Source organism: Vigna unguiculata, chromosome 2 (assembly GCF_037176805.1).
Source record: "Vigna unguiculata cultivar grain cowpea cultivar isolate G323 ecotype 2 chromosome 2, ASM3717680v1, whole genome shotgun sequence".
Lineage (NCBI taxonomy): Eukaryota > Viridiplantae > Streptophyta > Magnoliopsida > Fabales > Fabaceae > Vigna > Vigna unguiculata.
Window position 1 is genome coordinate 18,612,382 of NC_140793.1, and position 72,089 is coordinate 18,684,470.

The 72,089-nt window shown below is 32.6% G+C and overlaps 3 protein-coding genes across 5 annotated transcripts; all 3 read left to right on the top strand.

Annotated features, from left to right (window-relative positions):
- Positions 1 to 6,929: 6,929 nt before the first annotated feature.
- Positions 6,930 to 8,896, top strand: LOC146888389 (uncharacterized). The gene is made up of 7 exons (XM_085670084.1): positions 6,930 to 6,969; positions 7,051 to 7,295; positions 7,409 to 7,591; positions 7,685 to 7,777; positions 7,879 to 7,986; positions 8,355 to 8,786; positions 8,882 to 8,896. Exons 2-7 carry the CDS (start codon positions 7,122 to 7,124, stop codon positions 8,894 to 8,896), a joined length of 1,005 nt encoding a protein of 334 aa, XP_085526210.1. The 5' UTR covers positions 6,930 to 6,969; positions 7,051 to 7,121.
- Positions 8,897 to 15,120: 6,224 nt separating this feature from the next.
- Positions 15,121 to 19,075, top strand: LOC114168579 (Endosomal targeting BRO1-like domain-containing protein). Of its 2 annotated transcripts, XM_028053466.2 has the most exons (7): positions 15,121 to 15,301; positions 15,527 to 15,588; positions 16,085 to 16,252; positions 16,671 to 16,938; positions 17,028 to 17,194; positions 17,470 to 17,619; positions 18,520 to 19,075. In XM_028053466.2, the coding sequence occupies exons 2-7, from the start codon at positions 15,544 to 15,546 to the stop codon at positions 18,877 to 18,879; spliced, it is 1,158 nt and encodes a 385-aa protein (XP_027909267.2). In that variant the 5' UTR covers positions 15,121 to 15,301; positions 15,527 to 15,543; the 3' UTR covers positions 18,880 to 19,075. The 2 variants fall into 2 exon arrangements, with proteins under 2 accessions (XP_027909267.2, XP_085525725.1); XM_085669599.1 differs by lacking the exons at positions 15,121 to 15,301; positions 15,527 to 15,588 and adding an exon at positions 15,642 to 15,893.
- Positions 19,076 to 43,557: 24,482 nt separating this feature from the next.
- On the top strand, positions 43,558 to 54,935 carry LOC114174035 (Metallo-hydrolase/oxidoreductase superfamily protein). 2 transcript variants are annotated; one of them, XM_028058773.2, is made up of 8 exons: positions 43,558 to 43,759; positions 43,849 to 43,942; positions 44,626 to 44,751; positions 44,846 to 45,004; positions 47,962 to 48,080; positions 48,232 to 48,423; positions 51,057 to 51,147; positions 54,647 to 54,935. In XM_028058773.2, the coding sequence occupies exons 1-8, from the start codon at positions 43,605 to 43,607 to the stop codon at positions 54,725 to 54,727; spliced, it is 1,017 nt and encodes a 338-aa protein (XP_027914574.1). In that variant the 5' UTR covers positions 43,558 to 43,604; the 3' UTR covers positions 54,728 to 54,935. The 2 variants fall into 2 exon arrangements, with proteins under 2 accessions (XP_027914574.1, XP_027914575.1); XM_028058774.2 differs by lacking the exon at positions 51,057 to 51,147.
- Positions 54,936 to 72,089: the final 17,154 nt, after the last annotated feature.

The following is a 72,089-nucleotide window of genomic DNA, read 5'->3' on the forward strand; positions in this document are numbered from 1 at the left end:
TTATAGTCTTATCTCTTGTAAGACTATACTGATATACTTTATACGCTAGATTACTTGTTTTGAATATTATGATGAAGGGTCCTATTTTATTAGTTTTAAGCTGGTAGAATGGGATGTTACATTTATGGTATTAGAGTAGTTCATTCTTAAGATGGTTAGAGGGTTGTGGGTTTGTCATGTCTTGCTGGTATTAGATTTCAAGTTTAGTAGGGTCTTTTTTTTATGAAACTGGAAGTATTAAGAACAAAAATTTTCTTGATAAAGCACTAAGGATGCACACTTATGACTATATTAGAGACAATTTTATTTTCTTAATTCTAATGGTTTGGGGAGTGAAGAATGGCAGACAACAGGTAGTTGAGATAGTACGTAAGAAAGAGTTAGGTTTGTTAGAGGGAGAGTTAGAGTTGTAGATTGAGTTTCTTTTTCTATCTATACCTTTTATCGTCCTATTTGTGCCTCTGTGGTTTGTGTTCAATGTCTACAGTGATAGAGGAATGCAGATTCAAGGTCAACTTGACGTGCTCACCTTTACAAGGGTTGGGTAAAGCCTTTGAGATATTCTCTTGCCTTGAAGATATGAAGTTATAATAGGTTGTATATCGGTGGGCGAGGAAATTTAAGTTTTGGTTTAAAGGGCCGAGAAACGATATTGGAGTTCAGATGCAACGCTTTGGACTGAGGAAACTCAAGAACAGGTTTTGAAATCGTATACCACAAGTTTTATGAGAAGAGTTGACTTTAGAGGTTAGAATAAAAGGAGATATTGGAGCGTGCTTGTGTAGCAAGGTTTGAGAAATCAATTTGGTTCTACATACCGATAATGTCTGATGTGGAAAGTTGTGGAAGGTTTTAGGTTAAGGCTAAAATGGGTAGAGACAATGAAGTGTAAGGTAAATCTCTAGTGGGAGGCTAAGATGTGACAAAGCTTGAAGAACAATTAGGAAGGATGTGTTAGATTATTGATAAGTGTCTAAAATACGTAAAATTTTCATATAAACTTGATACTTATCATGCTTTAATTGATCATATTTTTTAAGTAAACAACTCATTTTATCTTATAATTATAGAATGGGGTACTAAAAAGAAGAAAAATAAGAAATTGAGAAATTTTTTATGATTTTGCAGCAATTTCTTAGGAATTAAAAATGATGCAGCTGAATCCTAAAATTCACGGCTCAGCTCCAATAAGGCAGTTAAGGAAGGATCCAAAATTTGACTTTCGGAGCTGAGCCACAACAAAATGGTGCTCAACACTAAAGGCGGTGCATGGTTGAGCCACGAGAGATATGCTTAACACTTAAGGCAGTGCATGGCTGAGCCACAAGAGAATGTGCTCAACACTTAAAGCGGTGCATGGCTAAGCCACAAGAGAATGTGCTCAACACTTAAAGCGGTGCATGACTAAGCCACAAGAAAATGTGCTTAGCACTTAAGGTGGTGCATGACTGAGCACCAAAAGTTGGGTTGAGCACCGCCCAAAAATTTCTATAAATCAATTCATAACCCCTACTCCACTCAATCTATCTAATTACTACTATTTATTTTTACCCGCACTCTTTATGACAAACCAGAAAAACCCAAAAATCAAACTACCAATATACTTGTTAAGTCCTTGTAGATACGAAACTTGTTGATATAACTACATACTAGTACACTTGCTGGGAAATTGTTGTTGAGAAAAATCATCAATTATGCATAAAAAATATCAATCATAAAAGATCAACAAACCCTAAATTAATTGAGTAGTTCCCAACACCAAATAAAAAAAACAGAACGTAGAAGCGTACTTGATCATTGGAAGAGTAGCTGAAAGATTGGTACTTGTAGACCACCCAAAATCAATGAAGGATCCATCTTTTCTATATGTGTGTATGAGACGATGCTGCTCTCTTTCTGGTAGGTTATTCTATAACGTATCTCACAATTATATTTTTACATTGCTCTAATTAAGATTGACTAATGGGGTATTAGTTTTATATCCTTAGCAGCAAAGATCGGGAACATCTCAACAAGTTCCTGAATACTTAAGTCCATCACAGACTATTCATTAAACAAACAAACCCATCACGAAATGTTCATCAGAAACCCAATATCTATTATCCATAATTTAATAACAATTGTGCAATATCATTGATACTAACAAATAATTTAATTTATTGATTAATGTTAATCCATAACAATAACAAAATCCAGAATAATAATTTTATATAATGAAGTTATATAAAATACAACAATATCCCACTTGGATAACATTAATAAATTAATTAATTATATCAATTACTACACAAGCACAACTACCAATTAAAAAATATAAATATGAATCACAAAGATAATATCTGACAAGGATACATATCATATGCTTAGATTTCATAAATAATTGATAATAAATAAAATAAAAACAAACATAAAATATATGTGATCCCAAAATGATTCATACATTTTATATGCGAAAATAGATGTAATGAAAATGACGTCCTTGATACATTTAATCTCATGAAAACCAAAATGATATAAAGTATAAATTTCATACTCCCACTAACCCAATACATCAAAAGACTTAAGCACACCCATATGAGTTACACTATTTTGAAAAAACTCCAATAGCTAAGTTTTTAGCCAATGGATGTACTAACATATTTTTGTAGTAGTATGCTCAATCTAAGTGTGAAAATCCAAAACTTTCTCTCTAACAAACAAAATTTTATATAATATTGCTTTGAGTGAGTAGAATTTATGTTGTTTTGAGAGAAATGCACAACAACAATACTATCACAATATATTACAAGTGACCTATAAATACTTTCAATAATTTGAAAGTCAGAAATCAAAATTTTTCAGTCACTCAGTTTGACAAGTGCTTCCTAACAAGCAACATATTGCCTCGATGGTAGGAGTAGTTGTAAGAGTTTGCTTAACACTCTTCCTAGGAATAACTTCTCCTGCCATCATAAAACCAAAATTGGAAGTAGATTTTCGGTCGTCAGGGCAACTAGTAAAAGCATAATCAGACTAACCAATGACCTGAAGTTGATCATACTTCTTATATGTCAACATGTCAACATATGATCCTTGGTTCCTTACAAATATCTAAGACCATTTTAACGGCTTTCCAATGACCTAAAATTGGGTCGCTCAAGTATCTCCCTAAAGCATTAATAGCATTGCAAAAGCAATATTGGGACGAGTACAAACTTGAGCATACATTAAACTACCAACATTGGAAGCAATTATACTACTAATAGTGGAAGCATATGGAACTTTTTTCATTTCAACTATATCATTGTATGTCATTTTGAGGACATCGAAATTTAGAACGTTTGTCACCTTTTGAACAGGTGCAAGCAAGAATGCATGTTAAACATTTTGAGGTATGAGACAATCCAAGAATGTCACGTGACCTGTCACGAAAAAATTGAATGCCTAGAATAACATAGGCATCACCAAGGTTCATCATATCAAAGTGACTAATTTTATATTTGTCACAAATAATATTAACAATAGTAACAAAATTAAAAAGTTGTCACAATAAATATAAAATTAATAGTGATAAATATTAAATTTGTCACTAATTATATATAGTATATGTAATCATTTGCAGTTTATCATAATTTTTTTAAATGATAAAATGTACATGTCACAAATAACTATTTAATAATTAAAAATGTCATGCGATAGAATTATTTTTATTTTGAAAAATATAATTAATAAAAAAGTATGAATGTTTAATAATTAATAATAATATAATATTAATTTTTATTATAATGATAATATTCCAACTGTTAAAAAAAATAAATTATTTTTATTTTATATTATAACAACATAATTAATAGTCGTGAATATAAAATTTGTAACTATTTATATATAAATTGTCATTATTTTTTAATTTATTAAAAGTGACAAAATATACTTGTCACAAATGATTACTTATTAATATAAATATGATAAAAGTATTTTTTTATAAAAATATAATTAATAATAAATTTATTTACTTTTTGTAAATTAAGAATGATCATATAATATTAATTTTTATTGTTATTTCTATATTATTAATTTTTGTTAAAAAAGAAAAAAGAAAAACATGTTTCACAATATGAGTTGAACCCAGGTTTTTTCACTAGATAATTTATTTCCACTATGCCACTTTATAATCACCAATTTTGTTATCGTAATGTATTAAAGTATCTACTAATTCATATTTTTATACTTTTTATTATTATTTAATAAATTACATATCCACTTCAAATTAAATTTAACATTTAAATAGTTAAATAGGTAAATGGATAAAAATAAATAAATACATAACATTTATTAATCTAGATAATCAAAATAATAAACATAACTAATAAGAAAGTTTGTTTTACAAAAGGTATAAAATAATAATCAATTATCATCACTATCATCTTTCTCAATAATATTATTTTCTTCATCCTCTGATAAATCAATACTTTCATCATCACTTTCTTCGTCGTCGTCAGAAATAACCTTCACAGATATCATTGGATTTTCATTAGTTGTGGATTGAACTAAGTCATTTCTGTGCAATGGAAAATCATGCTCGTGTGACACATTAGATATCAATGAGATTGAGCCAATGTCTTCATTTTCTTGACACACCTCATTTGTAGATTCCATTGGCATATCATACCAATCTTGTGGTTTTGTTTTTACTACTACTAGCCAATTAGGATATTTGGTGTCTTTAACATAATACACTTGTTGAGCTTGACTAGCTAAGACATATGGCTCATTGGTCCTCAATTTACGCTTACTATTAATGAGAATAAATCCATATTTGTCTTCCTTGTATCCTCTCCCCTTAGAATGCACATCCCACCAATCACATTTAAATAAAATGACATTATTTCCATTTAAGTAACTTAATTCAATAATATCTATCAAGACACCAAAGTAGTCTAAATTACCAGTATTCTCGTCACCTCTAACTAAAACTCCACTATTTTGTGATTTCAATGACATGTCTCGATCTTTGACATTGAATCTCCAGTCATTTATCAAATAACTTGTGTATCAAAAACACGTGAATCTGGTCCATAAGCCAAGTGGAATAACGACTCATTCATTCTTGTGTCACATTCTCTTCTCAAAAGTGCAACCTGTGAAACAAAAAATAGTTAAATGTGCTCAATCTATGTAATAATAGTAAACATTTATTTAATTAATTCTTACATATTTTTTGAACCATTCGAAAAATTCTCTTTGATGCCTTTGTTCCACATTTTGTGAATTTGCTTTCTCCAATTCTTGTTTGTGTAATCTGATAATAAATACATTGTTATAAATATATTTTATACGGTTATGTTGTTTAAATATTTAATGATTTTTTCACTAATATAATTATATTTATTACGTTTTTATTAATGAAAATTATATAAAATTGATTGTCATTTACAAAATATATATTATATGGTTAAGTTGTTTAAATAATTAATAATTTTTTTATTAACAGTATAATTATACTTATTAAGTTTTTATTAATGAAAATTATATGGATATAAAACTAATTTGGTTAAATATTAAATTTTTATATATGAAATTAATTTTTAGTAATTCAATAAGGCGCTTGTATTTGCCGCTTTTGAGAGCAGTTACTTTCATAAAATTTTTACGATAGTTCTGCAGATTGTTTATCGCTTTCACAGGACTCCACTTTCTGGTTTCACCTCCTTCCACGTCTCACCTTCATCGCCATTTTATTTTCATCTGCGTGTTCTGCTCACGGTGCTTCAACTCCAACGAATTTCATCTCCAACGAAAGTCCATCTCATGCTGCATTTGATTCTAATATAGGTTTGTCTGATATATATATATATATATATATATATATATATATATATATATATATATATATTCCAGATTTTGATAAAATTGTTTATATATGGTTTCTACTGTGCTGTTTTCAAATTTGTTATCTATCACGCTCCAACCATATATCTTATTTTCAAATTTGTTCTATCACCTCCTACTTGCTTATGTTGCCGTTTGTTTTACTTCACTGTTATTGTCGTTCAATGTCTAATTTTTTATTGCTCCTATAATTTGTGTAATATGAGTCAATTGCAATGTAAATGCCAATTAGCATAAGAAGTTCCGAAGAGGGTGCTTGCAATTGGGTTTATTAGGTAAACGTTTTCCTTTTTTTTTTCCTTTACTGATTGTTGCCGTTCAATGCCTAATTTTTTATTGCTCCTATAATTTGTGTAATATGAATCAATTGTAATGTGAATGCCTTAGCATAAGAAGTTCCGAAGAGGGTGCTTGCAATTGAGTTTATTAGACAAACGTTTTTCTTTTTTCCAGAATGTCGTATGGCTTAAACTGGCAGACCGAATCATGATGTTTTCTCTACATTAATATATGAAATAAAGACATTTTAAATGCACATAAAAGACTAACCATTTTTCTATTGTGATTTATTTTAAATATGTTTTAGTTTTATTCAAGTGATAGGAAAGTATGTCTAAGTATGAAGAAGAAAGACTAAAAAGAATTGCAGAGAATAAAGCAAGATTAGAGGCTTTGGGATTACCATGTTTAGCTTATCCTTTCAAATCTTTAACCCAAAATATCAAAAAGAAGAAGGAAAAAGAAAGAGGTGAAGAGGATGATGAAGAGTATAGACCTGAAGAGTTCAAAGAGTATTAATCTTCAAGTGAACAAGATGAAAGTTACAATAAAAAGAAGGTATTTAATGATATTCTTAGAGTAATGTAAATGCTTTGTTTAATTTGAACACAAATGTAGCATTTATGTTAAATTCATATTAAAAGTGTAAAAACATAATATTTTGTTGATCGTTTCGTTTTGAAGAACTAATTTATATTTTTCTTTAATTATTGTTTAATTTTTATTCTTACATGTGATAGATTACGAGACCATTCAAATTAAATTCTAAAAGGGTTAATGCCTCCAAGTCCATTAATGTTGGACAACTTGAAGCAAGTACAGGTATATATGTAACATGCTTTTTTAAAATTAAATGATCATTATGAACATTGTTATTGATTGACTTTTACTCTTTTTTTGTAGTTGAACATGTTGTTAAGAAAAGACGTGGACATACTATTAATTCCAAATTTCCAAAGAAAAGGGAAAAGTTAATGGTATTGGGGAAATGTTTTGACATCCAATTCCCTCCCCCATACTTTAAGCTTTGCGGAAAACATGCAAAGTATTTTAAAGCGGTATGTTTACGTCAAAAAGCTCCATTACAAGTTATGACTTGGAAAGATATATGTGATGATGATTTAATTGCAATGTGGAAGCATATGAAGGTTAGTATAGTTTCATTAATTTAAGTGTAAATTTGAATTTATATATTTACATATTTGTAATGTGTTATAAAACTTATTTAGCAATTACTATTTCATAAATTTATGACTTTTAGGATGCATTTGGTTTGGTGGAAGAAAATAAAGAGTATGCAATGAAACAATTGCAAAAGCAATTTAGAAATAAGCACCATCATCTTTATCAAGCATACCTTCAAAAGAAAGGTAGACCACATGATGTACCTCCTGAAGATTGGAATTGGTTAATACATAACAAATGGAATGATTCTAAATTTAAGGTAAAGTTATTTTTTATTATATATCTTAAATTTGAGATTTATTTTTTATTTACTTTTATAGTATAACATTAAATTATTTTTTTATCTATACAGGAAAGGAGTTTGAAAAACAAAGCTAGTCGGAGTAAGCAAGAAATTAAGTCAGTTATTGGAACAAAATCAATTATTCAAAAAGCATATGAAATGGTAATTATACTAATTTATATGTTTTTATTTTATTTAATCAACTTAGTTTCTTCATTATTTAATCTAAGTTTGTGTCATTTTATTTTATTTATTTTTAATAGAAAGAAGAATTAGGAAGTGATGAATGGCCAAGTGCAATAGACGTGTGGAAGGCTACCCGTATGAGAGTTGATGGAACTTGGTGCATTCCAAATGGAGAAGAAATCATGGTAAGTAAAAAAATACTTTTAATTTTTATGTCAATTTTCTTCTATTAGGGGTTATAATTGTTGTAATATTGTTATTAGGGGTTAAAAAAGTTTTTTTTTTTATGGTAGGAAGAGTACATATATTATGAGAACTAGTATCTCGAGTGATTGGTTATTTGTGTTGTAATATTGTTACTAATTGGAAACTAAGTAAATGTATTAAAGTGTTATGCATAACTATTTTATGATGTGACTTTTAGAGTGTCATTGTATCATTTAAATTGCTTTATTATTTGAATCTCTATTTATTTTGTTTACTAATATTCATAACAATTTTATGTTGACGTTATGACATTTATAGTGTTAATTATTTTGAAAACATTTTGTAGGATAATTTGAAGAATGTGGGTGAAGTGTATGGTGAAGAAATTGAAAAGGCGCATATCCCAATGGTAAAGCATTTTCAATTTGTGCTAGGAACAAAACCAAGTCATTCCCAAGGTCAGGGTAATATATCATTGGCAAAAAGGCATGTGGACAAACAATTATTTCAAAGTCAAATTCATAATGCACAAGATTTAGAATTAGAAGTGCTCAAGTTGAGTAACATCATACAAAAGCAAGAAGAAACTAATATGCAATTGCAAGGAGAATTACAATCTCAACGTGAGTTACTTCAAGTTCAAGAGCTTACTATGAAAAGTCAACAAGATAAAATGAAACAAGAAATTGAAGTGGAGATGAAGCAACAAATGAATACTTTGTTGGGAGGCTTATCATTTAGTGGAGTGTCTAACCCTTTAAGTATTTCATTCAATAAAGTAAGTTGTTTTAATTTAAAATTTATCATTAATAAGTATATAATTTACATCTTTACATTTCTAGATATTAATTATTTCTTCTTTTTTTTTTTCAGGATCAAAATCTTTGAAGATATCACTATTTATTGTTATTTGTTAAATTCTTATTTCATTTAAATGTTTTGAAGTAGATGTAGCTACAATGGATATCATGTTTGGAGTCATCTAATAGTTATTTTTTTTTGCCATTTACAATGTAATGGATATTTTATATTTCTTTATTCTAATTGATATTTATTTCAACGTCTTAAAATAATTTGTTTATTTATTATGGCATGGAAGGGATGTGTAATTACACAAACATGATTCATAATGATAATAATAAAATATTTTTTATAAAAATAATTAATAATTATCGTAGAATATTTGAAATTGTAATGAGATTTTAAAATATTGTACAAATATAATAGTGAATAAAATACAATAGTGACAATTAAATATTACTACTATTAAATAATGATGATTATTAATTTTTCATTATTACCTTGTGTGTGTGATGGATTCTTGTCACTATCAATAGAATTACTAGTGACAATTATTATTGTTACAATAAAGCTTAATTTTAGTGATATTATATTTTTGTCACAATTACACAAAATTATTAGTGACAATTATTTTTGTCACAACATAGTTTAATATTAGTGACACTCAAAAACATTGTCACAAGTGCAACAGTGTCAAAACTTATAGTGACAAATTAATTATTGTCACAGGATATTATTAGTGATAAATTTATAAATTTTGGTGACAAATATTTATATCACTAGAACTGATTTTTCTTGTAGTGCTTGCAAGAAGAATATCATCAACATATAAGACAATAATGATGAATTGACTTTCCCTAGTCTTCAAGTAAATGCACTAATTTGAGGAATTTTCCTTGAAGCCAAAAGAAGTGACCATCCGATCAAATTTCAAATTCCATTGTCTAGAAGCTTGTCTCAACCGATAAATAGACTTTTTCAACCTGCAAACCAAAAGCTCTTTGCCTTATTTAGCAAAAGTCATTAGGTTGAACCATATAGACTTCCTCATGGTGTATTTCAACACTATCAAACACACTTTGTTTGAGTGTTCATTCCAATTTCTTACAAAAAGATCTTTGGACAGTAATGGTCTTAGGAGTAAGAGCTGGAGGCTCTTCTTCCCTCAAAGAAGAGTCCATATTGGTAATTGTCATATACAAGTCCAACGATTCTTTCCAGTCCTCAAAATTTGTCTCATTCAAAGTTTTGACCGAAGTCAATTGCATAGGCAAAAAATTGATATCAAAATGACAAAGAAAATCTAATATGCACAATTATTGTGCAATAAAATTTTAATGTTTCTAAATACACAGTCAAACATGCATGCCTACAATACCAAATTTCTCATCCATTAGATCCCACCTAAGGGTCTCAAATCATAATAAATAAGAAATATAAGTAAGAAATAAAATACAATGTTCAACTCATGACATAAAAATATCTAATATCTATAGGGTACAAGACAAATAATTGACATTAGATAAAATTCAAAGTACATTATATCAAGAAATAAAATAAAATACAAGCGTGATTGACATTAATGTAACATAAAATTAATTAATGAGATAATTAAATTATCTCATTCACACAAAGTTTCATATAAATGGGCTAACGATAAGTGAGTTCATAATCATATAAAATTATATTAATCATGATTAACAAAATATAATAAAAGCATATTATGCTTGAGAACCATTTAAATATAACTTTTACAAATAAGGGTCAAAAAATTTAATTCAAGTATAAACATGCTACCAAAGAGAGCATAACACAAAATTAAATTTTATTTATGAAATAATTAGAATAAATTATTTCATTCACACAAAATTTCGTACGACTGTATCCATGATAGGCGAGTTCACAATCGTATGAAATTATATTATTCATACTTAAACAAAACATAATAAAATTATATCGTGCATGAATAACACATTAAATAACCACAAAACATGTAAATATTGATAATAAAAGGTTATTATTTATTTCGTTTATTTCTTTATTTAATCACCAGCAACCTAACACATGAGGTCCAAACTAGAAATGGGCTCAATGCCCACACAACAATAGTTTTGGGATTCCACTTTTAATGCCCTGCCCGAAACAGCCTATTCAAAAGTAGGTATTACTTGGTCATTCAAAGTGTGTAAGAGGATTGTCTACAAAACTAGAGATGTAGAGCCTAAAAATAGGCCATAATTGAGAGCACTTAATATTCTTGAATCTTAGCATTTGGTAGTAATGTCCATTGGCAATATCAAAATGAAGCAGTACAACAAGAAGTGTGACATAAAGGATATAACTAAGAACTATTTTAAGGCAGACAAGGAATTAGTTTTTCAACCAATTGTTTTAGTAAGGAGTGGTTAATTATAGTGAATTAATAATTATAGTGAATTCAGTTGAAAACAAGTATACATAAACAAGTTGCATGGGAACACATTGTGGTATGGTGAAAAAGCATATTGTATCACTCTTAATTTTATTATGAGAGTGGAACTAAACAATGGCCTTACAGGATGGTGTACAGTTGAAAACAAGTATACATAAACAAGTTGCATGGGAACACATTGTGGTATGGTGAAAAAGCATATTGTATCACTCTTAATTTTATTATAAGAGTGGAACTAAACAATGGCCTTACAAGATGGTGTACAAGCGTAGTAAATGCATAAAAGAGTACCAAAAAACCAAAACCACAAGGAGTTGATACTTACATGCAAAAAGGGTTTTCAAGAAATATATTTCTTTTACCTTATAGCAGTTTAATTCATATACCCCTTGTTGTTGCTAGTATGGTATATAAATCATGGTTGTCTACATAAGGGAGTTGAATTTGAGTTGATGGTTTTACTATAGTTGTGACCAAGTGAAGATTTTTTTGGTGAGTGGTATGTCTTATGGTGATCAAATGATTTAAATTCAAAATCAATTTAAATTGTTTCCTTTGCAAGGTTGGGACATAATCTCAAGGGTGAATTGATTGTTTACCAATCTCATCCCTATGGGATGTGATACCTAATAGAGCGGTGTTCTTTGATTCAAAAAGATAAGTCAGTGGTTGTGTATCAAGTGTGGATCAAGCTAGAAGGCGGGGCAGAGTGTCATATGAATCAAAGTTGTACGACAAAAGCAAGTGAAAAATAGACGCAAAGGATCTCAATTATGGAAAAGTTTTCTAGAGTGTTCTGAAGCAAGTACTAGAATTTTCACCAAGGAGTGGTGGGGTTCACTATTGCATTGTTGTTTGAAGCAGAACTAGTGGGAATAATTCCTAATTAGATGGTTACTATTGAGAATGTGAAGTAAAAGAAGTAAGTGGAGAAGCAATTAGAGATATAGTAGTTTAGACTCAGTGTAATCATAGGAATAACTACAAGTTTAGTAGATCTTGAAGAAGTAGTGGTATGTTAAATTATTCAATAGTAGGTCTTGGCTAAGGAATGAGTGGTTATTAGGACATATGGTTCTAAAGAGTGGAGACAATGTTGAGGGAATGAAATGTTAAGGCTATCAATGAAAAAAGGGAGTTCCAAGGGTCTTGTTGGTTTTATAGAAGTTTAGAGGGAGGTTTCTCAAGGGTGGTCGTCTTCTTGTCACAATAAACATGAAAGAATCATCCTTTTGAGTAAACAAAGAAATCGGTTTGTGTATGGATCAGAGTAGCACAATAGAATGGTGGTAGGTCATGTTTCTCAATAATAGGAGGTGCATGAGAAGAACTATCTTATCATGACCTGGTGGTTGATGCAGTAAGGAGTTCTCTACAACAGTAGAGGTGTCATTATTATAAGGATTTGGTAAAGGTGTTCAGTGATCTTTCAAAGCTAGAAGTGTGGAGTTGCACAAAGGAAGTTGGAAAGGAGAAGTAGGAGATGAACAAAGCTATGGTTTCAAGTTGGGGTGTCAACCTAGAATGAGAAAGTGAGAGGAGGTGCTTAACCAGAAAAGGGAATTCGAGTCCTTGGTTTGACGAGGTAAGAGTAAGAGTTGATAGAGAAGTATGAGTATCTTGTTGGGAAGTGAAGTTGTGAGAAGATTTCATTAGTATAGTCACCTAACTAGAACTAGTGAGTTTCTAAAAAAGGTTGGAAAAAAGGCAAATTGGACAATCTTAGTTTGAGATGTATCATAAAGTTGTGACGTACTAATCAAACTAGTGATTTCAAATTGAGAAAATATGTGGTTTTAAGGTTATGGTGAGGAGATGTTTATAGGTTAGTAGTCTAAGAGATGCTAAGGGAGTGTCAAAATTGGGTTTTGTCGTTGTAGTAGTTAAAGGTTTTAGTTTGGAAGTAAGATAGCATTTTTATGAGCTTTGTTAACCATTTGCCCAATTCAGTAAAGAGAGTATGATGTAATGAAGATGGTAGTGGATAGAGTGACCAAAAATGTTCATTTCTTATTGGTATGCTAGGAGACATGTGCGATCAAGTCAGTTGAGGGATACTTCAATGTGGGAATAAGGTGGTGTGAAGTGATAACTAACATGTTTTAGATTGAGGCATGAAGTTATCTTTAGAGTTTGGTAAAAAAAACTACAAAAGGTAGTTGAAAGCATATGGAAGGTGAGTTCACTATATCAAATACCAATTGGTTGGTCAGGCGTAAAGGATCATTCAAGCTTTAGGTTTGAGGTTGAGAAGTTGCTTTGGGATAGTGGCTAAACCAATCTACTCTATTGAACATTGTATCACTTAGCGTAGAGGCAAAGTTTTCAGTTAGTTAAGGTGTTGGGGATGATAAGTTGGTCAAGTCTAGGTTGTTGCTGTAAGAGAAAATGAAGATAACATAGGTTTCTTTCTACTTGATGAGTGAATTTTCGAGGACAAAAATTTTCTTGTTGGGGAGAATGTAAAACCCTAGAAAATGACATTTTAGAAATGATAATGGTTTAAAAATAGTGAGACCCAATTATTTTAATATTATAAGATTTTAGTGTAAATAGAATTGTTATAAACAAATTGTATTATTTTAAAACACACCATTTCTCTAGAGTTCTCTGACTTCTATCTAAGGGTTCTTGTCCTCTGTTCGCCTGATTGAAGATCTAAGACAATAAGAGCGATCATCGTGGCGAGCTCTTCAATTTGGACCGATCAGTTTCCATGTTAGTGTAAGTTAAGTTTCAACCCCTTTTTCTTGGTTTTCTTCTATTTTTGTTGCATGTGAGGCTTTTTTCACTTGCATGTGTCTTTTTAGTCTTCTATATGAGTATTTATTGATCAATGATCATAACGGTATGTCCTGATTGTTCTTGACATGTTTCTATGTGTAGATAGAGCATATTGTGGAGTTTGAAGTGTTTTGGTGTTTTAAGCTGGATAACAAGTAAGGGAAACTAGTTTTTGTCTCTATGTGTGAGTTTGATAAAAATTGATCTTTGCACATTTGTGGTTTATTGAACTTGGTAATGATTAGTGTTAGTATGGATGATTTTGGTATGTGAATTGTTTGAATTATGTATGATTGATGGATTGATTTTTTTTTTTTTTGTAATTGGAGAATGTAGGATTTGAGTTATTGATCAAATTGGTACTAACTCTAATGATTTAAAGACTATTTTAGACCAATACCTAAAGAAAGAGTACCAATTTGAGCTATGAAATATGTCCAAATTGCCCAAAAACCTCAAATTGCATTTGTTGATATCCGATGTAGCATTGAGTCCCATAATAGTGTCGCTGAGCGGTAGCTCTTACGAGTAGTTTGACATTGAGTGTTGGCCAAGTGATGTTGAGAGGTTTGAAAGTGTTTTAGCTCCATGGCACCAAACGCCGACATGTCAGAGTATTTTCTCGGGTTAATATAAATTTTCGTTGTAGACATATTTTTTACAATTTTATTCTTAATTGCAATATTCTAATAATTAAAATTTTCAGTAAAAATTAATTATTCAATTGTTATTTTTATTTTGATAATAACCATAAAAAACAAGCTTAAGACGCAAACGCGTATTGTTAAGAACGGGTCTAAGTCATCCCGTCCCTTTCTTCATCCTTAGAGCCTAAGGAAACCAGATCTGAAAGTGCAAGAAATTATACCAGAAAACGACCTTCAAATAAAAATGCTTAAATAATTCAACTGTTATAGTGACATGTGTATACATAAAATAAATATTTATTTTATACCATAAAAATAAGCAAATATTTTTAAATACAACTTTTTTCGATAATTATCAATTAAGATGAAAACTAATCTTACTTATAATATATATATATATATATATATGTAAAATAAACTTTTAATCTAAAGTTTCTTGATCAGTTATGTATGTGTTAAGAAATAATATACTTAGTCCTCTAATCTTGGAATAACATAAATAGAATACATGATGAACTTCACTTCCACCTCCTCAATTTTGTATTCTATATTTGTCTGATGAATTTTTGGCTTCTGGGTTTTCACTGATTTGTTCTGAAAAGTTTCAGACTCTGTTAGAATGCTAATGCAGTGGGGACTCTAACCATGCTCTAGCATTGTTTTCGCTGCAGTATTTTTTTCTTTTTTTTAATTACTTAAAATTTTCGCCTTTTTTATTTATTTCTTTGTTTTGACTCATAAATGCGGTTAGAGAATTTAGGAAAGCCAAGTGCTGGCGGAAATTCAACAATTTTTCGAGTTTTCTTTATTGATTGTGCTTTGTTGTGCCGATTGGATCACTGTGGTGGTGTACAGGGTTTAAGGGGTTGAAAATGATGCTGCATTTTGCACAACCATCAAAGCTGAAAACTAAGAAGGTATTTTATACAGGTCTTTGTATAGTTAGAAACTCTGTTATTTCCGTTTTCTTGGTTACGTTTCCGTTATTGGGAACTGTTGTTTAGTCACTGCCTTTAAATAAGAAAATCCGAGTCTGAAATGGGCATTCGGATCAGACTCAATTGTAAAGAATTCTCAATTCCCTCTTAATTTAATCCAATTTCGGGTTTCATTCTTTGATTGGAGTTCCTATTTCCTGCAATTATATATATTTTTTGTCCATGAATTGTCTATATCAGTATTTTGGCCAATGGTTTGGAGTTTCCCTTTGTTTGATTGCTGGGTAAGTGATATTGGTTTTTGATTGTTTGATCAGTATGTAGTTTATTAAGTACTGGATAATTGGAAAAATGAAAGGAGAGGTTTTTGGGGTATTTTTTGTCTTTTGAAATTAGTGGTTTATGTCTATCATCAGGAATAATGACTTCATCACTGTTACATAGTAGCACTAATTGTAGATTTTCATGTTTCCAGATAGTGTTTGAGAATGTATATCCTTCCTGTGATCTTGTAACACTTGAACATCTTAAGGAATTAAGCTCTAAGCGTAAAGCGATTGAAGATTCTATTAATGAGAGCAGCTTCATTACAGAAGCTATTGCAAAAGAAATGTCTGGAGGGTTGGAATCTCGCTTTGAACAGGTAACGGTTTATGATGTGCTGAACATTTTTCTTTGCACAGTATGCAAATGTCTGTATCTTCTACTTTAATTTTGTTAAATTTTCTTTTTTCTTTTGGTAAGTGAATGTTAACATGAACCGTGTCGAAAGGGAAGGAAAAAATAGATGTCTAGTTGTCTGAACTTTCTTTATGTGTATTTTATTAGGTCAATATGAAATGACTCAAGTATAGTCCTATTATAGAACTGATATTTTCTGAGCATTCTCTTTCTGGAAATGGGGCCAGTGTGAAATGAATTCTGAAGTGTTATTTTTGTTTGTGAGCAATTAAGGTTTATATATACCCATTATTTGGTAAATCATCAAATTTCAATTAATACTGACAAATTGTTTTCATTTTCTTTCAATATTTTATTTTATCTTTTTATGTCTGCCTCAGGATATTCAAAAAATAGAGCAGTATCTTCCATTACTGGAAAATTTGATTTCCTGTGCTGATGTATTAAGCACCTTTAGCGAAACCTACATGGCTCAATTGACAGTGGCTCTTAAGATACGCTGGAGTAGTACCCTCATCACATCTTCTTTCTTCAATTTCAAGGGCTCTAAATTTTTCCAAGTTGATAATTTGCAGTTTGAGCTTGGTATGACCCTTTTTCTTTGTGGTGGTATCCTGCGTGAGAGGGCCTTGGAAGTTCTATCAACTGGTACGTGTTGAGAAACTCAAAATACCATCTCATATCATGAACTAGTCCAGTTGAATATGTTTGTAAATGCCATCATTTTTGTTCTGCAGATTTGGTTCAATCCACCACCATTTTCAGACAAGCTGCTGGCATTTATCATCATCTAGCGCAAGAGGTTCTCCCCCCCTTAGAGCCTGAATTGCCACCGCAAAAGCCCCCGGAAGCTCTTGCTGAAGTATCCACCATTATGAGTCTCATTTGCTTAGCTGAGGCCCAGGTTGGCTTTCTTTTTTTTTTTTTTTTATCGACAAATGTTAATTGTTAGAGTTTTGTTAGTGAGGGTATTGAATTCACATACTCTCTCACCCTCTCTTTCAGGTTGGTTTTATGTACTTTTGTGTGTTGTTTCATTTTGTCTCAAGTTGCATACTGTCATATCATGAAACTTAGCTGCATTACTTCTGACAGAAATCATAGTGTATGTCCCAGTTTCTAGATATGAAGTTCATTAAGTTCTTTGGTTGTAAATAACGAATTGTAGCAACTGTATAGGCAATAACTACAAGGAAGGCTGAAGAGAAAGGTACTTCTTCAAGTCTCTTGGCAAAGTTGCATCATGGTGTCACACTTTTTCTTGAAGAAGCTATTGGAATTTTTCATGAAGTTGTCACACAGTACAAAGACATTTCACCGCAGTTACTGGTATGCAAAGCTAGCCTAAGCTTATTGTGTTCCTTATATCTCATCAGTTGATGCAAATTCTGACCTAGGGTCTGTTTGAAAGCAATCTAAAAGAGCTTTTGAGAGATTCTCACTTGTATCCAAACAGACCTAGTATCTTTAACTATGTCAAAACAACAGTATGCAGTATGTGTAATTGCTTACACATGGTCTGTTTTCCCTTTATCTTGAATTCATTTTAAACTCTGTTTTCCCCTTATCCTTACTCAGGGCAGAAAGAATAAAAGGGGAATATAACTAGTGAACCTTGATGTTCTTATAATGGTGACAAAGAAGAAGATTGTATATGTAGTAGTGAAATAGTAATGTTACTTGTCAAGCATAACCTATCTCAGATACCATGCTAATACTTTTGGGTTAAATAAGTTTTTAATCTCTAAACTTTAGTATGAAATTGAAATTAATTCTTGTTCGGAGTATTGATGCAATTTGGTCCCAAACTTTAAAAAAGAATGAATATAGTTCTTCTAAAAAATTGCGTTAATTGTTTTTGACATGTCAGGTGACATTTTAGGTTGGTATTTGAGTTATTTACACTGTTTAACACATTCTAACTCAAATGTTAGTCTCGAAGGTTGTTTAACACGTAAAAACAAAATTAACACATCTTGGTTAACATGATTATATCCATTTATTTTTAAAGTTAGGAAAATAAAATGTATTAAAATTTCGAACAAGGACAAATTTCAATTTCACGTACAAGTTTAGAGACTAAAAACTTGTTTAACTCAATATTTGTGATGAACAATTTCATATTAAGGTGGCTGTTTTTCTTATTTTAATTAATCATTTTGTTTGTTTTTACATTTTGATCTTCCATAATGGTATTGATGAATTGTCAAGGTGCCCTTATGTATACAGGACTTTATGTATTTCTGCAAGTGTTTACATGAGTTGAAAGGTCAGCAACATCTTGCAGAAAACCTGAAGGTCTCTGGTCAGATAGGAGTTGCTATTGGTGTTCTTTGTTCTGTGTTGACTAACGCTAAAAGGAAGATACCAGGAGAAGAGCCTTGGAAATCCCTTTACCAGAAGCAGATTCAAGATGCTTCTGAAGTGCTCAGAAAGTTTGTACATGAGAATGATTTTGTATGGCATGAGAAGATCCCTTCAGGAGATGAGTTACCCTTGCCAGAGGGTAATAAAATAGTCAATTTTATACCATATATTCCCAAAAAATGGGAAAGAAGACTTCTTTTCAAGGTAAGAATAAGAACGTAGAGAGAAAAAAAAAAGAAAAAGAAAAATGTTTGTTTGAGATGACAAAAGGGAAGAGGTTCTTTTCCAATGAATGTGAAAGTGGGTTTGAACAAATGTGATGTGAAATAATTATTTGTGGAGAAAAAAAATCACCTGAATCATATGTGAACATACTTTTAGGTAATTTCGAAGAAAGACATCAATTCTTTTTTTTGTATCTTTTATTTTAACCGTATTTTTAATCTTTTATATTTTATTATGGACATATTTTGGGGATGGGGTGTCATAAATTAGAGTTAGCAAAATAAGTTTGGCCAGACCGAGAGGTCTGAAAAAGCCCCAACAAATCAAGTCAAGACGAATTAAAAGATTATGACCCAAATTGATAAGAATCCATGAACTTGCTTAATTATTCTAAGAATTTAAGTATTCAACAATGCCAAAAAAAATTCAATGTTAATTACGGAATATGAATTTAATCTATAAAACTAAGTAACTGTGGAAATTTGCATTTATGACTAGAATAAGAATGGAAAATATGTCACTTAGGAGATAAAGAATAATGTACCACTTGTAAGAGAATAAGAAACTTTCATGCTGTTTCATGTGAAAAAACCTTACTCGATTCTTTGAAATTAAGATAAACTACAAGAATTCTTTTCACACACTAAATGTCGAAAATATATTTTTCAAATTCAATATATCAAAATTGTCTTACATGATAAGAAATATGTATATTTATAGGAGTCATCTTCGTATACAATTGCAATACATGAAAAAATAAATTCAAATTCCTAAAAATATAACTTAGTCGAGAAATTGAAGAAATTACAAATACATTCCACATTCAAATTTTAGTACTTATTTTCGACCCTCGTTGCACTTATTTTCCTACTTAGACACTGATTGGGGGTATGATCTTGACGATAGACCGTCCATTACTGGTTATTGTGCATATCTTGGGCAGAATCTCATTTCGTAGTCATAAAGAAGAAACATGTTATGTCAAGAAGCAACATTGAATACAAGGGGTTAGCAATTGTTACAACTAAAGTTAAGTGGATTCAATCTCTTTTAAGTGAACTACGGGTGCCACATTCCATCCCCAAGACTTAATATTTTGTTACATTTTATTATTATTATTATTATTATTATTATTATATATATATATATATATATATATATATATATATATATATATATATATATATACTGTATAGATAAATAGAGAAAGTATTTGAATAAAATAACATGTTCCTCTTACAACATATTTTGTATATCTATCATATATCTTATCTCTCTCATACTTTTACAATCTCTAAAAATTTTCAACACTCATAATATTTCATATTGTAATTATATAACACCTAGTATTTTATATTGTAATCAAACTCTCAAGATAAAATATAGATTTAAGTGAATATTTACTGTACCAATTTGTAAATATTCTTACTAAATGTTCAGAAAGTCAAGAAAATATTCAGAATTAAACTAATATTGTTTAGTCTTGAAGTCCTTAACAAGTCCAGAGCTACTAACCTATTTGCACCTATAACTGCTCACATATTTTATACGATTAGGGGAAAATCCCAAATAACATACCAATAAAACATCATGGTGAACTAATACATTTAAAAGAAGTGTAGGAAAAGAATAAATCATATCATAAAAGATATGAGCAAAATTTAAATGTCAAACATGAAATAAAAAAATAGTTCAAACAAATAATTTACATAGGCCACACATTCATTTTCATTCTCAATTCTCTCACCATCTTTAATTATAATATATATATATATATATATATATATATATATATATATATATATATATATATATATATATATATATATATATATATAAATGTCAAACTCTATATATCTTGTTACCACTTAGGAGAGTCTTGTGTTTTTAATAAACAGTCGCTATCCTCCGGTATGTGTCGCTCTCCTTATCAAAAGATAGGAGAGCACCCCTTCTCCCAAAGTTACAGGATCATTTTGCTGAATTCCTTCAATATGATTCTCTCAAGCGCCCTAATATACTCTACTTATTCACCTGTATCGGTTTGGGGTACGGTCAGTTTATCGGGAGGGTTGCCCTCCCAATTCAACGTTTTAACTTTGTTAACCATACAACGGTCGTGACTATGGTAGGGCGATATGCTACGCGACCCCTACTAATATATATATATATATATATATATATATATATATATATATATATATATATTGACATAGCCTTTCAGAAAATTAGTGTATTTGAATGAATTCGTGAAACTTTGTCCCTATCATGCTTGTGACAAAATCTTTGATTTGATGTTCCATCACTTAATTTAAATAAAATCAAATAAATACGAAAATCAATTTTTATTCAATGTAGAAAAGATTATTTTTAGGAAAAGATATAATCAAATAATACTTGATTAAAAAAAAAACAGTTTCAATTCAAAAGATATTGTTATTTTCGAAAAACTGTAGAAACATAATTTAATTATGTTTTAACCTTATTTGATTATGTGCGTGAAAAAATGATTTCACTTGTGAAGAGAGGTGATTTGACTGATAATTCCTCATATGCTTCCTCTTTATCTAGAGTGACTTGACATCCTAAATACTTTATATCTTTATCTTGAGCTTTCCTTAATCTTGTGGTATTTTTGTTTGAGTATCCATCAAAATCTTTAACTTTCAAAGAGGTAGTAGTGACATCCTTTTTTGCTAACAAGGAGGTCTCAAGTTCGAATCTTGTGTATGCCATTAGTGTGATATTTTAATTATTTATTTTATTATGCATCTTATGTATGGTTGCGTGATGTGGTATTATATTTGTGTAAGTGTGTGAAATGTCATGAAACATGTGATGACTTGTTGGTTATGTGTATGCTTGGTAATTGCGTGGATGAAAGTTTGAGCCTTGGCTAGCGTTAAATAATTATTTTACTTCTTATTATTTTTGCTACATTGGTGGATGATCGGAACCTTAGCCGTCTTTAGAGGAGCTATAGGAGTAGGGGTGGGCATGAATTGGATATTTAGATATCCGATCCAGATCCAATCTGAATCCAAATATATAGATCAAATTTTGATCATATCCTTTTTTTTTTGTGAAAAAACAATTTGAATATTTTAAAATTTATATCCAAATATTAGGATCAAGTTGGATATCCATATCTAAATATTTGGATCAACTAAAATCTAGATCCATTTCTAAATCCATGTTTAATGAAACTTAACTTTTTATAAATTTAATTTTAAATTTATATTTTAAAAATTAAATAATTATTTCATCCAATACATTTTTTTTAAAAGTAAAATACTATATAAAATAATAAAAATATAATAATATTATAAATTTAATAGTATTAAAGATTGAAGATAATATATTATTTAAATTCTTAAAATTAAAAAAATTAAAATCATATAAATGTCCATATAAAGTCATTTAATCATTTGGTAATGAAAATGTTCATAAAGTCATTACATCCTCACATAAAGTCATTAACATTAAACAATAACAAATCCAAAACACAACAGAGTTCATGGCAATTTTAACAGGTTCTACCAATAGAATGCACTAGCACCCATTCGATTACAAAGTTCAAAATCTCTTCCATGGCTCATTAACTCAAACCCATTAGCAACATCTTCACAACCATCTATATATGAAGCAATTGGAGTTGACATCAATCCACTTACTTGATTTGTGATTTATATGAAACATGAATGAATTATTAAAAAAATTTAAATAATCTATTCTCATGACAGGTATTAAGAAATTCAGATTAATAAAATCATGCTTTAATTTTCATTATTACAATTAAAGCTATCAAAATAGTTCAGAAAACATTTGTTCAAAACACCAAATGAAAAAGAGTAAACCAGCTTAAAATATTAAAAACTAAAGAAATTGTAATGAAAAAGTTGGACTAAAAACAATAAAGTGTATCTAAATATAGAAAATTAGAGAAATAATTAGAAAGCCAAATATTAGTGACAGTAAGCAAAGTTAGTAACAGAAACAATTAAATGAAAATGAGTAAAAATCAGTGGAATTCATTAAAAATAAGAAAACACAACTACAATGAAAAAGTTGGTCTAAAAAAAATAAAGTGTATCTAAAAGCAGAAAATCGGGGAAGCAAGTAGAAAGCCAAAAGTTAGTGACAATCAGCAAAGTTAGTAATAGAAACAGTTAAATGAAAATGAGTAAAAATCAGTGGAATTCGTTAAAAATAAGAAAGCACAACTAAAAACATTACACCAAAACAAAATTAGTAATAGCAAAACAAGTAAATCATTACAGAAAACAAGATGAGAACAAATAAACTGAACAACAAATGAAAAGTAATAATAAAAAAAGTAAATCAGAGTAGGCTACAAACTATATTTGAAAACAGTAAACTATTTAAGAATCAACAATAAAACAAAACTAAAAATAAGTGTATTCAGATTTAAAATCAATAACTACTGAAAACGGCAAACCTAATGTTCTATCATTTATAAAACGAAACAAAACAGCAAATAACTAAATTCAAAAAAATGTACTAATAGATTACAGTTATTAAACTAAAGAAAAGCTCCATTTGCCTCCAAAATTTGCTGGAAAAAGAATGAGTTGCAGTAATAAGAAAATACAGAACTAGTCCATCAGATCAAAAGTATATAGGGTACACAATTAGATAATAATTAGGAAGATTCATAACAGAGTTGATAACATAACACTCCAATAGAAAATACAGAACTAGTCTATTAAATAAAAAGTATATAGGGAAGTCCATTCATTACTTACTGATTATAAGAGGCATGAAACGTGAGCTTTAACTCAAAGAAATTATATTATGGTCAACACCTTGTTGAGAAACTAACTCTTTAAGAAATGAAAAAATATATATCATTAGTTAATACATATTTAATTATAATATTATTACATAATTTAAACATCAACATACCTTGGTCAACAAATTGGAGCTCTTCAAAATCGTTGTCTAACAATGATGGTGAATGTGTGCCTTTTAACCAATCCTGTGTACATATAAGTGCCTCCACCTTTTGTTCTGAAATGGATCAAGCACTCTTCCTCCTGTGCTAAATGCAGACTCAAATGCTATCGTAGAAACAAGCATAGCTAATAGCTCCCGTGCCATGTTTGGCAAGATTGGAAATCTACATGAACTTATTTTCCACCAATCAAGAATGTTCAAAGTTGTTGTACCAAGCTCTTCCCCTAAATACAAGGATAGACTTGCATTGAGCCCTCTTATTCGATTTTGGTTCTAGCTGAATCAAATGATTTCAAGCTTCTGATCGATTTTTCCATCCCTCATGAGAATGGGGTCTCATATTTGTAGAGCTATTAACAATTGATGGAGTAGAAAATGCATGCTCAATTGGTTTTGAGTTAGAACAATCATCTTCATGCATTATTGACATTTTTAGAACAATGTTGCAATATTGACTTACCAAGAACCACTACTAGAATTTAATGTTTTAGCGATCGAAATTAGCGACCGAAAAATATAGGTTACTATTTGCAACCGAATTAGCCACTGAATAATTTTTGTTGCAATCTGCGATCACTATAGCGACAAAATATTATTGTACTTACATTAATTTAATCAGCGACTGAAATAGCGACCTTAACATATAGTTGCTACAATTTAGTCACTAAATCGGTGACTATATTTCTACAAATGAATGTAGACTTTTTAGCAACCACATTAGCGATCGAATAAATTTTCCATTAGCGACCGATATCATGGTGGTCGCTAAATACGTTTTAGCGACTGAAAAGTAGTTGGTCGCTAATTAAAATATTTTTAATGCATGAATCAGTGACCGAAAGTATGGTGGTCACTAAATTTGTATAATTTAATAGTTAGCGACCAAAAACTTGGTGGTCGCTAAATATTTATTACATAGTAATTAGCGACTGAAAATTACTTGGTCGCTGAATATAATGTTTTTAACGTAGCAATTTGTGACCGATATGCAGTGGTCGCTAAATGGCGAACACATCATTTAGCGACCAAATTATGTTGGTCGCTAAATTCAATATTTTTAAAATTGCATTAGATATGTGTGTTTAGAGTTTGGGATTTAAGGGTTACGGTTTTAAGACTTAGGGTTAGGGTTTATGGTTAAATGTTATATTAAGATCCTAAAATTTAATGGTTGCTAAATGTTTATTGTTTTTAGTTGAAAAAATAAAATTTAATATTTAATTGGGTCACTAAACATTGACATGTAAAATAATATTAGTTACGAGCTAGTTCGTCATTGATTTTTTTTCATACAATAGGTATTGATAATTTCAAATTTAATACACTACGAGAATGTATTAAATTAGCTGCCATGTTAAAGCGTCAATTAATTTTTGGATGCTTTTAAGAGTGGGTCCACCGTAGTTGGTTACACCGTAGTTGATCTCTGTATTTCTTTTTCTTGGATATCTTATGCATTATTCATGAGAACTCCTTTGTAAATAATATGTATATGGCTAATGATGGGCTTTACTTTCATCTTGATATATATATATATATATATATATATATATATATATATATATATTAATAAAACAATATTATTTTCAAATTTTAAAAAGAATAATTATTATTTTAAAAGATTTATGGCTATTGTAATTTGAGTTAGACCATTCCAAATCCATTTAATTTCAAACAAAAATACCGGATTTAAAATAATTTAATTCTATCGAGCTCATGTTTCTAACTTGTTTTTACAAACTATGTAGAGAGACTCAATCTGTATATCTAATAGTTAAATAGACCTATGACGTCTTTGGATGAGACAATTTAAGAGAATAATTTATTTATTTAAAGAATTTAAAGTTTTTTAAAGAAAAATGACAAGTTTGGATAAAGAAATTAAAAAGAAAATTGAAATTGAAGAATTTTTTAAGGACGCATTTTAAATAACAAAAATAGTAGAATATGAAATTCCCTCAAAAATTAAGGAATTCTCTCAATTCGAAGGTTGAGCCGAGTCGGAATAGGTCGAAGGTCAAGCCAAGTCAGTTCGGACTAAAGGTCGACACGAGTCGATCCAAGCCCTAAGTCGAGTCAAGTCGATCTGAGCCCTAGGTCGAGCCGAGTCGATCTAGACTGAAGGTTTAAATCCTTCATCCAAACACAAGATTAATCTTGAAACAAGGTATGAAACATGACCTAATCTTTTTGTTTCTTGAAATGTTTCGTCAATGTTTTTCTTAGATATTGATTTAAGCATCATCTTCCTTTTTTCAGTGCTTAACTTTGAAATCCAAAACGTATTTAGCCATAATTTTTTTTTCATCTTATTTAATTTCTAAGACTTAGTTTTAGTAAGGTTTTATTTTAGTAGTTAAAATTGGTCGAATGATTTTGAACATTTGTTTTTATTAACAATGATAAATATTAAAATAAATAATTAAGGTAAAATATTTAATATTAAATAATAACATTCTATTTTTTTTAGTTTTAATTAGTAACTAAAAAATATTAAATAATCAATTTAAACATGTGTATTTATTGATTAATTTTCAAATTATATTTTTTCTACAAATACTTATTATTAATTTATTCCAATAATTAAATTTTGGTAGAATAAAATTAGAATTTTTTTTTAAAGAATACTTAAATTTGTAGTCATTATTACTTAGAGATAAAAATGACTAATTTTAAAATGAAATTACCTTTTGTCTGAAATTTTAGTTTCCCTCTACCATGCCACACGCAGCTTTCACTTCCATTTCCCTAAATTTTCTTTTCTCCCGGTACATTCTCTTTCACCAAAACCTTGTCCTCCAAACCCTTCTCCTTTAAGTTTTGTTCTTCATTGCCAATCTTCTTTGACCAAGCATTCATCTTTGCAATCCATGAGGAGCTATAAAAAGTTTCAGGAGTTGAAAACTTGGAGATTCAACTACAGAAAAGGAGCTCTTTCAACTATTGCAAGCTCAAAGTGCCCTAAAAACAACTTAGTCCTTCAATAATTTGGGTAACTTCTCAAAATCCTTGGAATTTATTGATAAAGTTGTTATTGTTTTCTCTCTAGACTGCACTAAGTTAACTTTGTCCTTCTCTTTTAGTTTTATAAATATACATTTTGTTTTTGTCTCTGAATAGTTATAATGTCCTATTAAAGTGAATGAATAAATAGGCATTAGGTTTGTTCTCAACATTTCTTTAACTTGGTGTAAATGGCTTTGCCGCAAATGTAGTTTGGGCGTAATAATTATTGATTTTTATTTTTTTATGAGAATTAATTTTCTTGTTATTATGCATAAAGCACTTGCTGTTGAAACAATATAAACAACACTAAGAAAAAGTCCAATAACAACACATGCATGAAGGCTCATCTTCACAAAACTATTATGTTTGTAACATCCCGTCAGGATATTACGGATTTATAAATAAATAAGAGCAATAATTTAAAATACGCATCATTTAATAATACCTCGTTTTCCCAAAACGCGGGAAAATTTGAAATTTATTAATTAACCGGCAAAAGTTTAAGTCCATAATCACTAAACACATGTTTATAAAAAAAATCCCGTAAGGGTTTACAACTTATTTCAAAAGCCAAAGGAAAATAAACCAAAAGTTGTTTCCCCAGTCAATCCCCTCTCCGCAGCTAAGCTTCACCTGAGCCACCTGCATCAACAACATCTGCTCCCGTGTATCGCGTACACGATCATCGCCAACCACAAGCAGATAAGGTGAGCTTAAAAAACATAACATATAAAATTAACACATCAATTATAACACATACATATTTAATCACGCCCAACATCCTTAGAATACCATGTATTATAATCACACCATAACTTTTTGTGTTCTACCTCTCCTAGTGATTACTTCAAGATGACTTGCTGCCATACCTATCGGCCACAACCGATAGAGCATGTGCGGGAAACTATGTTACGGATCGTACACCATAACGCCAGGTGGAGTTCCCAAATACGAACATAGTTCGCATCGTCCCAAGACTACCAAACTCGTCAGCCAACTACTGAAGAGGACAATCTATCTGGAACCGTCCGTATTGGCCACAACCAACACACTCACACCGGCAACACTCGCCAACCCGAGCTACAACTCAAGGGTTCCTCGTGTTCATCCGCCATTCCGAGCCACAACTCAAGAGATGCTATTCCGAGCCACATCTCAATGAATACCACGTGCTTAACCCCTATCTCGAGCCACAACTCAAGGGGTACGTTCCGAGCCACAACTCAAGGAATCCAGCAATCCCACCTTTAATGCATCACTAGAAGCCTCGTAGATCGTAGCAATACAAATCGCCTAGCGGGGGACACGTGCCACCAGGCGCTGCCAGCTCCTAGACCGTCTGGCGGGTGTCGCGTACCGCCAGGCGCCTCAGCACCTCTAATTCAATATTACCGTCGTAACCGCCTGGCGGGAAGGCCCCTACCGCCAGGCGCCCCAGAATACATACCCCTCTATTATCACGCTTCTGCCTGGCGGAACGTAGCTCGTCGCCAGGCGACGTATTAGTATAAGCACACTGCTGGTTTTCCTCAGATTCTACAGTCCCTTATCTACTTATTGATCAGCTAGTAAATTACGGGTAGGCTTACCTCTCTCTAGTGAATGCAATTTGATGATCATAGCAACTTCCTACTTACCATAACTCTAACCACGTTATGGCACCCTACACTCCGTTCCCATCTTCTTTTCACAAGAGTGTGTATCTTCTCAAATAGATTCAAGACATCCATTCTGTTCGCTCATTCACACACACTTAAAGTCAGAGGTTTTACTATTAATCTCACTGCCACTGTTCACATCAAAATTCTTATAGTTCGTCTCCATCATTCTTTCCTTTTCAACATTACCTCAACGTCACTCCGCTCCTATCTATCACCCTTCACTTCCATAAAACTATACGTCTGCTACAAAATTCCCAACTCCTAAAACTTCTACTTCATATAAGGTAGATAAACATCCTGACTCCCCTCTTCACTAAGTCCAAAAACCCCATTTTCTGGTATAGCGCCTGGCGACAGTCTCGGTACCGCTAGGCGGCACATAGCAGTTCTGGGAAACTCCCAGCGTTGCTGCACCTAGAAACGCTCCTCATCTTTATTTTAACAAGTTCATCAATTCTCGCACCTCAGACAGTTCTTAGTACAATATCACACGTAACATGCAACCCAATTCACAATGTCAATAATTCCAATCTTTTATCCCAAACTCGTAAACCCTAACTCACGTCCATGCAATTTCATATAACTTACCCTTTCAATCACGCATAATTTCAACAAGATATTACCTCAATTCACTCACAACAACTGGAACGGTATTTTCATCCGATTAGAATCACCCTAGCGACCCCAAAATACCAAAAACGAATCTAATAGTCTCACGTCGCCTGGCGGTTATTCACCCCCGCCAGGCAGTGCATCAAATAGAAACCTAGAACACTGTTTTAGCATTGCATCGCCTAGCGGCCGGGACCTTGCCACCAGGCGGTTCTTACCTAGAGACCACAAATTGGCTTAACAGAGATGACGTAAACAGTAATACACTCATGCACAACATAATTATATATCAGGCAAATATACTAATTACACAACTTAACGCGAAACTCCCCTAAGTTTTGCAAAACTCTAACTATAAGCCAAATCCTTCTTTTTAAAGGGTGTCTAAAAACTAGGTTAATTACCTACACGAAAATTAAGTCTTAATTGAGTTGTTAATGCAATTTACCACCTCCTTATGGCCATTTTCCAACCACCTCTCTGCCCCCTCTAGGGTTTTCTCCCCAACCTTTCATATTCAATTCAAAGCCAAAATACCAAAAAATTAAGGTTTTAGTTTGGGTTCTCCAAGGTTTGAATCTATGACCACTCAATCACAATTTCAGAGTACAACCAATTCAACTAATCATATTTCATGCTTAACAAATCCAATTCAGACATCATATCATTCCATAACATGATTAACATAGATTTAAATAATAAAAACAATAACACAAAAATTAGCATACATAGGACTCAAACCCAAGTCCTTTCACACAAATCAAGTACTCTCAACCACTTGAGCTAGTACTTTTCCACATCATACCAACCATAATTTAATGTCATAAAGGATTTTTCCCACCCGCATTTATTAATTAATTATTTATTTAATTAATTAAATACCACGGGTCTTACAATGTTCCCTCTATTGATGACAATGAAATATACTTTAGTGTTGTTGGAGGTGAAAGTAAGAAAAGGAATGTGTATGGACTTGGTACATTAAGCAAAAATTTTTATAATTCTGTAGGTGCTCACTCTTCTACTAGCCAAGCTCTAGTAGTACATCAAATAGAAGAAATGCGTGAGACTATTCAAAAGTTGAATGCTGAACTTATGGCAAAGAATGCCAAGGAGAATACACTTGAAGAAAAGGTTGAACACTTGCTGAAAGATCATGCCGAACAAAGTGAACGTATGCATGAACAAAATGAACGTATGCGCCAACAAGATGAACAAATGAAACTTATTTTGCAACATATTCATTTGAAGAATGTTGTGCCAGGTCCTAGTGATCCTCTTAATATTGGAGAGGATAGAGTAGACCATATCAGTGATAGTAGACCAGGCGATCATTAGTTTCATGTTTAGTTATTTGGTGTGTTTCAATGTTGCACACTTTCAAACTTTTTTTGTTTTGTTCTTTTGGATCATGTTATATATTTACCACTTGTGATGTATGTACTACACTTTACTATATTATGTAATGTAGTTTGTTATTACTTAGCTAGATCAAATTTTATCATTCATAAATAGGTAAAAATATTGTTTTTAACCAGGTAAAAATTGTAAATAATACAAAAAAAAATCATTTTTTTGCTAATCAGCGCCGATTTTATGGGTCGCTGTTAGTCTTCGAACTTTGCCACCAATTTAGCGACCAACCAATATTAGTCCCTGTTCACAAAAAATTTTGCCACCATTTCAGCGACCAAAAAAATTGTATATCACTAAAACAATCATACTTTAGCGACCGATTTAATTGGTCGCTGTTTGTCTCATAACTTTGCCACCAATTTAGCGACAAAAAAAGTGTACATAAATATAATAATCATACTTTAGCGACCGAAATAGTTGGTCGCTAACTACTTACCTTCTGCAACCAAACTAGCAACCGAATTTAATATCACTTATGGTTGCTAAATTGGTCTCTTATGCTTAGGAAAATGACCAACTTTTAGGGATCAAATAGTGACCGATGTTTCAGTAGCTATTTAGCGACTAAATGAAAATTGATCGCTATTGTTTTTGCCACCAAGGTTTTAGTTAACCCCATAAATTCGGTCGCTAATTCAGTCGCAGATGATATTAACGACTGATTTATGTTATTTAGCGACCGAATAATCGCTAAAATACATTTTTTTTGTAGTGAACACAATCTCACAGATATCATATCATATGAAATCAAATACAATACTTTTAAAATGACTTTTATATCATATGAAGGACCAACTCTCCTAAACTTACAAGTTATTATACCATCATTAATAAATCTTATAAACATAAAAAGATAGAATTATACCATCATCAATAAATAAATATTTATATTTACTGCTATGAACAAGGTCTCGTATTGCAAACCTACATTTAAATTTCCACTCTTACACCTACTGGCTACTAGTAGGAAAATATGAAAGCTACAACACCTACATCATGCCATATTTTCAATGTTGATTATCTTAAATCTTTTGACAGTTTATTTAAATTCTACTCTTGCAGAAACTGCTTTTCTAACTATTAACCTAGATGATAAAGTTTCCAAGTTCATTGATAAAATATGAAATTACTATACTTAGAACTTAATTCAACTTCATTAGAAAACTACGCATTCACAGAAGTAAATACACATAATGGAATGCTCCCACTATTTATCATTCACTTATGATTCACATTTTATGGTTCGCAAACACGTGAAAATGTACAAACAATAAAATAAAAAGATTAAATACGAAAATTCACTTTTTTTCACTTGATTTTCTTTGCATAGTAGGAGATTCTGAAACCATTTTTCTCATATTTTTATCTTTGTATTTCTGCACAAATAAATGAAAACAAATAAATTTGATCCATCATTTTTCATATCAACGAATAGAAGAGAATTGATATTTTACTTAAATGAATTATGTTTAAGAATACCTTTAAACTTATATCTCTTATCATAACAATAGATAAATTTTGTATTATATGGTGATAGATAAATTTAATTTATTATAACATTTTTATGATTAATTTTGGAAAAATGATAGGATGGTGGAGATGAAAACTTAAAACAAACCAAGTATATTAATTAAGTATCCAGATTCTAGTTCTAACCACATTTAAAGGTAGAGATATTAATGCATTTTGTTATTTCAAATGACATGTATTTTAGAAAAACTTACCCTTAGGATAAAATTTCCTGCATTAAACACACTCAAGAGCTTTTTAACATGTTAGATGAAAACTTACCATTTTTCACATTCACATACTATAGAAATCTTACCCTTGGAATAAAAAACAATTAATTTATCATTTTTCATTGTGAAACAGACAACAAGCCGAAGCACACAAAAATTGAGTTACCAATAAAATGAAATCTCATTATTTTATGGGAATAAGGCAGCACACAAAAACCCTAAACACACTGTATACACTTGTCCAGTTCTACAAGTCTGTGAACATAAAGTTTAAAACAATTTGAAGAGTTTGTTGTCTGTAAACGTAAAAAATCTCTGAGAATATCCTTACTATGGAAAAGTAAAACAAAATCTGCAACTACTATATTACAAAAGTGTTCCAGAGAATCACGCACATTTATTAATTTATTACTTATTGCACCTTGTTTCTACCACAATTATTCTCTTATAATCAATCCTCCAAGCCCCAACTGGCTCATACAAATAAAAATAGGAATAGCTATATATCAAACTCAGATCACACTATTTTGGTTGAACACACAAGCCTCGTAGTAGAAATCCTTCTTTGGCAAACCATAACATTACGATTAAATGCCTCAAAATCAAAGTATGGCTTCACCTATTGTAACTTGAGTGACTGAAAGAAGCCATGTTCTCTTAATTTTGTCATGAGGACTGAGAATTATTGGATGAGGTGTTATTTGTCTAGATCATATGTATGTACCCTGTGGTTGGTAAGACTAAGTACTAAAATTTCTAATACTTTGTGGCCACAATTTCAGTTTTCAGTATCAATTTGTGTTTCTTGAATCTTGAAATGATGATGTTAAACCTAAAAACAATTTTAAACAGAGAGTTTGCCTTCCTCCTTTCGATATCTGCCATAAATGTAATCTGGATTAATCGTGTCTCCAACTCAATCATGATATCTATGGAATATCTAAAGATGAAACTGGCTTAGACGAGATTTCACACCCCTAAACATAAAAGAAAAAAAAGAAAACTAAAGGAGAGAAGAAAAAACAAAACAGACTTGAGGCTAGTAGCAACGTTGGCATTGGTGTTGGTGTCGATCTCAATCTCCATGAACCGCTAAACACATCCACTAGTGCAGTTCGTTCTCTAAAAAAAAAACAAACGAATAAATAAAAAAATACCACGATGCCAGAAAAAACACACCATACGTTTCGCTCCAGCAAAATCCAACTAAAAACCTTAAAAGTAGAAAAAAATGAACGGGAGTAGAAACGAGAAACATCGTTTATGTTCTTGTATGGTCGGAACCAAGCGATCTCAAGAGCCTTCAACCTTTTTTCTCCTTATCTCCTCTCCCTATCACTGACTCTGATCTACCGCTAGGAGTGGGGTACCTGCAAGCACTATGATGTTTAAGTCAGAAATAACCCAATATTCTCTATGCACTATATGAGTTCAAGATTAGATACCCCTGTCAGTCATTGAATCGTCCTTTATATTACCTGACATCACTCCCGACTTTATTACCTACAGGGCAGTTTTCTTCTTTCATTAAGCACTAAGGAATCTAATCAATGTTGTAACTGCCCCAGGCCTTAACGGTAACATTTCCAAATTCTCATTGATGTTTAGCCTTTGAGTTCTTGGACTTGTATGTTCTCACTGGAAAAGATCTGCCCCTCTACGCTGCCAGTCCATTATGTACCAGGCCCCTTAAGCTGAGATGTACCCGACCCTTTAGGCCTCGATGTGCCTGCTGCCTTGCTGGGCCATGGAACGCACATTGCCCCCAGTGGCCGAGGTGTACATGGATACTGGGCCGAGGTGTACACAGACACTGGGCCGAGGTATACGCATCCATCCACACCAAGCTGGGTCCATCCTCTTTTCTCCCTATCTTCCTTTGATGACTGTGCCTTAACTTGAACAACATCCTCTCCCACTGTGCACGTGTCCGGGTACATCCCTCCCACGCTTCCCTACTGTACTAATTAGTGGGACGTACACAAACAACCTATACAGTTTGTATTAGCCATTAAACTTACCTTGGATAATCAACCATAAGAAAAGAAGAGAGAAAATATTTAGAGTTCAGAGGATTGTATTTTGGAATAGAGAATTTGGGATGTTTGCGATTCAGATAAACCTTGGATACAAGTGTGATCCAATTTTAAAGTTTGGATTTCCCATATTTTAAAATTTATATAAATAAAATAAAATATGATCTGAAAAATATATAAATATGGATAAAAAGTAGAAAATAGAATTTATAAAATGGTTATTTACTGGACTAGTTCAATTCAAAATTGGACCAAATCTAGTAAACCAAATATTTTGCCCACCCTTAAGTAGGAGTTGTGGAATTCGATGGGTTGGTACGAGGGACTAGCTAAAAAGGACTATTGCAGGTATTGTATTGGTTAGTTTATAATTTTAAATGAGTGGAATCCTTTGATAAAATTCATGTTTGACCTATGCACCAACCATTCAAAGTGGTGAATGTATGTAGGGATATAAGATTGATGAAGGTGATGTGTGGTTGTGTACTTTGAGTCATGTTAAGCCATAATAATATGTGTTTTGTATTCTGGAACTGTATATTGGATGGTTGGTGCATAGGAAAGCTTTTTTGTGGTATAAACAAGGCTGTTTGACTCTGTTGATATAGCGCTTGGCGGCGCTGTTTGACCGCCAAGTGAGATGTGGGACAGGGAGGCCCTGGAGGGGGTGGCGCTCGACGACATTTTTGAACCGCCAGGCGGTCTACAATAGAAACCGCCAGGCGGTTTGCAAAAGAAACCGCCAAGCGACATTTTTGTTCCACCAGGCAATTTTCCAAGGGCTGGTTGCGGGTTTTATTTGGTATGGATGCATGAGTGTGATGGTTAGGTGATCTGTTTTCACTGAGAAATTAAGGTTGTTGTATGCAAAATGTGAGTATGTGTGGTAGGGTGATGAAGTATGAATCCTATGGGTTCCTCGTATTAGGTTATGGATATGCTATGCTTGGATGTCTTATGAGTGGGGAGGTTCGTAAGTGAGATTTTGGACACGTGATAAATACGAACGGGGAGGTTTGTAATGGTGGTAATCCTATGTGAGAATTAGGAGCGGGAAGGTTCGTATGAATTGCGCTTACACTGGATTGTTTTTCGAGCGGGGAGGTTTATAAATAGTGGTAATTCACGTGTGTTGAACTACGAGCGGGGAGGTCCGTAGAGGTTAGACTATGAACAGACAGGTTCGTAGATGGGTTGTGGTATCCTTATGACTCTAGCTAGTTAGAGTAATGATGTGTAATTACTTTGTGATGTAAGGTCTCTTAATACGGGTATAATGTCATGTTAAGTTGTAGGGTGAGGTGATTATGTTATATGTATATGTGTCTCTTAATATGGGTATAATGTCGTGTAAGGTAAGGGGTGAGGTGATTATGTTATATGTATATGTTTATCTTGTTAAGCTCATTGTTTCTGTTTTTGGTTGTGCGATAATCGTGTGGCCTTGTCACACAAGAGCATATGTGGTTTCAGGTGATGTTGGCGAGGCATAGTGAGGAGATGTGGGCTAGCTTTGAGGGCTTTTAAAGAACTTTATTTTTGAATGTTTTTACTTTAAAGTTGGTTTTAAATTTCGAAACTTGTAATGGATGGTGAAAATTATTATTTTTTGACCGTTGTTAAAGATTTAAATTTCACGTTTTTTTTTGGGAATGGTATTAGATTCTTATTTTAATTATATTTTATTGTTATACCAAGTAATATCCGTCTAGGGTGTTACACATAGCTTTCACACCACCATCTTCCTTGGAGGTCTCCATATTGGCTTGAGTCATATAGCTTGGAAGGAGCTCCTATATCATTTGGTATCAAAGCTTTGTATCTATAAAAGCTAAGTTTCTTGGTCCTACCTATCTTATTTCTTTTATGCTTTTTTCATGTATTTTTCTTTCTTGTGTTGTTTCCAAATCAACCTCCCATACACACAAAATAGTGCTGGCAGTAAACGTTTATGATTTTCAAAATCAAACTGCATCTAGCTTAGAGCTCCAAAAAATATGTTCTTATAGTCAAAAGAAAGCCCTTAGAGTCTAGTTTCCAACCAAAAAAAGAAGCAACACATTTGGAGTTCTATGGAGAGAGTTATGAGAAAAATAGTTAGCAAAGGTCAAAGCTGCTAGAATCATCCTTTTTCATGATTCTGTTTTCTACCCATCTTGAACCATTCGACTTATGTGCTTAGGCTTCCATATTTTTGTGTTGTTTGTATGTTTTTATGTTTGTTGAGTCTTGTTTCATGTTACCATTTAGTCATATCATGTTTGTTGGGTCATTTTTATTTGGAATCCATTCATGTTGTCTCGAGTCATGTTAGTCCTTTACTTGTCATCTTCTCTTAGTCTAGTTTTTGAAAAATTCATAAAAATATATGCTCAACTTGGTTTTCAAAACTGCACTACATACATCCATTTGAGTGATTTTACTTTGCAATTTTAAGTTCATACTTGTCATTAGACCATTGGCAAGTTCTTAAAGTTAAATTTCCATTATGTCTTGTTGAGTTTCATGCTCTATTCTGATTCTAGTAGGTTTTTCTTCCAATTGTGTCTCTTGAACTTTTGAGCTTCCAAAAGAGTTTTTCAAATCAGATTTGTAGTGTTTATGTGTGCTGAAAATAATAGAAAAGAGAAGAGACAAAAGGTACAAAAGAAAAAAAAAACAAGTACAAAAATAAAAGGCAAAAGTAAACAAAAAGTCAAGCGCCTTCATCCCATTTCCATAACCTCAAACCAAGAGCAATCTCTCCCACTTCCATAGCTTGTGCAAACTCACCACCTCCATAGCTTCATCTTCTAACTTTGACCTAACCTAGCTTAAGAAGGAGGTTATTGTCTCTCTCACAATTATGCATATTATCATCTTTTTACACCAAATTTCCATTATAGAGTCATAACAATTTACAAAAATACATCATGATTATCAACATTCCATATTTTCTGCCTCGTTGTTCACATCGCTCACACGACATCAAAACCCACTCTACAACACAAAAAGTAAAATCTCCAAAATTTAATTCCACAAACACCAATACTCAACGGTTTCACAACTTTTGAAAAATCATTCAAATCAAATGAAGGGAAAAACTTTAAAATGATTAACTCCCTTTGCCTAAATGAAGGAACCTACTAATGTTCTCATTGAGTACCACTAAATTGTTTCAAGTTTGACCTATATACACAATAAAACCTAAGGAAAATCATATTGAAATTCCATGACAACTAAGGAATGACAATTCATCCAAAGTACTGAAAAGTGCATACAACCCAAAAAATTGCATGCAGTAGAAATTGGAAGGGTTCCTAGAAAAGTGCAGAATTACACTTACCTAAATATATACTGGTAGAAACAAATAGTAGAGTTTAATGTAGAGACTACTTTATTGCTTCAATCTTCTAAAAGATAATGGAGAGTGTTAGCTTATAGGAGAAGTAGGGAAGAGAACAAAAGACTCCTGGATAACGATGCTTGCCTAGTGTTTTGAAGATTTTAGATAATCCTTTCCTTCTCCACAACTTTTTACTTCTTTATTTATATATATATATATATATATATATATATATATATATATATATATATATATATATATATATATATATATATATATATACTAATACTAGGTTCTTGATCATTTATTTATATGACAAAGTTATAAACAATAATATTTACTTCCAAATTTTCTCTTTAAAGCCTTTCATAAATAAATTAGGAATTTTGAATGTTTATCAAAATCTATAATCTTAAGAATTCCATACATTTCGACTGTTTTCTTAAAGAAGAAATTTACAATACATCATGCATCATTTATTTATGACATGGAATAAAATAGTCATTCCTGAAATTGATCAATTAGTACACGTATTAATTATTGTCCCATTTTTCACTTTAGAAATCTAAAAAGAAAATTAATTGAAATATTCATTCAAAATAAATTAGGAATATGAAAAAAGGTATAAAGTAGATGAAGTTAAATCTTATATTAGATTTCTTTTACATGTAATACACGTAAGACAATAGAAAATGACATTTTAAAAATGATATTGGTTTAAAAATAATGAGACTAAATTATTTTAATATTAAAAGGTTTTACTATAATTAGTGTGACATCCCATTTAAATAGAATAATTCCACTAAATAGAAACGTCGCATAATTATAATAGTGAAAGAGCAATCAGATGAACATCATAAACCAAGAACGCATTGTTACAGTCATCCATAAAGGTACTTGAATGTACTAAGGCATGCCAAACATAATGCCATGAGCCAGACATGAATATAAAAGTTAACTGCTTTGCAAAAGAAATTGCTCATGAAGCAGGGAATTACAAAAGCATTAGAGCCTTAAAACTGCTCAGAAGAGCCACATACAACACGCCATCTAAACTGCACCGCTACCACCATCAGGCCCATCTCCAAAATTTCCTCCATCTGCTCCCACCATACGGTGATCATCGCAAAAGAGAAAGCAAGACAAGAACATACACAAAAATGAAAGGGTAAGCTAGTGCAAATTAAGTTTAACATATTATCGTAGACCAATACTTAAAACAGTCCAAACATGCAACACAGTAAGCACAAAGAATCATGTTATAGCAAACAAACAGGACACTAAGACTCAATTATCCAGATAAATATATTAAAATCGGATTCACTGGACGCTTGCACTTGTGGTGGCCTCTACTGCTCTGCAGAGCCATTGCCAATGGGTTTCATCCTACCACACACAAGGTTAGCCTTCAAGCGTCTAAGGCCATTATCCTGCCAGAGACTAGGGCTTGCCGCTACTCTCACCACTTGGATCAATTTGCTCTACATGAGACTCACTGACCCTTTAGAGTTTCGGGATACGGTCCTTCCTTGAATCATTATCTTAATATATACAATACACACCACCATGAGATCTTCCCATGAGACTCATGGAATTACGCCTATCTCACAACCAAAATCATGTTTTTCATACCATTTCCATCGCTTTTATTTCATTCATCCAACTCTCATGTTAAAACACCACCAACCCACAATTCCATGATCAATCTCATACCAAGCATGCCAATTTCGTTCATAGGATTCTAACAACCAAGCATATTCACGTATATCATGTTTAGGAAGAATAATCTAGACAAAACATGCAACAAATCATCCAACCATTCAAGAAAACAGTGTTAGAACGCACCACTGCACTAGCCTCGCTTAAGCTAGGAGCCCTCGCTCAAGCGAGGGAAGTTGCTTCGCTTAAGTTGTAGGCTCTCGCTTAGGCGAGACTGCAACAGTGGCCCTTGGGAGATTTCACGAGCTCTCGCTTAGACGAGGCCTTCTCGTTTGAGCGAGACGAGGTGTCACTCAAAACACGAATGGGCCGCCTAGGCGAGCGCTCGAGGCAAAACCTTAGGCGAGCTTATGCTATTCTCGCCTAGGCGAGGCGAGCTCGCTTGGGCGAGAATATCAGTTCTCCCCCACTGTTTTTTGCACACAACCACATCCAAAGAATTCCAGCCAGTTATTTGCACACGATTTAAAACACCATTCAAGCACCCACAACATAGAACAGAACATAAACATGAAAGAATAACTTTAAACTTAAAAATCTAGCTTCCCTTACCTTGCTTAGATGCTAACAAAACGCAACAGACCCGCGACTAAGGAGTACCACAGCTCCAAGGGCTAGAGCAGTGTTGAAACATAGAACCAAGACAAACCAGGGTATGAGACTAAACCCTAACCAGACCAACACACTTAAACGACGTAAAGAGGAGGAAAAAAGATCCAAAACTCTAAGGTTCAACTTACTTGAAGGTGAAATGGTTCTTGCTAGCTTGGAGACGGAAGAATATTGTGCCCTAGCAGAGCACCTTGCTGGAGATATGAGAAGGAGAGGAAGTAGTTGTTTCTGAAAATGAGACAAGTGAAATCTGAGTAAGCTGGAAGGGTATTGGGGAGTCCCTAGTGGGCTGGCCTTGGGCCAACGAAAAGGCCAGACCCAACTCTTATAAGCTGAAAATGGGGCTTACAATTAGAATTGTTATGAATGAGTTTCATTATTTTAAAATATACAATCTCTCTAGAAACGACTTTTCTATAGTTTTTTGACTTCTATCTAAGGGTTCTTCCCTTTTGTTTGTTTGATTTAAGATTTGAGACAGTAGGAGTGATCCTTACGATGAGCTCTTCAATTTGGACCAATTAATTTCTTCGTTCGTGTAAGTTGAGTTTCAAATTTTTTTCCTTAGTTTTCTCCTAGTATCTGACACATATGAGGCTTTTCTACTTGCACATGTTCTTTTAATATTTTATATGAGTCTCTATTGATCAGTGATAGTAACGGTAGATCCTAATCGTTCTTGTGTTGTTCTTAGGTATAGATAAAGCATCCTGTGGAGCTAAAGGTGTTGAGTGGTCTTAGGGCTGTTTGTGTAGTTTAGTCAGATAAGAGAAGCTAATTTTCTATTGAATTGATCATCTTGATAGTTAATTGTGATGTGGTTAATGAGTTGTATGTTGAACTGTTGATGTGGTTTGTTGAACTAACGAGTTGTGTGGTGAACTGTTGATTTTGATTTGTGTTTGGTCTTGATTTGGGGAAAAGTCTAACATGTGTTTTGAGTGATTGAATATCATTTTTAACTCTCTAAAACCATTTGGAATCAAAAACACTAAAGGAATGGTGTCCAATCAATCAATTGCATAGGATCAATTTTTCCATAAATTGTTATTTCTAATACAACATTGGGCCCCGTTATAATGTTGTCGGGCGCTAGGCCCTTGACTTGGTATTGTCGGCCACTAGGCCCTTGACTTGGTATTTTTGGGCGATAATTTTGGACTGTGGCGCAACTTTGCCAGCGTCTGACACCACCCTATTTTTCTGATTTGTGTTGCTTTGGTAAAATGAAGATTCCCGTTTTGTTAACCATCATATCAAGCTGAAATTTTGACAACCTATCCTAGACATATGTTTCTTCACTTTGGTAAGATATTTTATTTGAGGTCTGTAATTAGATAATTTAATTTCTCATGTTTGTGTTATACTTTGGGTTTCTCTGTTATGAAGGGTATTCCTATTTGATGAGTTAGTAGATTCTTATGTAGTGTTGTGGTCTTAGGTTGATCTTGATATTAAAGTATGTGTTTTAAGAATGATAAATGTGTATGATATGTAGAGTAAGGCATGCTAATGTGATGAAATGATTTAATTTATTATTTGTGGAATCTTATTATGGTATTCGTAAACTTAATTGGGGAAAGTTATATTATGATAATTAGAAGTGTATGAAGTGGAAATATTGGTGAAAAGAGTTGTGAATTATGTTCTAAGGAAGTGTGATGGTTTTAAGAGAGTGAAAGTGGAACTTAATCGAATAGAATGAGGAAAGTTGATTTGAGTTGTTTGTTGTATACGGATTGTGCTTCTAAGGAAGAAGTGCAAATCCTTTCTAGTATATTGTTATGCATTGGTTAGGGACTTTCTAGTATATTGTTATGCATTGGTTAGGGATATGTGTTGGTTAGAAGCTATCATATACTCTACTAGGTTTACAAACTCATATAGAGTGTCGAGGCCTAGGTGGTGAGATTTGAAAGAGGTTCTTATGGCGGGATTAGGAGTGGGATCCTTAATCTGGCGATGCCATAAGTAACTTACCCAGTCTAAAGGAAATTGATTCATGTTGGTTAGGCCAAGTGGAGCCAGGGCCTTTGCCGCAATCAACTTTTATGACATGTGGACAACTTCTTATATTTGAGTCGATGCATAAATCCAGATAATTGAGTTTAAAGAGTTTGTAATTGTATGATTGGTAATTTTTTTATGAATGTTTGAGATATACTATTTTATGATGTAATAAGTTTAATTTTTGTATGATTATTTCTTTTATAAATTGGCTTACCCTCTTTTATTGTTGTTTGTTTGTGTTGTGTTCTTCTTTTGCAATAATCACCTTCTTGGTGTGAACTGTGAGTAGATAAAGATATAGGTGTAGAAGCACCTCTTGATGTTAAGGAGTCTGATGTTTGGACGATGAGACGACTTTAAATCATGTTAGGTATAATATTGTAACAAGGTCATAGTATAGTAGCTTGAGAATGTATATAAGTGATTTTACTACAGTCTTATCTTGTAAGGCTATATTAATGTAAGATATATATTGGTTTATCTGTTTTCTGAATATTCATAATAAAATTTTATTTTAGTAGTATTAAGATATTAAAATGAGATGTTACAATACACTTTTTACAAAATATCTCATGTACCACAAAAAAAAGTTTTAAATATTTGTCATTTTCTTTTTTATTTTACAAATAAACTTGTTATGATAAATACTATTGATGAATATTATTAAATTTGAATATGATTGCATATTTTATTTAAATTTTATAAATGTTTTAAATATTAGAAATGTATACATTTATGTTTTATGTTTTATATAAATTTGACTATTTGCGGTGTTACGCATGTTTAATATTATTTTGTATGTTTTTTAATTATTAAACTAGATTTATCAATACGGCTGCCATTAAATTTTGAATCAGACCGGTTTTAAACGTATAAATGTTTTAATATTTAGTTTATATTTTTCTTTTTTTTTTCACTTCCATGCACCATATATGAACCACGAATGAAGTAGAGATTAGTCGACAGAAGAGGCAGCAGCTAGAGTACGGTGTTACCATGTGACACGTGGCATACTTAGGATCATATATTACACGTTTGATTATTTAACTGTTCTAAAATAAAATAAAGTTGAAAATTTATCTTCTTATCAATTAAAAATTTACTTATTAATGTTGTATAAAAATAACTACATATTTAATTATTTATATATAAAATTATCCCTCACTTTATAATTCTAAAATTAATTTCTTACTCTACAGAAAAACTAGTACTCCTTTGTTTCGTTTTTACTTGTACTGTTTAATAAAATTATCCTACTTTAATCAGCAATTTTGATTTTATCTCTCACAACACAAGTAATTATATTAAATTATCGAGTTGAATGGAGAGTTTTATTATTTACAATAATTTTATGTATAAAAACTCGTGGAGTTCAGTTACAATTACGAACAAATTTAACTCAAATATTTAACTGTTATCATTAATTTAATGTAAAGAATATATTAACTCAAAATCTTTGAAAGTTTGAAAAAATTGTAAATAACTATGATGATAATAATAGAAAGAAAAAAAAAAAAAACTATTGAACCAAAAAAATAGTAACTAAATATAATTAATAACGGACAAACGTAGTGGCTTGGTGGGTGAGCGAAGCAACAACGGTTCAACAATGGCCACGTTACAGTGCAACTGCAATTCTCTTGCGCTCAACAAACCCTGTTACCCCAGAAGAAGAAGAAGACTCTTATTACAACCGTTTTCTTCATCTACGCGCTTGGTTCCAAGAACTTCAATCTGCACAGGTTACAATGCCTCAACTTCAAGGTAAGTTTTTTCTTCCTAATCAGTTTTTGCTCTGTCTTTGTAGTTTTTGATTGGAGGAATATTCAATCAATGATGAGGTTTGTTTGCAGGTGGGGTAGTGTTGTTTCTGCTGTTGTCTCAGAAGAGAACGCAGTTGGCTCCTCATTCTCTGCCGCTGATGTCTTCAAACTCACATATTTAGAGGTGAAATTTTTAACCTATGTTCGCACAGCTAGAAAGAAAAGTAGTTGCAAAAAGTTTATATTATGGAAAAATTATGATTTTTAATTTAAGTTGTTCTGCACTCAACCTGGTCGAATGGTTGAGCACATACAACACACCTGCTTATTACAATACCATTATGGGTCCCAGGTTCGAGGCAATACAATTCCTTCACTTATCCCAGAAGAATGTGTTTGATTTCTTTTTTAAAGACTGTTTTTAAGTTTTCAAAATGCTGCCAAGTAAAGTTGTTAAGGCGGTTGGTGGAGGATGGTGCTGGGCACAGAGTAGAGTGTGGAATTGAGAGAGAAATTTGACAAGATGGAAACATGGGAAAATGAAAAGACTTGTATCAGTTTTTTTTTTTTTTTTTTTTTTTAAATACTTGTTTTAGAAATAATTTTCACATCTTAAAAGATGTTGGATGAGAAGTTGATTGTTGAGTAATGAGGAATTTTTTTAAAACCAAAAAGTTGTAAGAGATTCGAACATGCTCTACATTATTGTTTCTAGAATTTCCTGTTTAAATCTTTGAATAGAAGAAATAAATTGAAAATAATGTAGTATTTTGTAGTTATTATGATACTGATTTGCCTTTTCAAATTTAAAATTTTTTTTGGCTTGTTTTACTCTTTCCTTTGACATGGGTTAAGTGTTGGATTTAGGGAAACAGTTGGCTCTGGAATGTGGGTGGGACAAACATATTGGTTGATCCAATTTTGGTTGGTAACTTGGATTTTGGAATTCCTTGGCTATATGATGCTGCTAAGAAAATGTTAAAGCAATTCCAGGTATCTTTTGATGGATTCTAACTAGTTACTAGTTGATTGTGTAACCTCTATGTAATGCCTGTGGGTTCTTTTGTCATGTTCTTTTGTAGTGCAGCTCAGTGATCTTCCGGAAATCAGTTGCTTACTCATTACTCAAAGCCTTGATGATCACTGCCACTTGAAGACCTTAAAGCCCTTCTCTCAGAAATTCCCAAATATTAAAGTTATAGCAACCCCTAATGCTAAAGGCTTGTTGGATCCTCTTTTCAGAAATGTAAGTATATTTTCTTTTTCTTCTTTACTTTTCTTTTCTTCGGATCATGAAAACTCCATTGTGTGTGTATTTGAATTTGAACCTTTGGCTTAGTTACTTCATATTAATATATCTAATGTATATACTTTGATTGCTCATAGATGTTGGTTAAAGGTTTTGAATGATACAGTTATTTTATGTAACTAATGAAATTATTATTCTGTACTGAAGTGGTTTAAATTGTTCCAAATGAGAGCCTACACTGATATGTCCACCATTTATTACACTTTGGAGGACTGGTATAAGAACATTTGATACAGAAGCTCTCCCTTAGTATTCATTATTCAATACCAAGACAAATTGTTGGAACCTTGACCTTGCACATTTGAATGAAAAACATTTTGTTTCAGATCTTCAATTATTTCATAACAAAGCATATATCCCTTGTTTGAATATTTAACCAACTTGAAAATAAATTAGGCCTTTTTGCACCTTTTTTCTCATTTTATATCTCAGACACACTAGAGAGAATCCCAGAAAGAATTTCTATCCTTTTGTGATAGTTTGAGTATCCTAGAAAAGTGCACTCATAAGACTTGTTTTGAAGTTCTTGTTTATTGTATAGTCTAAGAAAGGGAAACAAGAACAGCCAAAGTTCTTGAGAAAATTATAATCTGGTGACTGTTTAAATAGAACAAAATAAGGGACATCAAAGTTAAGAGAGGCTGTAGAAGTCTATTAAGGAGATATACTGCTGTGACAAATGCAAAGTCCTAAAACTGTCTAGGCAGAGGCATGATTAAGAAGAGTTAGACCAAGTTCAACTACATGTCTATATTTTGTTTCCACTACTCCATTTTTGGTGATAAGTATGGGGACAAATAATTATAATTAATGCCATGACTGGTAAGATACGAGTTTAAAGGTCTAAACTTGTCTCCACAATCTGCTTGTAAATTATTTATTTTAGCATTGAACTGAAGATTAGCCATAGCCGTGAATTGCTGAATTAGTTAGATATAAAGTTTTAGTAAGTATCTACAAATGTTATGTGATAAAGGTAACCATTTGTAGAAGGAATACATATATGTGAGGGTCCTGAAAAGTCACGAGACACCAATTCCAAAGGATGAGTATAAACAGTATTAGACAGAGAAGAAGGAAGTCTATAAGACTTTCGAACACAATAAGCAAAAGAAAACTCTTGCACTTTTATTAGAAATGGGTATATTACAGTGTTGCGTAACCATTTTTAAAACATGAGGATTATGATGGCCAAGTCTAGCATGGAAGAGTTTGAGAACTAGATGTACAACAAGAATTAACATTTGTAGAATTATTTGAATCAGTATTGAAACAAGATGTAGGTCCAGCAGAAGAGTGTTGTAGATGAATATTTGGCAAGAAATGCAAACCATCAAGACCAACACAACCTTGCACCAAGACTTCATTGGTAACCTATCATTTAACATTACAATGCTTATGATGCAATTCAGAGAATACATAGTTGTCTTTAACAAGTTTACTTACACTAATAAGCACCTTAATCTGGAATCCATGTTGATGCAATGTAAGATTGAGTGCTTCAATTAACTATCATAGCAATAGGTTGTGATGAATCCTAGAGGAGGTCAGGTCTGATTTGCATTATAGTCCAAGTATTAGCATGAAGAAAATTATTACGGTGAATAAAGCTGGTAGGAGAGTTATTCTGCAAATTTTGGTTATTCTGATAATTGTTACTAGCACTGAAAATTAGAAAAGTCCTCCGCAGCCTTGAGCACCACCTTGTTGCCTACTGCAACCAAAGCGACCACTACATCCAGAATCACTCTGTGAATTGAACTGCGACTAAATTTTCAAAGTGTTCTTACTTTGGTCTATGGAGCACGCACACACATTTGTAGATGAAAGTAATCGTGTATTTTCTCCAATACCTTGTAGGAATGAATGCTGCCTAAGATACAAGAAAGAGTTGATGAAGAAATCATCAACAGAAGCCAGGTTAGAAGCAATTGATCTTGTTGTTCCAGACAAAATCTGCGGGATTTTCTGTTCTGGTTGCATGATCTTCTTCTGTGAGAAATCATTATGGAATCAAAAGATTCACAATGAAACGATGTTGAAGGTGTGATTTGGTAACTGGTTCTACTTGTTGCTTTCATAACATGAAATTGGAATCATCAAGCTTTTCCAGTATAGGGTAAGGAAAGGTTTCGGGAGTGGAAGAGGTGGGAAATGGATTGGACTTGGGCATATTTGGGTCTTACTGAGCTCTAAATACCATATTAGAAATCCTTTATAAAAGACTATTCAGAAGAACAAGAAAAGAGAGAGAAATTGAATCATTTTTTTTTTTGTTAATGAAAGATAGGTACAATTAAGAATGTATATAGTGGATAGATGTTACAAACTGGTAATGACAGCTGGCATATTGTAACTCTTAGCTGTCACCAGTAACTATACAACTGACAAGAATAACAAACTACCAAGTGGATGCAGTTGAGATCTGATGCAGTTGAGATCTGCATCTCTTCAGCACTACTCTCATTCTAAAATGATTCAGCACTACCAAGCGGAAACTTCAACTGATAGGCCTCTGTTCCTAACATCTTCTCATCTTGGTGAGGCTCATAAAATTCAGCAGCCAATTTGGGATATTTGTGCCACACTGTTTTCTGTGGAGTCTTATACCTCAAGAGAGACTTAATCATCCACCTCATAGGATTGAAAGCTCCTCTTCCTGTCTGTGCATACTTCTTAACCTGTCTTGTGTGTCAATGAATTTATTAACTGTGCTCAGAGGTGGTTTTTTCCTCTTTCCATCCACTGCTTCTATAGTTGTTACTTCTTTCCTGCTTACCTACCTTAATTCTGCTCTTAACTATATCTTGTCAACAAATACCATGCACTAATGTGGTTATAATTGAATAATTGGTTTACCACTTAAGTTTTCACATTGTTTCAGTTATTTTCAGGTTACGTATTTAGAACCTGGGCAGAGCTTTGATATTGAAACAAATTATGGTTCGATGATCAATATTAAGGCTACAGCAGGACCAGTTCTTGGACCTCCTTGGCAACGTCCTGAGAATGGGTAAATACTATCAAACCTTTTCCATCATATTTTTCTTTTATCTGTGTTGTAGGTTTTGTATCCACCTTATTTATTGACGCACTAACCTTTTGTATTTTCGTTGAAATGCAATTTAATAGACTTTAATGGCTTTGTGCTGTTTGTCTCATAGGTATCTTGTTACATCCCCACAAGGCCAATTGTCTCTCTACTACGAACCCCACTGTGTATATAATCAAAGTTACATTGAGAAGGAAAAGGCAGATATTGTGATAACGCCGGTCATAAAACAGCTTTTGCCCAATTTTACCTTGGTTTCAGGACAAGAAGATGCAGTGAAACTTGCAAAGCTGCTTCAAGCCAAGTAAACTTTTGAATTTACAGGCAGCATCACAATAAAAAAAGCTCTTAATTTTATTTTGTCATTATAACAAACCCAAAACAATTCATTCACAAAATATACTGAAATGGGAAAAATTGTTAACTGTGAGAAAATGTGCTGGCAGAAGGCAATAATTGTGGAATTATTCTCTTTGATTCCAAAGCAAAAGAATACATTGTATTTAAAGGAAAAACGTAATCCTAATTAAAGGAAATAAATCTCCTGAAATAAAAGAAATAAATCTCTTGAAATAAAGACTCTAGATTAGGAGCAAATCTAGTAAATAAACTCCTAACCCCAAGCCCCTTGATTTTAGGGATTTCATACAACCAAATCAGTATTTATTATACTATAAATGTACAAATTTGCATCCATATTTTGACACCCCCTCAAGCTAAGGAATAGATATCCTCAATTCCCTGCTTGCTTGAGTTTGTGGAAGCTTAAGCTATTGAATCTCTTTATTATCACATCAGCCACCTGCAGCTCGAAAGAAATGGTGACATGCATACTAGACCTTCTAATTTTCCCTTATTGAAGTGTCCCTATTTCAATATGTTTTATCTCGTCTTGCTGAATGGGACTATGTGCAATATCTATTGTTACCTTATTGTCATAGTAGAGCTTCATGGCCCTCCAAATTAATCTTGCCACCACATTTTGTTTTTTTGTTTCTCCATGTCACTAAGTTCCCACCTAAGAAAGTACAATATTCAGTTGTTGATCTCTTATCAACAAGAGACCTGTTTAATCAAATCGGTGTAGGCTTCAATATTCCGTCTTCCATTCCTTTTGAACAATATTCCCTTTCCATGGTTTCCCTCCAAGGTACTACAAAATTTTAAAGCAACTTGAAAACGAGATTCCTTCAGTTCATGCATGAATTGGCTTATGACACTCATTGAAGGGGCAAAGTCTGGTTAGGTGTGGGTATATTAGTTTTTCGACCAGTCTATGGTAAATCCTTTTTGTCTAGTGTTGGTTCCTCTTCAACTTAACATAATTTGTGATTAGGATTCATTGGAGTTCATATTGGTTTGAATATAATTTTCCCAGTTTCTGCTAGCAAATCAGTTGTATTGTTTTGCTAATGTATGAAAATTCCTTCGCAAGAGTATGCTATTTCAATCCCTAGGAAGTACTTTAGTCTTCCAAGCTTTATTAGTCCAAGTTCTTGGACTAGTCTTTGTTTCAAGTATTCCTTCTCTGTGTCATAATTTTCAATCACTATAATATAGTCAACATCAACTAGAAAGACTGTTACCCCTCTTTCCCTGAATGCTTAACAAACAAAATGTGGTCTCCTTGGCTTTGTTTGAAGCCCAAATCTATCATAACTATAGTAAACCATGCCTGTGGTGATTGTTTTTGTCCATACAATACCCTTTTTAGTTTGCACACAGTACTGGCAGCAATTTTCTCACTTATCCATAGGACACCTTCTTTTGATTGTACCACTTCAATACCAAGAAAATATTTTAGATGGCCTCGATTTTAGATCTGAAAGTGCTGAATAAATGCTTTTTTAGTTGGGTATTTTTGGTGATATTATGTTTGGTAATAACAATATCTTCAACATAGGGCATAAGATAAACACACTTGTCAGGAGAACTATGACAATAAAACACTGAATGATCTGCCTCACTTTGTTTCAATTTAGAAATCTGCACTATATGAATAAATTTACTAAATCAAGTTTAGGGTGATTGCTTCAAGCCATAGAGTGAACGATGTAGTTTACAAACCAACCTAGATTGCCCCCTAAGCAACAAAGCTAGGAGTTTACTCCATATAAACTCCATCCTCCAGATCACTATGAAAAAAGACATTTTTAATGTCTTGTTGCTAAAGAGACCATTGGCAAATAGCAGCCATAACAAGGATGTAACACTCCAATTTTTTTTTTCTTTCTTAAGTTTTATTATTACACAAATAATCCTATTTTAAATAATTACTCTTTAATAAAGTTTGAATAAAGAACAGAAGCAGTCGTGTGGATGTGTAAATAATTATGTTTAAGTGTGAAAAGGATACAACAATATGCAGTTCTGCCGGGAAGAACTTAAGAGAGGAAAAGAGAAGTTATGAGTAGTTACAGATGGTTACAAACCAGTGTAACCTCCAAGAATTTTAGGGATTCCCTGCAACCAAGTCTATATTTATGATGCAATAAATGTACAATATTTACATCCATATCTCCTTGATAACTTCTAATACTAGAACTGAAAAGATTACATTTACATAGAAGTAGCAACATTCAAACAAAGTATTTGCATGAATAAACTTTTGGGAGCTGGGAAGCAGGAAATTCTATTCTAGTTAAAAGGTACATCCAATTTAGCGACAATAAATCACTAATGCAAATTACGTCAGTTAGTATTTTCTTCTTAACCCCTTCTTGAATATCGTTAGCTAGTTAAGTGGTTAATTATTGCTAAATCGAAAACATATTTAAAAGTCATTTTGGTAACTTTCCCTATAATTTTGTTTCCTTTGGAAGAATACATTTGAAGTTTAGCTCAATTTAGTAATTTTGACATTTTATATTTTCTTGTTAGAACTGTAACAGTATTTCATATTCTTCTTAATATAAATGTTCTTTCCCTTTTCGATAGGTTCATTGTGCCAATGAAAAATGGAGATCTAGATAGCAAAGGGCTTCTTGCCAGCTTAGTTAGTGGTGAAGGAACAGTCGAATCATTCAAGGTTAACTTCTTTTAGAAATAGAAAAAATATTTTACTCTTCTCAAGTATTCAGAATAATAGTGCATACGGTATTTATGCAGAATTAAATGATTGATTATGCTACAAATATAGAAATAAATAGAAAAAACAAAGAAAAAACAAATCTCCAAAAGATCAGGAGACAATAAAATAAATAAATAAATTCACCTAGTTCTAAACATATATGAACTGGTTTAATTCAAATTTTTAGCTCTAGAAAAGTTGCAATGATTTGAGACAGATTCTTCTACCAAATCCGGCACCCTCCTCAATTTAGTGAATAGATATGTTTCATGCAAAACTTGCTCACAAGAAGCTAATGCTTACATCTAAGTATCCCTTTGGCGAGAAAATCAGCCACTTATTGTGCAGTTGGAATGAACGGCATATAAATAACTCTTTCATTGTCCTTCTATTTGAAAAAATTCCAATCAACTTCCGCATGTTTAGTGTGGTCTGAGCTAAATTTTGTGTTATGCTTATTGCTGCCTTATTGTGGCAACATAGCTTAAACAGTAGACAAATAGGGGTTCATCACTCCTCAAGGATTCTTGTCAGCCACAACATTTCACAAACTCCTTTAGCATATCCGTATAACACTACAACTTTCCACTACGTTTTGATTTTAACTACACCATGTAACTAAGTTACCCTAAACTAATGTACAATACCACACGTAGATCTTCTATTAGTAATTGATGATGCCCAATCAGCATTAGTGTAAGCCTTTGTGGTGTGTAAGACTAGGGATATGCTCAAATCATAATAAGTAGGGTACAAGCCTCACCTTACAAGTCAATTTTCTGAGATTAAGTATAAATCCACTTACTAATATGTTATTAAAGCCTATCTTAGTAAGGTTTGTTGGGCCTGTCATGCTACCTGCTATCGAGCCGTTATTGGACCATCCAAAAAATATCTAGTCCCACACATGATAATGTCAACTTATATTATATAAGTGGGGATAAACTTCATCTTACAAGTTGATTTTTGTGAAGTTGAGTTAGCCATAAACTCACAATAAAACCTATGCCAAGTGCACTCTTCACATATCTTAGGATCTAATAGACAACTTCAATGTATTCCTCATAGGATGAATGCATGAATTGACTTACTAGGATGACTGCAAATGCAATTTGTTGTTGAGTATGTGACATGTGTATTGGTTTTCCTACCAACCTTCATTAGCTAGAAGTGTGCATAGGTTCCCTACTTATTGGGAGATGGGTACTTTGTAAATTTTGGGTTTGGATTTTGAAATGAGTTGGGTGAAGTTTGAAGTATGTTGGTCTGCATCCAATCATACTTGTTTCTTTGAGAAGATCAAGAAATATACTTACTTTGAGAAACTTCAATCCCTTTTTTAGCATGTTGTTTCCATTCCCAATAACTATCTTAAGAATCTATTTATCTCAAATTTTGGAACAAGAGCCTCTTTCAACCTATTCATTTTTTCTAAGCCATCTCCTAGGGCAATTATGTCATCCACTCCACATATTGGCACTTCATCCCCATCAAACATCCTTACTCTACAAGAGCTATTGCTGAAATTTGTTAGAGAGGTGGTAAGTTGCATAGTATTCCATATGCTAAGGTTAGAGATAGAGACCCAACCTTTTTTAGCCTTTTTTGGAAGGATTTGTTCAGATCGCAGGGTACAATACTGAAAATGAGTATTGCTTACCATTCATCCACTGATGGGCAAACTGGGGTTCTAGACAAGACGTTGAAAATGTATTTACAATGTCTCAGCTAAGAGCAACCTAAAAATGGGTTAATTTCATTCTTTGGGCAGAATACTACTGATACAACACTAGTTTTCAAGGGGAAGCTAAGTGCAGACCGTTTGAAATTGTGTGTGGTAGAGCTCCACCTTCTTTGGCCAGATTTGTACCAGTGGAAATGGTTGTGGAAACTGTAACACAAGATTTTATGATAAGAGATGAAGCCATCAAGAAGCTAAAATTTCATATGGGTTGAGCTGAAGGACAAATGGTTAAATTTGCCAATCATCACAGGTTATAGTTGCTTGGGTGTACCTAGAAATTTACTCTTATAGGCAAATTTGTATGCTTATACGGTTACACCCAAAGCTGTTGGCAAACGATTACGAACCATATGTTGTCCTCAAACAAGTGGGATCCTTGGCTTATTGATTACAACTTCCTAGGACTTCCCACATACATCCAGTTTTCCATGCATCTCAATTGAAATTAGCTATAGGAGCCCATCAAGTAGAGAAAAAACTACCAAATGAACAGCAGGCACAAGTTTTTGTTTGTTTTGCGAGCCAGCTTTTGGATAAGGAGGAGCCAATACAACAAGTGATGGTGCAATGGCAGGAGGGACCTCTAGAAGCAGCAATATGGGAAGACATTTCCACCGTACAAGACCAAATTCCAGAATTTAACCTTAAGGACAAGGTTGTTGCAGCAGCTGCAGATAATGATAGGCAGAAAAGTAATGAGAAGGGTTGGAAAGTGTATTATAGGTAGAAAGAAATTTAAAAGTAAGAATAGTTAGTAGTTACAGGGGGGTGAGACTTTTTGAGAAAGTCTTCATATTCTTATCTTGCTGGGTGTTGAGATGGGAAGGAATTTTTTGTCCTAGTAATCTGCCCTTTACAACATTGATATATATATATATATATACCATTTCTAGAAAGTCCATAAAATATTTATCACCTTTTGGATCTAACAATAAACCTATATTAGAGCCTGGAAAGAATGCGGGCTGAGTGAACAATGATAGAGAAATTGCTTGAGCAGGAATCTGTTCTGGATTTTGAGAATAGAATGAAAATGTCACTTTTTCCATTCCTTCTAGCATGAACGTGGGATGGGTGCTGTCAAAATTACTTATTTGTGGGGATAACTTTGAAGAGACCTCTTAACTTTCTAGATTTTGTTCAATCGTCTACTAGCTTGATCATCTTTACCTTCTCCTTTCCCGCTAGTTCATTTCCCCATGAAATAAAAAACTTGTTTGTGAGTGATTGTTTTTGGTTGTTTGGTTCTATACAAGTCCTTTGGAGGAAGCCTTAGACAATGGATATTGTCACACTTTGATCATTTATCTTTCTAGCTCTTCTGTTCAATTGTCAACTGGCTTTATCTACTTAAGTTTTTTCATGATGCTCGATCATTGCTAGAAACAGAAGCCAGATTGGGGTAATGTTTATAGTGAACTGGATCTATAAGAAACTTTTGGAATGAATTTCTTTTATTGTCTAGAGAGGGTGAATATGAGAAGGGTTATCTTACTAACAGGAACAATGTCATCTTCTAATAAAACAGAAAGAAGATAGTGTTTCTCATATACAACTAACAATGAAATTTTGTTACTTTGGAAAATAAAGTAATTGATTAAGAATTTGTTTGAATAAAATTTTCTTTTAAGTACGGAAGAAAAATAGAATAAGTTTATGTAAAAGTTATTCAAACAAACACTATTCTATCTTTTGGATCAATTATGAATGCAGGAACTTTTATCAAAAGAATTACCAGATGCAAAGGTTGTAGAACCTACTCCAGGAGTACCAGTGGAAATTTCAGCAAATTAAAGTTTCAGTAATTCTGGTCCCCATTCCCCTTTCTGTATTGGGTCCCAAATGGAACAACAGTTTTTTCAAGAAAAGGATACATTTTTTCATCCCTGTGATTACTTCTTCCCCTATATGTGTGTGGTAGCTTATATGTTATATATGTGACATGTTGATAGAATCTACTTGCTTATTTTATAAGAATATATATTCAAATGGTTTATTGGTATATCTCTGAACTGCACTCCTGCTAATACATTACTCAAGGCATTATTGCATGGGAGAATGATATTTTGACTATTAAATTTTGACAACTTTTTTTTACAACATGAGGTGACATCTTCTAAGTGGTTTTGGAATATTGAGAATGAGAAAATAGAAAATTGAAAAACCACTTAAAAAATGACATCTAAGATTGTAAAAGAAAGTTGTCAAAATTTAGTAATAAAAAAAATGGTATGTATATAAAAGAAGAGACAAGTAGTAAAATACACTGTTTTAGTTATGAAACACTGTTAATTACTTGTTAGGACTTAACCGAAACCTTGTAATGGGAGAGAACAAATCGACAGAAAGATTTTTGGAATCTGATGATTGATATGTGGAATAAATTGGAACAACTAGAATGACCACTTTAGTGGCCATATCTTTTCCAACGTAGTTTTAGATTATTTCTTTCCAAAATACAATTAAAATTAACATTGTATCACAATAAATGTTGTTAAATGCAGATATAGTTATTCCTTTTGAATCTTCATCAATTCTGTCTTTTGGTTAAATCATAATAATTGACCAACATGCATTTTAGTTTAAACTTTTTCTATAACTTTTTGGAGGTTTACATTTAAGTACCGGATTAGCCTATCTGGCATGCATTACCGGGATTAGGAAATGCATACTGAATTAGTCGATCCAATTTGTAAATTTATATCATTGATTGGATAATTTGATATATATTTCCGGATTCGTTAATATATATGGGATTGGCCAATCTGAAATTTTGTTTTGAATTGAATAATCCGGTATGTATTACTCGATTCAAGAATGTATTATTGTCAATTCAAAAATCATTATGTGAAGATGACGAAGATAAAATTGGTGACGGTGAAAAAGATGATAGATGGGGCGAGAGGGTCAAGAGGGACATATGTGTGAAGAAATTTAAGATTTTTAGTATATTTTATTTAGGGTAAGATGGGATAAAACATTTTATCTGGGTGCAGGATGTAAAACCGGGGTGCAGGAAAGAAATGTTTGAAGAAAAAACTTCCAGTTTTCCTCCCTCTTTTGGACATGGGCTCTTCAGATTTCCTTTTTGATTTATTGCATTGCATACTGCACTCGCACAATTATTAACTGCACCCCACATTAATAAAAAGAACTAAAATATCTTTTTCACTGTATCACACCACCGCTACTGTCACCTTCTACCATCATTGCCTCTGTTGAAGGGAGGAGGGAGAATGCTGCATACGAAGAAGACGAGTGAGAACGTGGAAGAAGGCTCGTTCTAGAATGTTCTTTCTAACACATAATCAAAAAGTTTGTTTTAGAAACCTTGTTCCAGAAAAATCATTCCAGAAGGCATTACATGTTCTGGAAAAGTTTGCCATGAAAATTTTATTCCATAATTGTTTCAAAATGCATAAAATATGTTCTAGAAATTCCATTATAAAATTCTAGTTCCAATTTCTTTCTGTTTTTAAATTTCATTCTGATTTGAAAATTTTGAAATCTTTATTCTGAAATAGTTCAAGAAAGAGCAGATAATCTGGAGTCACTTTTGTGACAAATTAATTAGAAATTCTAAAATTTTATCATTTAATTTTAGCGCGGGATTAGCAAGATATTAGAAATGAATTAGTTCAAGAACAGCGAGAGATTATATCCTTATCTAATTATCTACCTGAATTTTATTACGGAATATTTCTTAATAATTTAATAATTAATCTGTTGAAAAATTTGTTAGCAAGGGATTAACTATGCAATTTTTTCGTAGTTAATATGAAATTTTTTGTAGTGTTAAAATCATGGGTTCTTCGTTTTTAAATGAACACTAATAATGTAGACACTTTTCCTTTGGTCTAGGCTTTTAATTTTCTATAAAAAAAGTGTTTATTGAAACTATATAGGAGATATGTATCTTTTTATTATTTTTCATGGCACTAATCAAATAAATAAAAGGAAGGTGAGAAGAAAAAGTGATTATTCAACTTCATATGTGGCACTTGTCCTAATCACCGTTTATTAGGGAAAACTTTATTTACTCTTACCATTAAATGTCCTTCCGAGGGTTTTAAATAACAAGTTAAACAATTTGAACTTAGTACTATATAAGTTAAAGTAAGCCATCATGTTTAGTTCAACATTTAAGGTTATTTAGTTTTGCACAACTAATTAAATTCTAAAATTTATTTTTGATGTCATTATAGGAACATTCACCCTTGATTACTAAATAAAAGAAAAATTAGGAAAATAATTAAAAATAAAAGTTAGGAAAAAACACATTAAATTAAAAACATAGAAATGTTTAATAATTTTAAAATAATACTAATGTGTAGTACTATATAAAATTCTTTACAAGACATATCTAATATTAACTATCAGGTTAATTTTTTTTATGTTTATTTTTTATCCTTTTGGTATAATTTCGTACAAAAATATTATAATGGAAAAAATTAGAAAACATTGTAGTAACGGATAAGTTGTGTTTGGGGCTCATAATTTTGTATTAAAGAAATCGTATTTAAGAAATATGATTTCAACTTTATCATATAGAAATCGTACGCAAAAGAAACGACTTTGGTTTAATTTTTTCTTATACAGACATCGTACATGTTGAAGATAACTTTTATTTGATTATTTTTTTACGTATGTATTAAAGTCGTCCATGCTTAAAAATATTTCCAGTTTGTTTAAAAGTAAATTTTTGTATGACAAACACAACTTCAATTGTTTTATTTTTGAATTGAAGTCATGCATGACAAACAACTTTATTTGCTTTACTTTTATACCGAAGTCCTATAGTCCTATATAACAAACACAACTTCTAAATTTTATGCATAACTTTAATTAAAAAAATAACTCAAGTCATGTTTGTCATGTACACCCTCACTTTAAAAATGATTAGAAATCATTTGTGTGTGTATATATATATATATATATATATATATATATATATATATTAAATTGAAATTGAAAATGAAAGATAAACTGACATATGTAGCAGTGAACAGAAATGGACTCATTGATAGATTTATATAAAATTATATTATAATTTTCATTAAAACTGATATATTGTTTTGCTACCTTGAATGATGAAGAGAATATTTTTCTAAGCTAAATTCTTAAAATGGAAAGATTGATACCTAAGAATTATGTTGACCTATGTAGCTAATCGTAATAACAAGTTGTGCTAAAGAATATACACGAATATATCACCAACTAAAAAAGCTTTACAAAGTTGATCCTAGCACAAATACACTATACCTACTAATTGATATTTGATCACTTTGTAATGAAAATTAATTGCATGTTTCGTGAAGATAAGTTTAACACGTGAACGTTAAACCTTTCAAAATTGAAAAATATTTTGACTTTAATGCTCGTTAGGATATTCATTGTCCATTATCGTGTCTGAGATGTTGAGTTTTAAAGTTTAATAATCACAATTACCAATTTAAATGTCTTGATTACCCAAACTAGTAAGAGACTCGAATTGAATGGGGAATAAACTAAGTTTATGAACTAAATTAGTTATAGGGGTGATTAGGAAAACCGCAAATTTAATGGCTCATAAGGAAAGAAGGGTTCACAAAGAGACACGAATTTGCATGATTCTCGTCGCACGTTTACGTGTCTTTTAACTCAAGGAAGAAGAATATTCCTTATCATTACATTATATTGTGCTCCTCATTATCATCAAGTGAAGATTAATATTTATTATCAGAAGGAATCAACCAAATAAACCCAAAGACTTTCCTATATCTTATGCACTAGTGGACCCATTTAGTGGTCCTTAAGTTTATTGGTTATAGTTCGTTTCTTTCAATTGTTTCAATTTTTACATATTTAAAATAGTAACATTATCTAAGATTTTCATTAAACTTAATTATGTTTAAATTTATAATTTGAAGCAATGTGGTTTGTGAAACCCTAGAAATTGATTTAAGAGAGAAAGAGGGTTTTATTAAAGGGAATACTCGAATATATTATTATTAAAGAAAAAAATATAAATAGAACTTAGTTAGAACCAAATTTATTTTTAAAGAACTTCTAGTGAGAAGGCCAACAATTCAAACGGATCAATTTCTTCTACCGAGCAAGTTCATTTTATGTCCGATTCTAGAGTTAAAGTTGTTGTATTAGCTTACAAAATCATGAACAAAAATATTTCTCGAGACATGTATATTCATTACTTTTAAGATTTATTCACAATACGTTACGCAAGTCCCCCATAGTACAATAGAAACTTTTCGAATTTTCTGAGGATCTTAGAATCTTGCAAGAAATACTCTTTAAAAAGAGCAAAATTAACCCAAAATAGATAAAAGAATAAGAAAAGGGAGTAGAAGCAGAGATAAGATGCTATGGAGTTGTGTGATTTTAGATGAAGAATGAACCCATATTTATAAATGGAAAGGAGGTACAGTGATGGGCCAAAATCCTATGAATTTAGGAGAAAAGTTAGCAACAAATCCAATGTCACAATGTCCATGGCTTACGAAAGAAAAACGCACCTTGCGGCTAAATATCTCTAACAGATTAGCATTGTTTGGTTTTTCAATGGTAGCAATGTTCACCTAGGAAAGCTCATGCAGTAACTGTAAATGGTTTCTCCTTTTACAATACCCTATATATATATATAACAATCCCCCACATATTGTAAAAGGGTAAGAAAAGAAAGAAAAAAGAAAATCATGGGTCTCATATAAGACGTAATGCATCAAAATTGATATAACAAGCTATATGAACCAGTCCTAGATTGAGAAACCTAACACACAGTGCAGTTGGTATAACAAGCTATATGAACCAAAAACACTTAGTGTGTGTTAGCAGTTTATCAATCACAATACACCCCCGCAATCTTTGTTGTTATCATTGTGCTACGCTTACTAGTCCATGCATATGCATAATATTCATGAGTGCTCTAGAGATCATGCAAATATCTCATGCAAGCGGTCCCACTTGACACTCGTATAGGTGATTTCATTAAGTGTATGCTGCAAATCATACACCAACCATAGGGTATATGAAAAACATTAAAAACTTTGTTTAAGCTGAAATTCTTTCACAACATAGAATTTTAATTACAAAGTTTAACCTTCTAATAATTTAGTCTCTATAATTTTCATACACCATAGGAATGCACATAATGGATTTAAAATCAATTTAGTGTTATCGGAACTAACAAGTGACTTGCTCTTACCTATATTAACCTTATTCATAATATCTCTAATCACAAAGGTTGAGTTACCATAACTTGTTTGTTTCCAAGTGGCTTAAGTCTCATTACCCTTAATGTTTCTAAAATCATCTTTCTTCCTAAGGGTTTAGTTAGAGGATCTGCTAGATTCCGCTTTGACCTTACAATCAATGAAAATAGTTCCACTCTTTAGTTATAGATATTGCCGATTGGCAATCACAGTGTATATTAAAGTAGATGAGGTTGGTTTCATTCCTAGTGGAATGTTCGCTAAGAAGTTTGTCAACTATTCAACTTCACTACAAACCATTTCAAGAGCAATAAACTCATATTTCATTATTGACATAACAATAATTGTTTGCCTGACTGATTTCCATGTAATCACACTAACCTCAAGTGCGAATACATAATCACTAGTTTATTTTTGTCTCATCTAAATTAGAGTTCCAGTTAGCATCACTGTACCCTTTTAATTCAATTTGAAACCCACTATATTTAATGGCATAATCCATTGAACCTCTCAAGTATCCCATAAGTCTTGTAACTACATCCTAACGCTTCTGATTAAGACATTGAGTATACATAAATAGTCTACCTATTGCATAAGCAATATCAGGTCTAGAAAAGTTGATTAAATGTAGTAAGCTCCCAATTATTTGGGCATACCGAGATTGAAAAATAGATTCTCTCCTATTTTTCATTATCTTACAGTTAGCATCATGATGGGTACTCACTTGTTTGAAGTCATAGTATTCAAACTTCCTAAGATGTTTCTCAATGTATTGTTCTAGGGATAGTAATATATTATATATCTCCCTTCCTTATGATTCTAACTTATAAAATCTCATTGGCTTCACCTAGAAACATCTTACATTTAAAAAATAAACCCTAGAAACAATTGAGTTATAGAAACTATCTCATTGCATTACCAATCATTAACATGTCATCCACACATATAAACATATAATGACATATTCTCTATTTTTAGATTTAGAGTACACATGTAACATCCCATTCAGATATTACTAATTTTAAATAATATAAAATAAAATAAATAATAGTCACATTTATTTAAATGTATTTCCCAAAACACGGGAAATTGAAATCCTTCTTAATCATCATTCATAATAAATATAATTTATTTTCAAGTGTTTACATTTCCAAAACTGGGAAATCAAATCTGATTTACAAAGTAAATCAAGAAAACAATAAAATCAAATCCCCAAGCATCCCCGCTCTGGTTATATGCCTCACCAGCACCACCTGTAACATCATCTGCTCTCGTGTAACGCATTACACGATCATCATGAAACACAAGCAGATAGGGTAAGCTAACATATATCAAATTATATATACAATTCAAATATATATTCATACACTCATCAAAGGAAATCTATTATTTGATTCCATACCGCACGACCACCACCATGTTATCCATGTTCTATGTCTTTAGATGATAACCTCAAGATACCATTTGTTGCCTCCACCTACAAGCCACAACTTGTAGAACACGTGCGGGAAACCTACTACGAACCACACTCTGTAACGCTGGGTGGAGTTCCCAATACAAACCATAGTTCGTATTTGTCTCAAGACTACCAAACTCGTCGACTAACGCTAAAGAGGGCAATCTTCCTAGATCCATCCATATGAGCCACAACTCGCACACTCACACCGATAACACTCGCCAATCCGAGCCACAACTTAAAGAATCCTCGTGTCCATCCGTCATCCCGAGCCACAACTCAAGGGATGCCATTTCAAGCCACAACTCAAGGAATGCCACGTGTTTACCCTCTGTCTTGAGCCACACCTCAAGGGATACCACAACAAATTCCATTCTTAAGGTATCACCCAAAGCCTCGTAAATCACGCACATCCAAAGAAACAAGCCACAAGTCGTGTAAAACACCATACCAATACTCGACCATAGGCCCATGACACACATGATTCAACAGCTATGAACCTTCCCGCACGTAACAACCCTTAATTATGAGCACGAAACACACGAACCTCCCCACTCGTATCCTCACATGAGAGCATCATAATATGAACCTCCCCGTTCATATTATCATGTGTTCATCACCAGCCTTGAACCTACTCGCTCATGACACAATTAATCATCTCCTGGTCCAAGCCCAACATCACAAACACGCAAAACACAAGCCAATAGTGCACACTGCTCTCTGCGTTATCGCCTGACACTGCCTAAGCGCCGCCAAGTGACATTCTAGCGCACACCGCTTGGCGGAGCCCTCTCGTCGCCAAGTGTCAAACACAAATAGAGCCATTGTCTTATTGGCTATCACCTAGCGGTTCACTCCTCACCGCTAGGCGCCACACGCTCTAGGAACTTTCCTGGTACTCTTATCGCTTGTCGGCCACCACTATGCTACCAAGCACTATACTAGTAACGACCCGTTGTTGGTTTAGCAACCAAAAATAGGTTACATTCAATTCTACTCTTATAATTATGCATGTCCACAATCAAGAATATATATATTTCTATAAATCACATGACTCAAATGCACAGTCTTAACTTATATAGCTTTAACATACTTGTACACAAATATCACATATTAAACATGTATTTCACCAACCATCACTCATATCCATGGAACCACTTTAAATAGTAGACACATTCATGCTCCTTAAAAACATCACAGTCTAATCCAACACGCACATTATTTTCCCCTTCTCATTTTCCCAACACTTTGCATGCTTACAATTTACATACACCACATAAGACACAATCAAAGCTATATACTTATTTTGCATGCCCCCGCAATTCTATTACATTTAACGTATGATTATCATGCAACACTCGGTCATAGTGATATCATCAATAGTTGCCTTTTGCACACACTTATAACATCATACATTCGAGCTAACATATATAGATTTATATATTCAACATGGCTCAACAAGCACTGCCAAAAACATACTCATCAATCACACATCTACATATTTATATATATACATTCACCAATCAAGGCCATGCCAGCACTTAAGCACACGTAATCATCCATTAATAATCATACTCTTAGGAAATCCAAACAACCAATTATGAGTGATGTATATCTCCAACTGTAGATATCCAATTCAAATCTCCACCGTTCAAAGTGAATAACAACATGTTATAAATCATTTGTCAAAATGTCACCTAAATTGGACGGTTAATGAATCGAGAAAAATGCTAGAGTCCTCTTGCACCACAATTGATCAAACTCGTATTCCTTCCCTCACCCTTATAGAAACGACCCCACGTGTCCTTGGTTCATCATATTTATGTGCAAAATACTCTTTTCCAGTCCTCACAAGTTTACAGTGTCAAAAGCTCAATTTTAATTGATGAACATTCAGGGCCATTAACAAGTAGTTTCCTAAGCCTTCCATCTGCTCCTCAAGACGGTTAGGGTTTATGACCCTTCCCATCCATGCCAAAATAAATTTTAGCAAAAAGGAACCTTATTTTGCTTAAGTTAAGGTTTGAACACACAACTACCCCATTGTCAAGTCAATCCACAACCATTCAACTAATTTGTGTTTCATGATAATTTCTATACATATAGGAATTTATAATCACTCATCATGATCAAGCATATCATTAAAAATAATAAACTATTAAAATAACATACCTAAGACTCAAACCCAAATCCTCTCACGTAACTAAGTACTCTCAACCACTTGAGCTAATATTATTCCACATCATAAACACTAACATTAAATGCCATAAAGGTTCCCACTACTCGCATTTATTAAATAATTATTTATTTAATTACTTAAATTTCTTGGGTCTTACAACACACATTTATCAACATTATTAGGTGAAAAAGCATCACAAAGAAACACGTTATCAAGCTTTTCATGCCATTGTTTGGGAGCTTCTTTCAATCCATACAAAGATTTTAAAAGTTTCCATACTTTATTTTATTGACTAGAAAAACACATCCTTTAGGTTGATTCATATAAATTTCCTCCTCTAATTCACCATTTAAAAAAGTGGTCTTAACATCCATTAATTTTCTCGTCTACTTTCTTATCGTGCATATTAATTAATCATAGTCGTTGTAATTCCATAACACATAAGTGGTTCACATGTCCTAATCTAGAATGCCACATATCATACAAGTCAACAAAGTAAGCATAAGAACTTGATTTATTGAAAATTTCATAAATATTGAGCACAAAGAGACCTTGATCACAATATTCCTTCTCCCACAAAAACATTATTTTTTGTCCTAACAATCTTGTGAGATTCAAAAGATACTTAACCCCTATTTTTCCCAATAGTGCTACAAAGATTAAATTAACTCTAATAGAGGGCACATATAGCACATTACTCAAGGCCAAAGTCTTCCTAGATGTGAGTTTTAGAAGAACCTTTCCCATTCCTATGACATGATTTGTCCTAGAATCACTAATATGTTCTTCTTCATTCCTACACTAGTGTAGGAGGTAAAGAAGTTTGCAAATATGTGCCTAGTAGCACGAGAGTCTACCATCCACTTGCTCACATTGGTATCAAATTTTTTGAAAACGTATGCAATAATAGTATTTTACCATTCAACTATATTTTCCCTAGGATGATTGTCATTTCTTGCTCTACGCATACACTATGGTGCATGATGGTCTGACTTTCCACATACGAAGCAATTTCCATTCTTAAATATGCGGTTAAATCCTCTGGGATGAGAATTTCAGAAAAAAAAAATTTCTTATTGTGATCAGGTTTATTCTCATACATTTTTGGAGTAGTTTGTCTTTTGCCACATTTGCTTTTTTAGATAACGCTCTAGCCGTTGTAGTAGCACACTCCTTCAATGATGATGTGTGTTATGATTTATGGAAGTGAAATATACTTATGTCGTGTTTCATATATTGTTTATTGTTAGTCTAAGATGACAGTAGTTTCTCGATTAGAAGTTCTGAGATGAACTCATATTGTAGAATTATGTTCTTTGCTTTGATATATCCTAATAATTTGTGGTACTCATTGATTTTGATCTTGATGTCCTTATCTTCAATCATGTTCCAGTGGTAGTTGTTCCCTATTATGAATCTTTGTCCGACGATATCTTTGGCAATAAATTTGAGAATTAACGAATCTCAAATGTCTTTCGCTTCCTTATAGGAAAAATAAACATCGAACAAGTCATTAGACAAAGTACTTAGTAAAGTGTGTCAGCATACCTTGTAAGCTCGAAGAATTTAAATAATTAAATAAATAACTATTTAATAAATGCGGGTAAAAGAGCCTTTATGGAAATTAATGCTAGCCTTTATGATGTGAAAAAGTACTAGCTTAAGTGGTTGGGTGTTCTTGGCAATTGTGTGTTATTTTAATTGTTTATTATTTTGGTAATATGCTTAATCATGAGGAGCGATATTATAATCCTAGATTTATAAGATTATCACAAAATAGGAATTGGTTGGTTGGTTGTGCATTGTCTTGCTAATTGTATGATTGTGTGCTTGAACCTTGGTAGACATGAATTAAACTTTCTTTTTGCTAAAATTACATTTGGCATGAATGGGAAGAGCCAGAAACCCTAGCTGGCAAAGGGGTAGCCAAGAGGGCTGGAAAAACAACTAATAATGATTCTTGAATGGCAATTAAAATTATTTTCAATGCATTTTCGTTTTTTTAGCCATTAAGTGTAGTTAAGGTATAATTAATAGGCAAATTAAGGGAGAAAGAGTGGGTTTTTCGAGGCTGCCATTGTAGAGTATTGTGAGGAGAGAAATTTCATAGCAACGTGTGTTTAAAGGAGTGAGAGGGAGAGCTAAATTGAGGAAGAGCCAAGGAGGCCATTGGTGATCAAGGAAGGAACTCTAAAGTAATCAAGGTTGAGCTAGGAATCCAAGTTAGGCGAATTGCATTCATGTTTCAATAATATGATTTTGTGATGTATGAAATGTTTGTGAACCCTCACCTCTACTAACTCTTGGGACTTGAGATTGATGGGAAATCTTGAATTCACATTATGAATTGAATTATTATTGTGACAAATAAAATGTATTAAAGTTGGAATTACAATTGTATGGTTAAATTGTGAAATTGCATGAATGTGTATGATTATGAGGGGGGTGTAGTGACTCACATCTGTGTAGGGAAGCCTGAGAATTTCCAGGTTTGCAGGCCCCACCTAGCGGTACTCGAGCAGCTGCTAGGCAACGTACCAATGCAGAACTGAACTATGGTTCTGTTCTTTCTCGTAGGTTCTAAAAAATTTATCTGGAATATTCGTATGCATAATATGGAGTATTGGACAGGGAGTATCAGAAGGGGAACTTTTGTAAGAAAGGTTGATTAATTATAGATGAATATGGGATACTTGGGGTAAAAGAGAGTAAATGGTGTAGCCATTGTTTGGACAATATTAGTGAACCTACCTTGTTTTGGAATTCATTTATGTGCTACCTATAATTTGGCTTTATTTAATAAGCTATGCATTATTTTGGTGAAAAGAATAATGTGGAATAGAAACATGGTACAACATGTGTGATTCATGATTCGAGCTTATGAATTCATGAGGTAACTGTTGTGTTATTTTGAAAATGATGCGGTAATATGGTCTGTTTGAGTATTGTGCGTATGCGCAAGTTGTGATGTGGCAGGAATTTTCATGGCATGCTTTACAATAAATTGTGTAATGACTCCATAATGCTTGTGAGTGTGTGGACTCTATACCAATCATTTTATTATGATGGAATAAGTATTTATGGTGATGCTTGATTTTTTGTGGAGTGTTGGGTTCCTTGGAACCAGTTCCAAAATTTCAAAAACCAGTAGTAGTGACGCTACTGGTGTGGCGCTTGGCGGTTCATCCCGTGAGCCGCCAAGCGACAAGGAGAAAATTAGAAAATACTAGGCGCGTGGTGCCTGGCGAAAGAGATGATTTCACCAAGCGGAAACAATCTGGTAGAGACTTGGAAGGCACGTGGCGCCTGGCGACGTGAGGTGCCCGCTAGGCGACCTAGAGCGCGAGTGCGCCTAGCGACGCAGTGTTTGGCGCCAGGCAGTTCCAGATGCAGCGATGGATTGCGCGAGTGATTTTATATAGCTTTGGATGGATGTCTTGATGCAATGCTTTATTGGGGGCCTAGTTACGAGTGTAGCTTGTATTGGGGTAACACGTGGCCACTCGAAGTTATAACTTAGTGGTTTTGGAAGTCCAATGGAGTGTGCGAGATCGTGACTTGTACAGATGGGTTCCAAATGATTGCCCTCCTTGGTGTTATCCGACGAGTTTGGTAGTCTTGAGACAAATACGAACTGCGATTCGTATTGGCGAACTTGACTTGGTGTTGTGGATTGTGGTTGTGACAAGATTATTCCAATGTGTGGAATATTGGTGGTGGCTAGTAGTCGGAGGGGCGAGTAGACACTCATGGCAGCAAGGATCGATCAATGTTATCATCAAAGGGGGTAGAATCAAGAGGCGTTCAAAGGAAAATGTGAATGTAGGGTGTGACGGTTGGGATTGTCATTGGAATTATGGGCTTAAAATTATTGTGTTATTGTATATTGTATCTATTTTATTTGAGCTCACCCTATCTGCTTGTGTTGGACGATGATCATGTAACTTGTTACATGAAAGCAGATGATGTTGCAGGAGGTGCTGGTGAGACTTAGCGTTGGAGCGGAGTAGCTTGGGAATATTTTTATTTCTACAATTTTTCATTAATTGTTTAATCTGGATTTAAAATTTTGGAATTGGAGATGTAAGCTTAAGTTTAATTCATACTTTCGAATTTTTGGCGCTTATAATAAAGTTTAATTTTCTCGCAATTTTGGAAAGAGTTTATTTAATGCGACTATATTGCTTTTATTATTTTTATTTTATTTAAATAAGTAATATCCGGCTAGGATGTTACATACCTTGTTCCCATGAATCTAACCTTAAAACGTTTTTGAAGGGATACTGGTATTGGGTTTTGAAGATGTGAGAGTAGTAACAACTCCATCATGTCTAAAAGGATAGACACACATTCTTGCCATCACCAAAAGTTCTATTTAGAGAAAACCTCAATTTTTGACACATCAGGGAACAATTTCACAAATACTATATTAGTTTGGGAAACAATGTTTTGGTTCTCCAAATTTTGGTTGTTAATGCTAGTCATAAGTCCTTAAGATTGTTGTATTAGCTGACGAAATCATGAACAAAAATATTTCCTAAGGCATGTATATTCACCACCCTTAAGGACTTATTCGCAATGTGTTGTGCAAGTCTCCAATTATACAACTAGAATGTCTCAAATTTTAAGAGGATCTCAGAATCTAGCAAGAAAAACTCTTTAAAGAGCAAAATTAACCCATGATAGATAAAAAAAATAAGAAATAAGAGTAGAAGCAAAGAGAAAATGTTATGAAGTTGTGCATTTTGGATGAAGAATGAAGCCATATTTGTAAATGGAGAGGAGGTATGATGATGAGCCAAAATCCCATGGATTTAGGATAAAAATCAACAACAAATCCAACATCACATTGTCCATGGCTTGTGGAAGAAAAGCGCACCTTGTTACTAAATATCTCCAACAAATTAGCACTCTTTGCATTTTCAACGGCAACAATGTTCACCGAGAAGAGATCATGAGGTAGCTATATATGGTTTCCCCTTTTACAATACCACGTATATATATATATATATATAACAAAATTTTGATCTTGATGTATGTAGGAAATTTCTATATGCATGTTGTCTTAGGAAATTTTATCGTTTGTCTTGATTTGTTGTGAATTAACAGATGTGCTTAGATCATTAATCTAAGATCTCTTTTGTTTTTTTAGATCATCCTATGAGACATAGAGATTAGGAGAAATTCTAAGCCAAGAACTTGAAAGGAGGTAAGGAAAACTAGTCTTGGTTTTTCTCTTGATTTTTATATTGTTGAAAACTGTAAACTTTTTGAATGTGTTTGATTATGTGATGATAACTGAGTTGTTGGAATGGTTTGAGGTGTGAATTTGATGTGTATAAAAATCTATGTGAATGAGCTTTGCTAGATAGAATTAGGCTTAGTTTTTTTATTTATTTAAAAGTGTGAAAAATTGAAATGAGAGCTTTTAGTTTTGAACAATGTATATTTGTTAGTACTCTTAAGAAAATTGATTTGGCTTTAAGAATTGAATTTGTAAAGGGGTAAAGTAACAATCAGAACAAATTGAGCAAGCTCAGATGCTAAAAAATATTTGTTTTCTGAGATGACAATGGGCGGTGGGTGCATGGTATTGGCCAATAGTCATAAAATCAAAGTCAGAGAACTCTAAGGGCTAGGGCATCAGGCACTATGTTTGCATCACTAGGTGTTCATCTTCCACTGAACTTGCGGGTCCTCAGTCTTGGACATTGGTATGGTACTGTTGGGCGCTCACTTTACAATGAGCCCCTAAGATGTGGACATTGAGCGCCCTTCATGTACCATTGGGCTTCGCCCTTCTTGGTATGATGATTACAAATGAAAATATATATGATTAAATCATAAGGTAGTTATTCCTAAGTTGGGATTCTACCATGTTTGGTTTCATTTTGAGGTGTAATGATGATAAATGCAGAGGTGAGGTTATCTTGACTCTACTAGTCATTTGAGTAAAATAAAAAACAATGACTAGTTGTGTGAGTCGAGGGAGGTTTGTATCTAGAATGTTGGCAGTAGTCACACTCAAAAGGGATATTGAATTTACCCTATCATGCTTATTGAATCACGGAAGTTGTCCATGCACATTATAACTATAACTGTTGAGATGCAAGAGTGATATGTGTATGATCTCATAACACTAGTCAGTACACCAACCCTCCAAAGGTCGGGTCTGTAGTTATAAATGTATGTTTGTGCTTGATCAACCTTGGTGTAATGTTTGATGGTAGATGGTACGGTATATCATTATATTCAAAATTTTAGAATACTCTATTTTTATTTAAAACTTATAAGTTTTAAATCATCTTTAGCTTACCTTGTTTATTTCCATGTTGATCTTACCTATTTGCTGTGAATGTGAATTTCACGAGAGCAAAAGATAATGTAGGATCTAAAGAGCAGTAACATTGAGTCTTTATGGGTGTTGAAGTTGAGAACCAGTTTAGAGTTTTTATATCTATAGTTTGTGATATTATATATGAGCCACTCCTATTAGTTTTATTTTGAATTCTCTTTGAATGTTAAGTTTTGTTATAAAAAGAGGACTATGCTTAAAGTTATGAATTATATTTTATGAATTATGCTTTGATATAATCATGTAAATTTCACTAGATAGAAAACATTGAACTTCTATGTTTGAGATGTTACATGGTCCCAAAAAATTTTAAAACTTAATTCAATTCTTTGAATTAATATATATATATATATATATATATATATATATATTACCTATTTACTATCAAGGAATGATATAAATTTTGAAAAATATTATTTAATCTTTTAAATTTTTTTACCATTAAATGCATATGTTTTGCCTATTTTCACATGTAATCATGAAGTGTTAGAGTACTATCTTGTTTTATTGTGTAAGGTTGTATTGCCATTAATCCATTAGTTACATGGATTTCAAATATGGCTCTCTACATTGCAAGTGAAGAATAGGTGACTAGTTATTCCTTTTAAGAGTCCACACATAGTAAATATAATGTTTGTCCAAAGTGGGCTAGTGGTTGGGTTTTACAGTTCTAATATTGGTTATAAAATTCTTCATGTTGTCCTCCCTTATAACCTTGTAGTTTATTGTTGCTTCACTTTACTATGTAAGTATGTGTTTTCTTATCGTCTTATGTCAACTTGTCTTCCCATGTTCTTATGGGTGGATTCCATACTATCTCATGTATCATTAAAGTAAAAAAAAAAAAAAGGAAGTTTTCATTAAAACTACTATCTTCTCCATTCAAGTCCCACTACTAAATAGTATCATTTCATCATCTTATTTCTCTTGTTTGGCCTTTTTAAAGTTAGAATTGTTATATAACCTCAAAAACATGTATGATAAGTCTCTCTCACCAAGCTACTTATCCTTTGAGAACCCAACTCTTCCACTATTACCTACCTTCCATGAAATACTTTTGCCAAACCAATTCCACTTTTCCCTTTCCTGCTGATGAAGGATTGACCCCAACCAAGGGTGAAGGCACATGCTTAAGAAGACTAAGCATGTTTAGAAAGGAAGTTCACTAATCCTTCATCCCTTTCATTTGTGTTTGTTATTTTTTATTCCCTAAGTTGACTTAGTTGAATCAACTTTAGTTGACTTGTTGACCTTTGACTAGGTTTGACTTGTTGACTATAGTTGACTTGACTTAAGCCAACATGCTAATCTATGTTTATTTGCTTTGTAGGTTAATTAGGAGTAAGAAACCAATGCTAGGTGGCGCATGGTGATTGGGGAGCATAAATGATGTGGAGGAGAGAGTAAAGCAAAGGCATAAAGCATAAAGTAAAAGGCATGAAGCAAGTGTACCTATGTACCTTTGGTCTCCTTTGTTTTTAGCACACTTTGACCACTTTTTGGAGACATATGAGACACATTCTTTGTCTCCTTTTGTGGTAGAACGAAATTAGCCTTGCACACACCATAGTTAGCTCTTTTGTCTCTCATTTTTGTAACCTTATTTGACCTAGTTTCTAGAAGCTAGGGTTAGGTTTTTGTAGAGACATCCTTAGGTATCTTTTATTTTCTTAGAGGCCCCTAAACTCTTCTATATAAGGGGTGCTCCTAGACATGTAAAAGGGTTGAACATTTTGAAGTAAAAACACTCTTGTGTCTCAACCATTTGTGAGAGTTTCCTCCCTTGGGAGTGAATACTTTTAAGCCTTATCTTGCATAGCAAGTGGCGGCACACATCCACTCATCTTCAAGGTTGTCATGGCTTCTAGCCTAGCCTTGTAGTGGCGTGCTTCTCACATTTTTACCATTTCTTTCCTTTCCATTTTATGTTTTCTTCTTCCTTTAATTGTTCTTAGTTT

Coding starts and splice junctions, on each gene's coding strand:
- LOC114168579 (XM_028053466.2), top strand. CDS start 15,544: ATGATGCTGCATTTTGCACAACCATCAAAGCTGAAAACTAAGAAG. Junction 15,589..16,084: donor CAAAGCTGAAAACTAAGAAG/GTATTTTATACA, acceptor TCATGTTTCCAG/ATAGTGTTTGAGAATGTATA. Junction 17,195..17,469: donor TTTGCTTAGCTGAGGCCCAG/GTTGGCTTTCTT, acceptor GCAACTGTATAG/GCAATAACTACAAGGAAGGC.
- LOC146888389 (XM_085670084.1), top strand. CDS start 7,122: ATGGTATTGGGGAAATGTTTTGACATCCAATTCCCTCCCCCATACTTT. Junction 7,778..7,878: donor TTCAAAAAGCATATGAAATG/GTAATTATACTA, acceptor TATTTTTAATAG/AAAGAAGAATTAGGAAGTGA. Junction 7,987..8,354: donor CAAATGGAGAAGAAATCATG/GTAAGTAAAAAA, acceptor AACATTTTGTAG/GATAATTTGAAGAATGTGGG.
- LOC114174035 (XM_028058773.2), top strand. CDS start 43,605: ATGGCCACGTTACAGTGCAACTGCAATTCTCTTGCGCTCAACAAACCC. Junction 44,752..44,845: donor AAATGTTAAAGCAATTCCAG/GTATCTTTTGAT, acceptor TTTGTAGTGCAG/CTCAGTGATCTTCCGGAAAT. Junction 48,081..48,231: donor TGGCAACGTCCTGAGAATGG/GTAAATACTATC, acceptor TTTGTCTCATAG/GTATCTTGTTACATCCCCAC.